The sequence below is a fragment of the Astatotilapia calliptera genome, chromosome 6, assembly GCF_900246225.1.
Source record: "Astatotilapia calliptera chromosome 6, fAstCal1.2, whole genome shotgun sequence".
NCBI lineage: Eukaryota > Metazoa > Chordata > Actinopteri > Cichliformes > Cichlidae > Astatotilapia > Astatotilapia calliptera.
The window spans coordinates 31,646,986-31,714,411 of NC_039307.1; the positions used below are offsets into that span (position 1 = coordinate 31,646,986).

At 40.8% G+C, this 67,426-nt stretch overlaps 4 protein-coding genes across 8 annotated transcripts in view; all 4 read right to left on the reverse strand.

The window, feature by feature from the left end:
- The window catches only part of LOC113024533 (lysophosphatidic acid receptor 2-like), a 21,691-nt gene extending 14,573 nt beyond the window's left edge, over positions 1–7,118 (reverse strand). The window contains exon 1 of one of the 2 annotated variants that reach the window (XM_026171710.1): positions 6,961–7,118. The gene's annotated coding sequence lies outside the window, so the exon portion shown is untranslated. Of the gene's footprint in view, positions 1–6,668 lie in introns of both variants that reach the window. The other variant, XM_026171708.1, reaches the window with a different exon arrangement.
- An 11,830-nt stretch (positions 7,119–18,948) lies between these two features.
- Positions 18,949–40,196, reverse strand: LOC113024520 (bromodomain-containing protein 4-like). 4 transcript variants are annotated; one of them, XM_026171675.1, is made up of 22 exons: positions 40,058–40,196; positions 38,274–38,425; positions 35,912–36,152; positions 35,718–35,810; positions 32,440–32,577; positions 32,197–32,329; positions 31,301–31,803; positions 30,833–31,201; positions 30,350–30,478; positions 28,403–28,624; positions 27,973–28,196; positions 27,798–27,895; positions 27,464–27,709; positions 27,115–27,213; positions 26,560–27,021; positions 24,576–25,169; positions 23,901–23,989; positions 23,608–23,725; positions 21,536–21,669; positions 21,201–21,391; positions 20,294–20,534; positions 18,949–20,191 (listed from the first exon to the last, which is right to left on the reverse strand). In XM_026171675.1, exons 3-22 carry the CDS (start codon positions 36,038–36,040, stop codon positions 20,123–20,125), a joined length of 4,281 nt encoding a protein of 1,426 aa, XP_026027460.1. In that variant the 5' UTR covers positions 36,041–36,152; positions 38,274–38,425; positions 40,058–40,196; the 3' UTR covers positions 18,949–20,122. The 4 variants fall into 4 exon arrangements, with proteins under 4 accessions (XP_026027460.1, XP_026027459.1, XP_026027461.1 ...); XM_026171674.1 differs by having other exon boundaries at positions 27,115–27,210; positions 30,833–31,204; positions 40,058–40,194; XM_026171673.1 differs by having other exon boundaries at positions 18,950–20,191; positions 30,833–31,204; positions 40,058–40,193.
- Positions 40,197–42,022: 1,826 nt separating this feature from the next.
- akap8l (A kinase (PRKA) anchor protein 8-like) lies at positions 42,023–50,422 on the reverse strand. Its single transcript, XM_026171690.1, has 13 exons — positions 50,244–50,422; positions 49,429–49,467; positions 49,078–49,297; positions 47,091–47,691; positions 46,431–46,545; positions 46,277–46,329; positions 45,877–45,907; positions 45,407–45,512; positions 45,147–45,288; positions 44,714–44,819; positions 44,501–44,631; positions 43,720–43,815; positions 42,023–43,400 (listed from the first exon to the last, which is right to left on the reverse strand). Exons 1-13 carry the CDS (start codon positions 50,266–50,268, stop codon positions 42,858–42,860), a joined length of 2,208 nt encoding a protein of 735 aa, XP_026027475.1. The 5' UTR covers positions 50,269–50,422; the 3' UTR covers positions 42,023–42,857.
- Positions 50,423–57,635: 7,213 nt separating this feature from the next.
- LOC113023445 (uncharacterized) lies at positions 57,636–59,078 on the reverse strand. The gene is made up of 6 exons (XM_026169439.1): positions 59,046–59,078; positions 58,738–58,971; positions 58,524–58,628; positions 58,225–58,440; positions 57,965–58,131; positions 57,636–57,641 (listed from the first exon to the last, which is right to left on the reverse strand). The coding sequence occupies exons 2-6, from the start codon at positions 58,919–58,921 to the stop codon at positions 57,636–57,638; spliced, it is 678 nt and encodes a 225-aa protein (XP_026025224.1). The 5' UTR covers positions 58,922–58,971; positions 59,046–59,078.
- Positions 59,079–67,426: the final 8,348 nt, after the last annotated feature.

Sequence of the window (67,426 nt, forward strand, 5' to 3'; positions counted from 1 at the left end):
ATATAAACATTTTAAAACTGGTCATTTTACTGTAGCATGAATGCTCAGTGCTGGTTGTTTCAAAAGCTGCTGGACTGCACATTAGACGGCTGAAACATCAAACAGAATACAGGGAGTGCAGAATTATTAGGCAAATGAGTATTTTGTCCACATCATCCTCTTCATGCATGTTGTCTTACTCCAAGCTGTATAGGCTCGAAAGCCTACTACCAATTAAGCATATTAGGTGATGTGCATCTCTGTAATGAGAAGGGGTGTGGTCTAATGACATCAACACCCTATATCAGGTGTGCATAATTATTAGGCAACGTCCTTTCCTTTGGCAAAATGGGTCAAAAGAAGGACTTGACAGGCTCAGAAAAGTCAAAAATAGTGAGATATCTTGCAGAGGGATGCAGCAGTCTCAAAATTGCAAAGCTTCTGAAGCGTGATCATCGAACAATCAAGCGTTTCATTCAAAATAGTCAACAGGGTCGCAAGAAGCGTGTGGAAAAACCAAGGCGCAAAATAACTGCCCATGAACTGAGAAAAGTCAAGCGTGCAGCTGCCAAGATGCCACTTGCCACCAGTTTGGCCATATTTCAGAGCTGCAACATCACTGGAGTGCCCAAAAGCACAAGGTGTGCAATACTCAGAGACATGGCCAAGGTAAGAAAGGCTGAAAGACGACCACCACTGAACAAGACACACAAGCTGAAACGTCAAGACTGGGCCAAGAAATATCTCAAGACTGGTTTTTCTAAGGTTTTATGGACTGATGAAATGAGAGTGAGTCTTGATGGGCCAGATGGATGGGCCCGTGGCTGGATTGGTAAAGGGCAGAGAGCTCCAGTCCGACTCAGACGCCAGCAAGGTGGAGGTGGAGTACTGGTTTGGGCTGGTATCATCAAAGATGAGCTTGTGGGGCCTTTTCGGGTTGAGGATGGAGTCAAGCTCAACTCCCAGTCCTACTGCCAGTTTCTGGAAGACACCTTCTTCAAGCAGTGGTACAGGAAGAAGTCTGCATCCTTCAAGAAAAACATGATTTTCATGCAGGACAATGCTCCATCACACGCGTCCAAGTACTCCACAGCGTGGCTGGCAAGAAAGGGTATAAAAGAAGAAAAACTAATGACATGGCCACCTTGTTCACCTGATCTGAACCCCATTGAGAACCTGTGGTCCATCATCAAATGTGAGATTTACAAGGAGGGAAAACAGTACACCTCTCTGAACAGTGTCTGGGAGGCTGTGGTTGCTGCTGCAATGTTGATGGTGAACAGATCCAAACACTGACAGAATCCATGGATGGCAGGCTTTTGAGTGTCCTTGCAAAGAAAGGTGGCTATATTGGTCGCTGATTGGTTTTTGTTTTGTTTTTGAATGTCAGAAATGTATATTTGTGAATGTGGAGATGTTATATTAGTTTCACTGGTAAAAATAAATAATTGAAATGGGTATATTTGTTTTTTGTTAAGTTGCCTAATAATTATGCACAGTAATAGTCACCTGCACACACAGATATCCCCCTAAAATAGCTAAAACTAAAAAACTAAACTACTTCCACAAACATTCAGCTTTGGTATTAATGAGTTTTTTGGGTTCATTGAGAACATGGTTGTTGTTCAATAATAAAATTATTCCTCAAAAATACAACTTGCCTAACAATTCTGCACTCCCTGTACATTTAAAAAGTAAGTGTTACTATCCCGCAGTCTAATAACGGACATATGACAATGGCTTTAGCGTGGTTGGCCGATTGGCATAATTTTTGAGTCATCAACCATTAGAGTATAATTCAAATGTTACTCAACAAAACTGCCAATGAAAACAGTACGTTTCTCAAAAATAAAAAACTTAAAATGCACTGTTCCAAATTATTACGCACAGAGTTTTGAAACATTTTATAGGTTGTAGAGAACTGAAAATGGTCATTTGTTGAATTTGCAGCATTAGTAGATCAATTTTACTGAAATCAAAAGCTATTTCAATCAAAAACATCTTAAGAGGTCAAGTTATATATTAACATAGGACCCCTTATTTGATAGCAGTTTTACAATTCTTGCATCCATGGAACTTGCAAGTTTTTGGAAAGTTTCTACTTGAATGTCTTTGCAGGATGTCAGAATAGCCTCCCAGAGCTGCTGTTTGGATGTGAACTGCATCCCACACTCAATTTTTTTTTTTTTGAGGATGCTCCAAAGGTTCTCAATAGGGTTGAGTTCAGGGAAGACTGGGGGTCACACCATGAGCTTCTCTCTTTTTATGCCGATAGCAGCCAATGATGCAGAGGTATTCCTTGTAGCATAAGATGGTGCATTGTCTTGCATGAAGATGGTTTTGTTGCAGAAGGCACAGTTCTTCTCTTTCTACCATGGAAGAAAGTGGTCAGTCAGAAACTCCACATACTTTGCAGAGGTCATTTTCACACCTTCAGGGACCCAAAAGGGGCCGACCAGCTCTCTCCCTGTGATTCCGGCTCAAAACACTCCACCACCTCCTTGCTGACGTTGCAGCCTTGTTGAGACATGGTGGCCGTCCACCAACCATCCACCACTGCATCCATCTGGACCATCCAGGGTTGCACTGCACTCATCAGTGAACAAGACTGTTTGAAAACTAGTCTTCTTGTAGTTCGAGGCCCACTGCAGCTGTTTCAGCTTGTGAGCATTGGTTAGGGGTGGCCAAATATAAGGTTTATGCACAATTGCAAGTCTCTGGAGGATCCTACACCTTGATGTTCGCAGGGCTCCAGAGGCACCAGCAGCTTCAAATATGAGTTTGCTGCTTTGTAACGGCCTTTTAGCAGCTGCTCTCTTAATCTGACGTATTTGTCTGGCAGAAACCTTCATCATTGTCCCTTTATCTGCACGAACCCATGTGTGTTCTGACTCAGCCACAAATCTCTGAACATTATGGTGATCACACTTAAGTTTTTGTGAAATATCCTTTTTCTTTCCTATATTGCTTGAAAATGGTGGTCTGCTTAATAATGTGGAACATCCTTCTTTAGTAGTTTTTCCTTTAATTGGGCTCACCTGGCAAACTAATAATCATAGGTGTCCAAGATTGATTTCAATCATCCAAAGAGCTCTGAGACATGATTCCATCCATGGGTTTATTTGAACAACAACGTATTTAATCTTTATGACACTTAAACACAATTTGCATTATAATTTGGAACGTGGCGTAAAGGTGAACACTGCAGTCAGCTAACGATCAAAGCAATAACAAGAAGGTTCTTGTTCCTAGTGTTAGCCAGCAACCTCCAGCAACTACTTGACAACCGGTCAGGGAATACATATTTTCCCATGTGGTCATTAAGACTTTTAAAAAAAAAAAAAAACATTTTAAAATATATACTCAGTAATGGTACTCATTCACACGTGACTACTTTTGTCCTTTTATGTCAAACTTCTGGACGAATGTTCAAGAATGTAAAAATTAGGGGTGGGAATTTAATGCGTTAATTGTGATTCATTTGAAAAAACATTGTGTGAAAAAAAATTAACATATTTAATCGCACTTTACATTTCAAGCAAAGGGGAACTTTTGTTAACGCATGATTTCCTGGTATACCGATTACAGTGACACACACAGCTACAAAAAACCCCCCCCCCAAAAAAAACCCAGCAGAATCAGAAGAAAGCGTGTTGCTAGGACTGAACGAAGGCAAATTTCATTTCTACAGTCTATCCAACAGAAGCCTTGATAAAAGCGTGGTTTTGTGCAAACAGAGTTTGCATAGCACTGAAGCACTTTAACTTTATGGCACCATCTAAATGCAGCACAGAAACTGTGGGAGCTGTTAGAGTTAGCAGTTTGAGTACCAACAAAAGTTGTCGGCAGGCCAAACTTGATGAAATGACTGGCTTCAGGACCAAAATTACTAAGTCAACATCAGACAAACTTACAAATTCTCTTGACTGTAGACTAGTATCAGTGGTAGAAGACAGGGGGTTAGAAAGTGTGCTACTGATTCAGATGAGCCCTGTGTTCCAGTCGAGCAGGGACCTACCCACAGATGTCAGTCCTGGTCTGCAAGTATTTGGTTAGTCCTGCCACTTCTGTCCCATGGGAGAGACTGTTCTCACTTGCAAAATACATAGTAACAAAAAAGAGAGATCTGCCTTGAGCTCTGAAAATGTGAACAGGCTAGTTTGTCTAAATAACTGGCTGAAAGAGACAGACAATAAATAAGCATGGAGGTATTGTGAGTCCAATGAGTTTGTTGTTTTTTGCACTAAAGTGTTTGATGATCACTGTTTTAGCTTAATTTACAAAAGAATGCTGGCTAAGGTTACTCGGAGTTTAAAGGTGAAGCTGGTCAAATAACCTTTTGTTTCTGCCTTTTTTAAGAAAATAAAAATGCACTTTATGTTGAAATTTTTATTATTATTATTATTATTATTATTACTACATAAAGATAATACAATTATCTGATAAACACTACAAAAATAAAGTATTATTACAGGCTCACTCTAAAGACCAAAAGTAAAACTTGGTCAGCTTAAGTCGAGCTTAAGCTGTAACAGCAGCTACAGTTCTGAACACACACCGAAAATCGTTAGGCATACGAGTACGTATGCCAAACAAATACTTGACATGTGAAAAGGAGAAAGAAGCTGATGTTAGGAAGTTGTGGGTTACAGTCTCATACCCTCCCCCTCCATTCACACATACATTTAGCAGTTTCCCCTTCCCACATTTTCTGTTGTCTTAGTGGGTTTACAACTGATACTTGTGACCTGAACACACAAGTTCACGACAACAAACCAGCTTGCATTAGAACAAAGACCAACCAACTGTCACCACCGGCTAACATTCAATTACAGCATTTCCTGCACGCCTAATTAAGACTTTTGCGCATTCCTCTAAACTTGACCACTGTGTGTGTGTGTGTGCGCGCAGCCTGTGAGTTTTCATGCATCGTGTGTCTGTGTTTGTGCGTGAAAGGACTCGACGGGATCAGTAAACACCGGTTTGAATGGAAACTGGTCATTACCAGGGGAGCCACACCCAAGGCCTTTTCTCCCTCCTCCCCTCAGTGTTGCCCTCTTTCTCCCTAAAGAAAGAGTCTTAGCTTATTGACTTCAGCCAGCCTTTCTTTAGAATAGGAAACAGTACTAGGAAATGCATGCACCCCCACAATAGCTGAAACCAATACGACGGTGTAGGCAGACACAATTGATTGTGTTTGTGACCTCTGATTCCAGGTAAAACTGAGATTGTACTTCTCTCCACAGGACCCCCTCTCTTCTACTGTGAAGTATTGACACCACGCACCATGTGTCACCTATATGGAGATTACCTTTAGCACTTTAATCACCCAGACACACGCACAGACAGCTGCTTGTTTCTCCTGATATGACTGATCCAGTCTTTGTTTCACTTTTAAAACTTAAGCTGTTTTTAACCCCCCCCCCCCCCTTAACCCTTGTTTTTCTTTAAATCTTCATTCCCATAATTAGCATTTCCTGTAATCTTATTTTTGTTTGTTTTTAAAGCCCAAGTGAATATCTTGTAATAAAGACAGAGGACATGCACTGCTGATATGCATAAATAGTGAGACTGGATCAGGAATGTCATTTAAAATGTATATACAAGTTTGAGGTGGTGTGTGTTTACTGCATGTTTAAGACTGGGATTCAATAGGTTTGTTTCTTTTGGCGTTTTCTTTTTAACTTGTGAAAAACATGCTTTCGATGCAGTGATCATTAGCATGTCATGTCAATTCAAACCTCAGCTGACAGGCCAGGTGTAATAAAGTGCTTGAGTAGAGTAGAAAAGCACTATACAAGAACCAGTCCATTTAACATTCACAAAATAAGGTTTGTCCTGTCACATCTTTCATATGAACACTGACACAGCCGTTCAAACTCAGTACAAAAACAAATCAGTGCTTTTTCTATACCTCTGAATTGAATAATGTGAACAGCCCTCCCTCCAAAATAACTTAGTCAAACTAAACAGGAAAAAAAAGAAAGGTTTAATACTTTCTGACACCTTGTTAGAGTGTACAAATGAGCGATGGATCAGAAAATAAGCAGACCAGAGATGTTAACTTTATGGTGGTTTATGAAGAGGCACAGATACAGTTTTACTTTGTCTCAGTACTCTGGTCCTGAAGTGAAGCTTTTCGTATGCAGATTTGCTGCTTTCGCTTTTTGGGACTTACTGTAAACTCAACACTAACTCTGTGAAGTGAACACGCCGTAACACTGTGTCCACAGACGGAACAGTTTAACTTTATTGCAGGGCTGTTTTCCTGTAGGCGACACCTGTGCTGTAAATGTGCGTTTGGCGTTTTCTTTCCTTTTCTATTTGCATATGCAGTGTGCTGTGTAGATATCCGGGAAAATAAAGGCAGAGGGAAGAAAAATGGTTGTTTTACTTTGGAAGAAAGTTAACACTGCCCTCGTAGTAAGCGTGGCAAAACTGCTTAGCTGCATTAAAAAGAAAAAAGGGAACGGCTGCTTCTCCGTAAGGTAATGAGCTCCAGACTCCTTCCGCGCAGATACCTTCGCACGCTCACGGGAGTCGCGACCTCCGCACGGAGGAAACAATGAAGCACCGTACAAACATTTCTCTTCTCCCCGGGCGCGCATTTCAAACTCGTCGCCCTCCGCTGAATTTTTTTTAATACAGAAGAAGTGTGAATGTGGAGCGGGAGACGAGTTTGAACTCACCTTTAGTCGTCTGTGAACGCCTCCAGCAGGTATAGTTATCCAGGTTAGATCTTTGCTTGTTTTCGCACCTGAGAACTCCTCCCCAGCTCACAAAGCAAAAGTGAAAAAAAAGGAAAAACCCCACAAAAACAGAGGGCCGAAAAAACTACTATGATATGGGGTTTTTTCTGTTTCTATCGAGGCTCAAGTCCACCTTTTACTTTTGAGTCTCACAAAGTTAAATACGCTCGGTCTTCTGCGTCATCTTTACTCGAACTTTTGTTTCGCTTCCGGTGGGCTTAGCATTTGTTACCTGTGCGCAGTAACTCTGTCCCAGGAGGCGTACACAAGGCGCGGCAGCCGCTCCCTCGTTTGTTCCAACTCGTTCTACTAAACGAGCAGCTTGGAGCTTTTTGGTCGTTCCTTCTGCCAACCTGCGCGTTTTTGGTATCCACCCTGTTTGGCTGGCGGTGGGGCATGTCAGCCAATGAGAGCGGAGCGTCAGAGTGATTGACAGAGTGGGCAAGGACGCTACTCAGGCGGCAGATAAAAACCAGGGATGTGGAGCTAATTTTACATCATAATACCCGAGATATCTTCATGTAAGAAAAACAACTGCAATGTGTAAAATTACACAAGTTCAGGTAGCTTGTTCATAATGTTTTTTCTATAGTGGAACATTTGCAGAAACGTTTCTGGCATAATTAATCAATAGAAAAACCTGTGAAACGTACGACAGAAACAGTTAAAAGTTTAAATTCTATTCCCTCTTTCACATTAATAATAATAATAATAATAATAATAATAATAAAAGCAAAGCTTTTCAGTGGGCCACATTGTAGTCTCTGCTGAGCTGATTTTGGCACCTGGGCCTTATGTTTGACACCCCTGATATAAACTAAAGTAGCAGGTGAACTGTAAATGATCACGTGGTTTGTAGTGAGCTTTAAGGCTGGATGTGTCTGTCACGTCTGATGTATTGTAGTAGTAAAGGCTCAAAGTAATTAAAGCTGTGTAAACCTCAGTCAATCTTTGCAACCAAGACAGCTGAGTTCCTCTGATTTTTTTTCTTCCTTTGTGAATTAGTTTATTATTTTTGATCTTTCTCAATTACTTTGTTGATCAGTTTCAATTCAGTTTTTTTTTTCATTTGTTCCAACAGGACAAAATGCACACTGTGAAAGAGAGCCAGAGATTAATAATAACTAATGATTACACGCTTAATGATTAACTAATGATATTATATGTATATAATTTTAGAATGTTTAAGCATGTTTAAGCATGTTATAAGAATAATGTTGTATAATGTATGTTCCTAGCTTGATTTATATGCTATGTTTGTTTTAGATATCAAATAAAGATTCTCAGTTGTTATATGTGAATGTGTTTTCTTTGACTGAAATATATGAAAAGATTTTTAATTAATTTTCAATTGTATTTTGAAATATATTTTGAAATGTATTTCAAAATATATTTCAAAATATATTTTGTTACCGTATGGGAAGTCATATGCATGTTGTATATTTACTCAGTCTCAAATCTATAACTGCAAATTTGGCCAAAGTGGAAGTGGCAAAAAAAAACTGCAGTTCCTCTGATGACCACTTGAGGCTGGCTCCAAAAGAACACCCCAAAAAGGCCCCCAAAGTATTTGGTGCTAATTTGTACTTCGTAAAAACCACACAGGATGGGATTTTTTTTAAAAGCTCACCTTTTTAATGCTTACCAAGGCTTAACATTTGCGTGCTGGCCACTTTGATTGACTACTTTGACTTGCAGTGTCTGCTAGGCCTCACCTTTATAATTGAGCTGGAACTCTCGCTTGTGTTTGTGATATTGGTCCAGGAAGTTGGTGCTTTAGTTTTGGTGAGTGAAATTCCAGGAATTGCTGTTAGTTAACACTAATTAGCAGGTGTGTGTTGCAGTGTGTGTGTCACACCCATACAATATATGGATGTCGACCGCTACATCCATATATTGCTAGTGTTACATGCTAGGGTTAGCTAAAAACTTAGCACTCAAACTCTTTGAAAGTAGAAGTTTTGAAATTTCTGGTTTTTGAAACCCTTCAAAATATGGAGTACAAAACCACTGGATGATGTCACAGGGTCTACGTTCATGTTTCATATCTGCAAAACCTCGAGGCCTCAAAATGAGGCCTTTAGTAGCGCTTTTTTATACAGTCTGTGGATTAGCATCCCGCCTTAAACTTTGCATGAGCACATTGGGCGCAGATCATACTTCCTTTGACCTCTCAGTTAATCTAATAAAAAAGTATTCAAGTAAAAAAATGGTACCTTGGATTACCTCAAGTTTCTGTTTTGTACAGTTATAATGAGCACAGAAACCTCCACGTACACAAGTGGGCTAACAGGTTAAGTGTATGTTTCTGGCTTAATGCCCGAAACTGACTAAAGAGTGTCAGAATGTCTTCTGCTGTTTAGGAGTAGACTAGGCGAACGTATAGCTGAAGATCAATTGTTTGCACTGAGGATCACTGCATTAATTTTTTTGGTGCTCCAGAGGGACTATCAAAAGTACAAACAACCTTATAATGAAAATAAGATGAGAATAAAGAAGGGAAAAGATAAGGAGGAACTAAAAGAAAGACTGCACAAAGACAGAGACAGAAGACACATGGCAAATTGAATACCCCTTCCTGTTTACACCAGTGACCCACTTTGTGGTTGGTTAGGATGTGAGAAATGGTTCAGACATGTTTCTTCAGCATGTTCAATCTGCTTTCCTTATTAGGCGGGTTGCATTTCACAATGTGTGTCCAGTGTGTGGTTGTTCCAGCACTCACAGTTTCCAGTTAGCTGTATTGGGCTCCTCCATTTCCTTATTTCCTCCCAGTGTCAGAGGCAGCTGGCCGGAGGCTGGGTATGCCGTAGTCATAGAGAAAAGGATGCCGATTGCCGTCTGTTTCTTCCGCACCTGTTTGACAGTGTGCAAACTCTAACAAATCTCTAATATTATGGTGTAACACAGAGCAGGCCAAGGTTACCAGCAGGCCAGAGCAGTATGATATTAAATTTAATGGTTGAAATTTTGTGTTACTGCACTATGAGTTATGTTTTACAGCAGATTTCCTGGTAAGTGGACATTAAACAGTGGCAAGAAAACAGGGCTTGTCTCACAAATTCAGCAATAAGATTCATTCACAGCTGATTGAAATTTTGGGGAAATGTGATTATCGCACATATCCTGTAAGATCTCTTGGCTCTTCAGCTCTGCAGTGATAATAGCAATTCTGTGCCGGTAACCAATAAAAAGCAACCAATCTCAGAGTGGTAATCTTTTAGGATATGGAGAGCTGGGGAATCCAGAGGGAGGGCGACCTGATTGGATGTTTTGTGCTTTTCATACAGTTTTTTGATGAGGTATAAACTGTTTTGCAGATAAAGTGTGGATTTCAGCCAGTATTGTGTTTATTATAGTCTAAACCGAGGCTGTTTAACTAATTTTGTATTTTGGGGCCGTAACAGTGAAACTCCCCTTTCACACAGTGTAAAGAAATGTAACCATGCATTTAACCCCTGCAATATCTTAACATAAGAAAAAGAGGTTTCAACAGTATGTTTTTATACATAACAACAGTACAAACGCTGCTGGAGTTAATGAAAGAAATCTGTCAGTGTGACTTTTTGGACTTTAAACAGGACGTTTTTGTGAATTCACAGAAAGTTTCCTGTGGAAATTTCATACTGTGGACACATTGGGTAAAAAAGAGAACTTTCTGTAGAGGATAGTGAAAAATAGAACTTCTGTACTTTAATTGTTTAGAAATTGCTTTAATGTAGGATGAATGCTCATGGTGGAAGTCTTTATCTGGAGGTTCACCATTGGCATCCTGTGCTTTTCACCCCTGTGACAGGTGTGAAAGAGTCTGGAGACACCATGGAGAACATTTTATTGCTTAACATCGTTCAGTATGACCAGTTTGACCAGTTTGTAATTGATTGTCTGGGGAAACATATCCATTGAGGGACACGTAGACTAAGTAACAGCACTCCTGCCATAACGTATTGGGATGAAACCCTTGGACCCTTGGTCCCAGAGCATCTCTGGGACATTATGCTTTGTTTCATCCGAGGCACCTCAGACTGTCCTGGAGCTTATTGGCGCTCTTATCCAGATCTGGGCGGAGCTCCCCCAGGACACCATCCGTTGTCTAATTAGGAACATGCGCTGATGTGGTTCAGCCTTCTGTAACTTGATGATTTTCATTTCTATCAAACAACCCAACATTCTTTTGTGCCTAACACATTACCATATCAATATAGATATCCTGGTATCCATTAAAAATGATATGCATAACCATGTGTCTGGTGGTAACGTGGCACTGAATTAATTCACCAAATATTCCTAAAGCTTTCAACAGGACAGCACGAAAGAGGACTTCATGTGAAATCATCAGTGGTTGTCAGCTGTTTAACTTTTGATTTAGTGCATTGAAATCACCGTCACTCATGTTCTTGTCACAAGCTGGTCATGTGCACTTTACAGAAAGGGGAAATTTTTAATCTCAGTGGTCTGCATGTGAATAAAGTTGTTTGAGACATGAGACCAACCCTTGTTTATGTTTACAAGGCAAGTAGCAGAACTAGTACAATGTTTTACCTTCCACCACCGATAGATTTTTACTAGATTATGGGAACTTTATACAATTTGGAAGCGATAACATAAACACATTGGGGCACTGGTATAGGTCAGCGTGTTGAGTGGGCGCCCACATGGCTGAGAGCGGCCGGCCCGGGTTCAAATCTGACCCGTGGCCCTGCACAACAGATACATCAGAATACTAAATATATATTAATGTGGTCATCTTGTCTGAAAATCTACATTTCCTAAGAATAAAGTGGAAACTATGGGCAGAGCAGTATTACTTGCTCTGCCTGTTTCTTTAGTACGGACCTCATCACCAGACATCCCCAAAATATTCCATATTCCAGCGGTTAGCCTCCTGATCCCCACATTGCCTCCAACATTTAGAGTCTCCTCCTGAAAAATAGGCTTTCTGTTTCTGTGTAATGAAGGAAGAAATTCAAACATTTCTATCAAAAACTTTGCTATATTTGAGAGTGTACATTTCCATTGTAATTTAGTTCCAACTACTGTTTTTTGCTCGTAACTGCTTTGTTTCTCCTCCTTTAAACATTTTTTGTTGGTTTTCTAGCCCTGGCACTGGTGTTCAGGGTATCATCGTGTGGTTTTGATTGGTGATATTTGTAAAATGAATGATCCTAAATCTTTTGTGCAGATGTTTAGTGTTACCTCACTGTTGTGTCCTTTTTTGTACGGAAAACGCCAAGCTGTAATTACTTTTTCAAAGACAAGGCTAGAGAAATATGAAATATGAACTTTGGTTTAGCTTTTCTGGGCTACATGCTATGTGCCAGTGCCGTTTAGGTATCATCAGGTAATGCAAAAGCAAGGCCAAAAGGTTACTTGGAAACGAGCCCTGTGTTGCTAAAAATATCCAAGCAGGAAAAAAAGAGAAAGAAAAGAGGAGCTCTATTTAGAACAGGATGGAGGAAGAGGCGGAAAAAGGAAAGGTTGTGTCGATCCCAAGACAACAACCTGGCAAAGACAGCAGACATGCTTGAGAGAGATTTATCGAGGAGGGTGTAGACCTTTTCAGCCAGTGTGTGTGTGTGTGTGTGTGTGTGTGTGTGTGTGTGTGTGTGTGTGTGCTGAAACAGCAGATCACCTCCCACAAGCAAACCATGTGCAACACAAAGCAGAGCATGAGAACTAGTTGCGTGTAAGCAGGAGAATGCATTAGTGAGTGTGTCTGTGTGTTTTTGACAGAACCATGTGGGGTCTTGTGCAATGTGTTCAGCTCTGGATCGTGGCTGGGTGTTTGCGTGTCCGTAAATGTCATATGGACTTGTTTATTGTCATCTGGCATCAATTTTGGTAGAACCTTGATGTCCCAATGACTTCCCTTGTAATTGATTTCCAAGCCTGAGTGCTTTTAATGTCATTAACGGGAAGACTGAGGCAGTTCTTACTCAATCTGGGTGTGGGGGAGGAAACCATACATGTAGGGTAGAAGTTGTGTGCTGAATATTTGTAAATCCCCACCCCCGCGCTAGGACACACATGCCCCTTACGTGCAAATGGAGCATATTTCCTCTAAAAACACGACAGGTGTTTTGTGAAAACTTTGCGATTAACGTACAGACTTTGAACAGCTTTGAACAATCAACAGCTTTGACACAAGTATTACATGAATTGTTTTGGAATTACAGGCCCCAAACTAATTGGATAAACTGAAGTCACTAAAAATGGGGAAATCTGCAAGTTTGGAAACCCCAAACTTCACCAGAAGTCTCCCTCGAGTTGTCTTGCAAGGCCTTTACTGTGGCTGCCTTCAGTAGACATTTGTTTGTGGGTCTGTGCTTTTACATTTTCTTCTTCATATGAAAGCACTGTTAGCTGGACTGAGGTCAGGTCAATGAAATGAATCTGTCTGTTTTGCAGCACTGGACTGAATCGAAGCTGTACACCCTTCTGAATTCATGCTGCTGCTTCTATCTGCAACCACATCGTTAGTAACCACTGCAGACTCAGATCTACCGTCAGCCATCAAGCTATTACGCATCTTCAACCGTGTTTGGGAAAGGATGTGGTGTGCTTTAGATAGTCGTCTCCTCTTTTACATCTTAACACTCTTCATCGTTCTAAATATGACGTCTGCTCTGAACCTGGTGTTCTCAAGTTTCAACTTTGCTCTCAACTTTAGGACAACCCCGTGTGTTTAAATTAAGTCTTTTGCTTTGTTCCTGACTTTGCTAAATGTTGTGAAGTGCTTTTTCCTTGCAATGGAAACAATTCTGTGATCATCTGCTTTAGTCATATCCTTCAAACCTTTGATGTTGAGTTCACTCTCTACTGTTTGCTGTTTTCAGTGAGTGACGGCTCTCTGGGTGAAAATGCCTTGCTGATTTCAGACAGAAAATTTTGGTAAGAGCAGCACGGTGGAGCAGTGGTTAGCACGGTTGCCTCACAGCAAGAAGAAGGTCAATTTCACCATCAGACCAAGGCCAAGGTATTTCTGTAAAGAGTTTACATGTTCTCCCCGTGTTTCCATGGTTTCTATCCAGGTATGCTGACCCAAGGCTACAATTCACCAAAACTGGACATGGAAGACTGTAAAAAGGTTTCCTGGTCTGATGAGTCTCAGTTTCTGAAATATGAAACATGGATGGTGTGGGGGATATTTTCTTGGCACACTTTGGGCCCAATAGTATCAACTGAGCATCGTTTAAATGCTGACCATTTCCCTTGCTTAATGACCACAAACTAGGCATCTTCTTAATGGCTGCTCACAGCGGGATAATGCGCGGTGTCACAAAGCTCAGATCATCTAAACTTCTGATCGAGCACCTTTGGAATGTGGTGGAACGAAAGATTAGCATCGTGAATGTACAGCTAAGAAGCCTGCAGCAGATGTGTATGAGTATTGTCTCAATATGGACCAAACCTCTGTGGAATCTTTCCAGCACATTGTTAAATCTGTGCCATGAAAAATGAATTGTTCCGAAGGCAGAACCACCGACCTTCCAATTGGTAGATTGGTAGCTCTACCACCCGAGTCACAGTCGGTGAGTGTACATATAATCAGTTACAAGTGCTTGGCAGTACAAAGGGCCCTGTTTTACTGGGCCAAGGGAAAGTTTGGGGAAACACTTCTTTCAAGATGCCTTAAGAATATCGTGCAAAGGTTTCACAAAACAGCACTAAATCAAATGTAAACGTAAACTTGTGCCTCAACATGCTGAGTAAACATGTTTCATCTTTTGCAGAAGACATAAAAATGTGCACATGAGCAGAAGAGACAAAAATGCAAAGGGCTGTGCTCCTCTGGTTCATAAGTGGATCACATGACTTGTCTGCGACAACATGCAGCTTGCCTGACTGACTCAGGTTCTTAGAATGTGTTGCCACATGTAGTAGAAAAGAGCTCTTGCCGTTCCACTTTAATTAATTTATTTACACAAAAACACTCCAAGACTGTCCTTTCAAGATCCCCACTTTCACTCCTGCTTATCTGGAGGTGCACGCAGTTTGTCCTGGGCATCCCTTATTTTTATGCTAACTTCTTGTCATCCTCTCACAGGTATGACTTGTCACAGGTATGACTTGTGTAAATGCAGGAAAACTTGTCAGTTTTCCTGCATTTACACACACTGCCCTCTCTTCCAAGTGGAGTATTTGGAAATGCGTTGGTTTCTGTCCCGCCCTGAATTTAATTCAAACCATTTAAAAGCTATGCAACACAACGATTTGAAAGTCAAATATGCAGAGGACAGGAAAAGCCTTCTCCCTGCTCAGTATGATAAAGAAACAAAGCAGATCCTTGCTGCAGCAGCAGGTTTATCAGCTGCTCAAGGCCATGGGAGACTAGATTTAGGATACAGTTTAAATAAAACTGTCCACGTTATTTTATCCACACAAAGGCTTCAGATGTGTAGTACTGGAGGGCCAGGGCTTGATTCAAACTGTAGAGCAGAAGTGTTTGAATGCTGGCTCTGTCGCTGACATAGCTGTTAACTTTAACAGATGTGAATCACAAGTTGTTGTGCTATAAAAACTAATTCAGACTCATTTAACACCTTAAACACACTGAAACTACATCTCCCTGTATGTATTCAGTTTACAGTTGTGTCGTACTGCCATAGAGTAGTGGTTAAGGGTCGAACTAAAGGATGTTGTATCAGGAAGAGCAGCTACCTGCTGCAGTGACCCTTGTTCCAAGAGAACAACTAAAAGTAGCACAGTTTGTATCTGCGGTCTACACTACGAACAGCCATGTGCATTTGTGAGGTCAGACAGTGATGCTGGATGAGAAGGCCTGGCTTGCAGTCTGCTGTAATTCATCCCAAAGGTGTTCTATGGGTTAAGGTCAGGACTCTGTGCTGGCCAGTGAAGTTCTTCCACACCAACCTCGCTCATCGATGTCTTTGTGCACTGGTGTGCAGTCGTGTTGCAACATGGATCCTCTGTGGAGGTCATCAAGAGCACCAAATTCCTTGGTGTTCTGGGAGAGAACCTCACCTGGACCCTCAACACCAGCTCCATAAGTAAGAAAGCGTCTCTACCTCACACGGGACCTGAGAAAAGCCCATCTCCCAACATTCTCATCACCATCTGCAGAGGGACTATCGAGAGCATCCTGAGCAGCTGCATCACTGTGCATGGTAACTGCATCGTATTGGATCACAATACCCTACAACGGATAGTGTGAACAGCTGAGAAGTTCATTGGAGCATGTCTTCCCTCCATCACAGACACCTATCGCACCCGCTGCATCCACAAAGCCACCAGCGTTGTGCACTTCTCACACACACTCTTCACCCTGCTGCCTTCTGGCAAGAGGTACCGGAGCATTCATGCCCTCACTGCCAGACTGCGAAACAGTTTCTTTCCCCAAGCCATCAGACTCCTGAACACTCAGTGACTGGACAGACACACATGCATACCCTCATACACGTCACTACCTCAAGCACTTATCTGCACAATCTCATACACACACATGCACATCTTCATACACGAAGTTACTTTTTGCACAATGCTCAGTCTTTTTGCATAACCCACTGTCATTGTTGCACTTTTCTATTGCACTGTTGTGTCTGCACCGTTCTGTTGTGTCTGGTGTTTTTGTTTTTTGCACACTTGCACTTTATGGAGGCCTGTGTTGATTGTCCCTTATATGTAGCACCATGATCTTGGAGGAGCGTTGTCTTGCTTCACTGCGTACTGTACCACTGCACATGGTTGAAATGAGTTGGGAGCATGTTCCTTTCACTGGTGCTAAGGGGCGGAGCCAAACTCCGCTCGGCCATAGAAACCCATTCCATGAAGCTCTCTACGCACTGAAAGTCTTTAGTGATGTTGGCAACCTCTGTGTACTATGTGTCTCTGACTTTATGTAACCTATCACTTCCACATTGTTAAAATACCACTGACAGTTGACTGTGGAATATTTAGAAATTTCATGACTGGACTTGCTGCGATCCTATCACGGTACCATGCTGGAATTCACTGAGCTCCTGAGAGCGACCATTCTTTCCCAGATGTTTGCAGAACCAGTCTGCATGCCTAGGTGATTTTTACATTTACTTGATTTTTTTTTTACACCTGTGGTCGTCAAAGCGATTAGAAGATGTGAATTCAGTGATTTGGATTGGTGAGTAAATACTTTTTCTTGGCAATAAAGTTTCTCTGGCTTTCACATTCACAGAACTAAAACTGCAAAAATGTATTATTGCTTGATTTTTAAACAGTTGAGACAGGATGGCTGCTAAGGGTTTCACTTGTGTTTCTGTGTATTTGTGCAAGTGATCATAGCAAAATGTGTTGTTGTCACCTTGCGTCACAGCAACCTCCACAAATGCATTTTTGAGTACTTGACAGGTTTTAACATGTATGTGGAAAGACTCCACCAGTTTAGTTGAGTCACGTAATGTTGAAATAAAATTGAAGGCCAACTTCTACACAATGGTTGTGATCTGAACCATGAGTGCTGAGGAAGAGGTGACAGTAGATGGCAAAATTAGCCACAGTCATTCTTTTCGTTTGTACATAAGTGTGACTGTGCCCGCTTTAAGGTTCTGGTCTGTTTATTATTTAAATGTCACTATGCAATTTTCAACAACCGCCAGCATTAGGCTAATATAAACATTCAGTTTCAGACAGTTCTCTTTCAAACCCTCTTTTCAGTGTCTCACTGTTGGGAACACTCTGTTAACGCTGCACTAAGCACCTGCAGGTTGATCACTACACTGATTTGAGCCTCAAGTGGAGTCTTTCATTATGAAATACAAATGCATTTATATTTTGGTATTATAAATGGATTTATAACACCAAAAAAGAAATGCAGCATCATTCACATTCCTCCTCTCTCCTGAATGGTAATGCAAGTGTTCTCTTAGCAGACGCTAGCATGGGTTGTGTCTGCACTGCTTAGTCTCTACCGAATATTCAGGTTGATTGAGCTCCAGACAAACCTTGCCTTTTTGCAATAGTAAAGAACATAGCTCCGCCCTGACACAAGCATCACAGCTGCCAGTCATCACAGCTGAATCTTGTAACAGGTGTTATGTTTATCATCATCAGACAATACCTGATTGGGACCTTTTTAGTCAGGCTATATTTAAAAAAAAATAAAATAAAAAAATTTAGAATTGCTAGAACTGCTACAGGTTGATGTGAACACAACAGTCTATCTGCGTTGGCTTTGCGACCTGCCCAGAGGGGAACCTTTCCCCCACCCCACCCCGATAAGAGGTCAAACAGACATTTGGAATGAGGTAACTGGGCCAAAGTGTGAAGTCTGCATAGGACATAAAGCACATGTACCATCCAGGAGGTGCACAGAGTGGAGCTGTACTGTAACAATGACTCTTCAGTGAGCAAAATGATGGAACAGCCCCCCCCCTTGGCAGACAGTGGATAACTAAAGTTCACTTGTTTGTAGACTCAACCAATAAAACAAAAAACCATGAACACCCAAATATTTTTTAAATATTATTTTAATACTTTTCTTTAAAAAACAAACAAACAAACAAACAAAAAAAAAAAGATGTTGTACTCCATAATCTGAACAAGATGAATCTATTGACCTCAATGCCTCACTCACCAACATACCAACACATTGTTCTGGGTAAAAGAAAAAAAAAAACATAGCAAAGGGAAAAGAAACTTAAAAACAGTTAAATATGAAAACGGAAAGGAAGTAGAACATTAAAAAAAGGAGAAGAAGAAGAAGACGTGATTATAGAGTCAGAAACACTCATGGATCAGTGGGCCAACCAACAGACAGTCGGGGGGAGGGGAAAGAAAAAAAAAAAAAAAAAAAAAGCTCAGTTTCCAAACACAATGGCATACAACATCCCAAAACTGTTACCGTGGATGATAAAAACATCTCAGAAATAAGAGCTAAAAACAACAGAATCAGAACCTATTATACAGACTGCAGAAGCTGGGAACGAGATAGTGGAAGATGAGACGGCAAAGAGACTAAAAACATGAACATGATGAATAAAAATAACAAATCCATAAAAGAACACAAGTAATCAATGAGTCAAGAGCGGATTCATCGGACAACTGGAGCATGATGGGAGGGGGCTACTAAAGTAGTCGCATAAGATGATTGGTGGAACCGCTTCAAACTAGTACAGAGCAAACTACTGCATGGTTTTTAAAAAAAAAAAAAAAAAAAAAAAAGGGGGGGGGGGGGGGGGGGACAGGAAAATTAAATAGCAGTAAAAACAAAACCTTTCATATAAAGTGAAAAGAAGTACACATAAAAAAAAAAGAAGAAAGAAAGTGAATGACGTTTCAGCACTCGATAGATTGGTTTTGGCATAGAGTTAAGAAAAACAAAACCAGAGGAGAGAGAAAAAAGGTGTGTGTGAGAGAACACATCTTTTCAATAGAATCATAAAAAAGTTTTTCTTCTTCTTTACAGTAATTTCTACAAAATCAAAACCAGAGCTCAGAGATGAACACCGAGACGAGCTTTGCTCCCCGCAATCCAAATCCTTCTCATCTTCCTTTTTCCTGTTGACTTTTCATCGTATAGAATATATATATTTATATATCTATATTTATACGTATTTGTTTCTATTTATATATATAATATGTATAATTTGTGGGGTGCAATCATTAGTTTACAGGCCGGAGCACTAAGGCGAAGGACACGTTGAAATTTTTTTGTTTAAATGTGGTGACTGGCTCTTTCCTTGCTGCTCTCTTCAACCTCTTCTGTTGGTAACTGGAGAAAGAGAGAAGCTGAAGGATGTAAAGGTCTTAGAAAAAGAGTTTGAATAGAGCCATGGCGGGGGGGTTTCCCCCATCCCCACGGTGCCTTAAGAAGAAACAACAGATGACCGCTCAACCTGGCAAACGTGAGCACCCCGGCCCGACCCTCCCAGTTAAAAAAAAAAAAAAAAAATCCAACTTAAAAATAAAATAAGAGACAAGATCCAGAGAGAAAACTAAAAGCATTATTATTCATTCATCTGTGTGTTTTAACCCCATCTTTTCATACATGCTTTTTACTGTTTTTTTTTTTTCTCTTTAAATATAGATGCTCAGTCCCCTCCTTTTCATCATATCCTCATATGGGGTGGGGGGCAACCATTTGGACCTGTTGGCCATGGTGATCAAGAACCTACAACCAGAGACACCAAGCCGGGGAAGGGGGGGACAAACAAAAACAAAAAACAAACAAACAAAAGGGGGGCTTGTTATTTTAATTTCACTTCCCCTCATCTCTCATTCACGACACAAACCAGCTGTTTCAACTGCTGAGAGAAAGGGACAGTTAGTACTGAGTCTGTGTATGCAGATGTGTGCATTTGTGTAAGCAGCGACCGTGTGCGTCACAGCACGGGTGTTTGGAAGCGATCTGCAAATCTGCTTCTTGTGAGTCTACGGGGTCCTGCTCTCGTGCCTTCCTCTCAGAACAGATTCTCTTCAAAAATTGCCATCAGGTCACTCTGGAAATTGATGTCAATGGTGTCTGCCATCTGCGGAGGAACCAGAGGACGAGAAGCAGCATGAAAGATAGATTCTAAAAAGAAATTGATAAAATAATTCCCTCCCTCTTCCCCCCCTTTTCTCTCCCATACCGCCTCTCTCCTGCGCCTCTCCTGTGCCTCACGCCGTGCCGTCGCCCTGTCCTGGTTGAGCGTGTTCTGTGAAGCGGAGGTGGGTGGGGGGGCTTGTGATTGTGTAGGTGGGGCCTGCGGAGAGTGAGTGGGAGGAGTCGAAGCTGGAGGAACTGGAGCGTGCGGCGACTGCTGATTTGGGCGACGGCGGTCGTCATCTGGCACTCGGCGAAACGGCTCCGCCGTGTCCTTGTCGTCACGGCTGCGACAACAAGCAAACAAAAAGTGAGACAGCTGGCAGTCAGCACTGCATGATGCCCATAAATGATTCCCATCAAGGTCACACTCAAATACAACCTAACCAACAGCAGATTCTTTCGTCCAGTTAACTTGAACCTCGTTTTGCATCGAGGGTCACATACAACCCACTTTGATCTTAAGTGAGTGAAACTCGACTTTCTGTCAGTTTAACTACACGTTCAATCCCTGCAATGTCTTAAGACAAGATGAAGCAGTGCAATGTACACTGTCCCATGTTAATAAAATAATATTTTTTATTGATTTTTACTTTTCTCCTTGTACCTTTCGTGCAGCTCATGCTTTGTAGTCGTTTCAGTATTCTGGGAAAACCCACCCAAAACGTAGCAGCTGATTCACAACCGGAGCAACCCACTTTCAAGGTTTCACATCAAAGTGTGAGAGTTCACACTTACTCACAGTTGACTTGTAAGTTTGGCGGAAATGTCTGACATTTACATCAGCTGGCAGGATACTAAGCTGTGTGATACTAAACCATTAAATGAGCAAAAGCAATAAAGTGGTGATGAGCGCGATATTTATGACTCTTTAAGTCAAGCTAAATTCTAATAGGATTACAGCTTCTGACGCATTTCCCTGGTCACACATTACCTGCTAACCTCCCACTCACCGTAGCTTCTCTTGTTCCCTCCTGGCCTGTTCAGCCTGTGCTTTCAGCTGTCTCTCTCTCTCCTCCTTCTCTCTCGCGACCTGCTTGTATCTTTCAAAGCTGTCGCTTGAAGAGCGCACCGAGAACGCCGGTGTGGACTGGGACTTTTGAGCCAGGCTGGCCCAAGAACCCATGTTCTTTATCTTGACCTCCTATAAAAAGAAAAGAAACAAACAGAAAAACCAGGTCAAGTTTTAAAAAAGGCCAAAATGAAGGACAGAAAAAAGAAACCAGGAAGGACAGTCTGGTTTAATGTGGCTTATGAAATTATTCTCTCATCTCAGGCTTCTACACACCTGTGCCTTCTTGGGAGCGATGGGAGTTTTGGGTTCTTGCTTGATTTTGTTGTCCTGCTGGGAGCAGGGTGGTGCAGGCGAGTCTGCCAAATGCGAAATGGGACGAGAGCCATCCATCGGCTTTATATCTAACCCTGTGAGAGACAAAGAAAGAGTAACTCTATATACTACACCCTTTAAGCCACGTCGACACTAATTTCCATTTTAAAATCCAACAACCTTTGCGAGCTTTAGCTGGGAAATTTTTTATTTGGAATCTCCAGGATTAGTTTGTGGTGTGTTCGTTTGGACAGACATTAGTTCTGAACAGCTGTTAAAATACTTTGCAATGAAAACAACACTTGACTCAATGCTGCTTCCATAAGCTGGCTATAGGGAACTGTGGGAGAATGCATACAAAAGCCTTCTGGATTCGATATATACAGTGGTCCCTTGCTATAATGCGGTTCACCTTTCGTGGCCTCGCTGTTTGCGGATTTATTTATTTTTTGTTTGTAATTTTGCTGTTAACCATGTCAAATTCACATAAATCTTCGATGGCTAGTAGTGGTGCAACGGATCACGGTTCATCCGTAATCTGAACCGATCCCACTCCACGGTTTGGTACGCACGTGATCCGAAGATTCGAAAAAGAAGAAAAAAAAAAAAAGTATGTGTATGGTGCGCATGGTGGGTCTGTCAAGAGATAGTTATGGCCAGCGCTAGCGATCCAAATGGAGGAGCAGAGGGGTTTGCGGCATTTAAGCAACCCTTTGCTGCCCAATCCGAGCGGGCTAAAGCTATTACAAAAGCTATTGGGGTGTTTAGCTGCAGACGGGAGGCCGTATGCCATTGTGCAAAACAAGGGGTTTAAACTATGATCAACGTGCTTGAGCCACGCTATGATATCCCGCTCGCGTCCACTTTAGTGGCAAGATCGTTCCAAGCATGTATGAGCGGGAAAAGATTTAGGTTGTGGCTGAACTGTCCTAGGCGTCTTCTGTTGCCCTAACTACTACAAAAGCTCATGATATCACAGCGGAGTGCGATATAATGAGCGTTATGTATTATTGTAGGGTCTACCTTACAATAATAAAGTGCCTTGAGGCGACTGTTATTGTGATTTGGCGCTTTATAAATAAAATTGAATTGGTAGATACAAAGACTGTACTGCCCTATTTTGTACCATAATTTCTTTTTAATAATTGCGTGGGATGAGTCTTGAGTTGAATGTTTTTAACAGGAAAAAAAATACTTCAATAAGTAAATGTTAAATTTGTCTTTTTTCGCTGATCTGAAAATTGATCCGATCCGTGACTTAAAACCGTGATCCGATCCGAACCGTGAGATTTTTGATCCGTTGCACCACTAATGGCTAGCAGTGTCAGTACAAGTGCTGTACTGTATGTTTGCAGGTTTTCTACCCAACAAACACAACAATGTTGACGAAACGTTTTGCACCATCACAGGTACCTCCAGTAGCACCCAAAAGGCAGAGGAAGATGCTAACCATCGCACAAAAAGTAGGACTTCTGGTAGAAGTTACCGTATGTTTCGGACCACAAGGCACACTGGATTATAAGGTGCATTAAGCAAAACAAAACAGTCAGATAAGTCAAACTTTACTCAACTCATTGTTTTTGCTTCCTCTACCTCCGTACCATTGACTCACTAATGTTGAATTCTCTTGCAGCTGCTCTATTCCCGTGTTCTGGAACTGAAAACAGGGTTTGATCTTTGGTTTCATTCTATAATACTAAACTTGTTTTTCTACGAAAGTTTGAACTTTGAGATTGTTTAAAAGTGTGAAAATGTTCATGCCTGCCTGAAAAAAAGTGTATAAAGTGTGTAGTGAGGGGTTTTACAGCCTTAACACATCTATAATAATTGCAAAAAATAAAACTGGCTACTTCGCGATTTCACCTTTCGTGGGTTATTTTTAGAATGTAACTCGATAAACGAGGGACCGCTGACCAATGAGGTTTGAGCACAACAAAAAAAATGCAAAAAGTTACCTGCAGCTAAATGTATGATTCTTTTTATTCACATACGACTGGATTGTAAAACAGACACATACACACTTTTGCACTCACTGTGTTTGTTGTCTGGTTTGTGTGCATCCTGACGAACGCCTGGGCTGAAGGGCGAGGGTGGCAGCACTGGTGACTGGGAAAGCTTCTCTTCTTTGATCCCCATGTTTGACCTCTGCTCCTACACAGGATGAACAACCACTTTTGTCGAATTGCTTCTTTTTAACATTTGAACTGATTATTGTACTTGTTTGTACTCACTCGTTCAAACTATACATTTAAACATAAGATGAGGAGAGGCATTAACTTCCAATCCAGACAGACAAACAGTACAAAGTCAATGCTAAATCACTTACATGCTTCTTGGTCTGTGGAGGCGACTGTTGTCCCATTGAATGGAACGCAGGCATCGGAGGAGAGTGCATCATCAGCGGAGAGGGGCAACCTGCAAAAACATCGGTGTCCCATCATTTAATTAAATGCCTCATTTAATGTGTGCCTACAGTGATTATGTCTAATCGGTACCAAGCATTAGGGTCGACACAACGTGCAGTGATTTGTAACTTTCAAGTATTGTTTTACTGTGCTGTTATGCAACAGGAGCAGCCTCATGTTTTCAGCTGTGACCACAGGTCACATGATAGATGCCTTGCAACATGTAGCAATGTTTTAAAAGACAGAGATTTTTTTTTTATTTATTTAACCTTTATTTAACCAGGAATGTCCCGTTGAGATCAAAGACCTCTTTTTCAAGGGAGTCCTGGCCAAGAGGCAGCACATTTCAAGACAAATACATTTTGCTCCACACTATGGCCAAGTGCAGATATGACACAATATGTTGGGATAAGTTTTACTTGGTACAGTTCACTGACAAAGACTGCGAATGGGCTGTGGTGAGATCTGTGGTCTAGGTCTGTTTGTGATCTGCTCAGTCTGTCGACAGCAGTGGAGGGAAATTGACTGGAAAGAAGCAGCTGTCAGCAGAGCAGCTATCTGAATGTGTGTGACCATGAGGCATTAAGACACCTTACCTGTTGTGAAAGGCTCCACTTTGCTTTGTGGCGATGGCTGCTGTTGGTGCTGTTGCAGCTGCTGTACCTTCTGCTGCAGCACCCCGCCCTTCTGCTGCTGCTGCGGTGTTGACGTGTGCGTATGCGGGAACGACTGCTGCATGTACGCTTGGCCTGAGCCGTGTCTCTGCGTCAGAACGGGGGCGGCTGTTGTCATGACCTGCGCATGCAGTGGCGGCCCCAGCTGCACGGGAGAATGCGTGTGCAGCGTTTGCGTGGGGGCTCTGGGCTGAAGTGACTGCAGGAGGCTGTGGACCTGGCTGAGCGGTGGGGTCTCAGAGCTGGTGGGCGTTGGCTCCTCGTCGTCCTCCAGCAGGGCTTGGGGAGGCTGCGCCGAGAGGGTGCCCAGGATGCCGTGGGATGGCGGTGACGGGACGCGAGGGCGGGGGACAGGCTGTGGGGGGAGGGTGAGAGGAAGCGAGGGCTGAAGCTGAGGTGAGGAAGCTGGAGGCATTGAAGGGAGGGAGGATGGAGGAGGCTGTGCAGGTTTGGGTGGAAGTGGCGCTGCACGGTTGCTAGGTCTTGATGGTTGCTGGGGAAGAGCATTATGGATTGCTGTAAACATAGGAGAGAAAAATGGGAAAGGCATGAATGTAAAGAACACAGGAAACAGGAGGATGTGTATATCATGAAAGCTCCAGCTCTTCAAGCTTCACCTCTCATTAGACTGAAATATTTCACCATTTCCCTACATATAGATTACAGACATATTTAAAAAAAACAACACACAACAACCTTGCAAATGTAATTATCTGCTCTTCCTTCCTTGGCTTACTCAAACACTTTAAACTACTAGACACTACGCAATGGCAGCATGTCACTTTGGAATAATTCAGCCATTTATTGTTTTAAAAGAAGCGATACTGGAGGAGAAGGTAGAGAAGAGGAAACTGCATTAAACAGAGCTGCTGCTGAAGGAGCAGAACTCCAAGAGAGAGAAGAAGAAAGTCCAGACTAGCAAGCGTTGATGTGTGTTTTGAGTAGCTGACATGAGCCTCCAGCTTGAAAACATTTACAGTTAATAGTGTTGCTCAATACAATAAAACCAAAAATACTGCTGCCCCCACTCCTCATTCTCATAGTAGATGATAGTAGATAAATTTAAAAATCTATGGTGATTTTCAGAAAAGTGGACCTCCTTGACCTTGAGGTCGAGGTCACTGAGGTTCGAACTTGTCTAAGATTTTTAGCAACTGTACCTATGATATCAATTTGAAAATCGTACGTCACCTCATTCTTGAATTATTGTATTCACAAGAGAAGAAAAACACTATGGACAGTTCCAGGAGTTTAGAATCTAAATTTTTATAGCAGTGATTTTACTTACTTTATTTTGACTGACGAAGCAAGCAGTCTGAACAATTAACAATTAACTGTTAAGTTGTAACAGAAGACGGCAGCTGTCTTCTGAATAAATGGAACAGTCATTTTTTGGTGATAAACATATAATTATCTCCAGCTATTAAAAGATGTACTGTCACAATAAAGGAGGCCTATTATGCACACTTCAAGCTATACGCTTTAATTCTTAGAGACTTAAAGAATAACTGGTATAAAATGATCCTCATTTAGTCCACCCTCTGAAACATCCCAATATAATTCCCTTTGCTCTCTCTTTAAGGAAGTTTTGCTCTGATTGGCTGCCCACTGATAACAAAGAGTAGTTGGGTGTAACCTCTTGCTCCACTCTCTGTAACATCAGAGTTAAAAGCATGGGAGAAAAAAGTGCCTTAAACAAATTATTTGAACAGCCTGACAGTCTGAAGCTTTTAGCACGCATGTAGTTCTTGGACAGACACTGAACTCATTACTCCAGAGTTGTGTTTGAGGATGCATCAGTACATAGATGGCCAAAAATACGGGAAAGCATAAAAATCCACCTTTTTTTGGCTCTTGATGAAGTGAATACAGAGTTGTTAGCAGAGTCCTGTTCTGGTGGACGTACCTGGAGAAGGGATGATGGGATGTTGGTTTAGGAAAGGGTGCGTCTCAGAAGGCGTCTGGTTGGTGGGCGCGTTGGTATTGAGGAGGCCAGAGGCAACAGGAGCACTGGCAGTAGTAATGGTTGCATTAGGCTCTGTGTTGGACTGCGTCAGGTGAGAATTCATGAAGTGGGCCAGAGGGTCAAATCCTGAGGCCAATAGCTGGGAGGAATCCAGAGAGGGGACAGGGAGGGAAATAGCTGGAGCCGGGATATATGGTGGTTTGGACTGGACCACCTGAGGCTGTGTCTGAGGTTGAAGCTGAGGCTGAAGCTGAAGCTGTGTCTGAAGCTGTGACTGAGGCTGAAGCTGAGGCTGCTGTGGCTGAGAAGTGACTGGGCCCACTCCACTACCAATGAACTGGTGCTGCGGTCTCTTGGTGTCCTTGTTAGTTGAAGTCTTCTTCGGTTGCTTGGGAACCAGCCCTGTACAGACAGCACAATATGAAATGAAGAAATATAACATGTTGAAGACAAAACCTAGGACTCTGCTGGTGCAGACTGCCGAGTGTATATTACCACTGTCAGAGTCTTCACTATCTGAGGAGTCACTGCTGCCTGAAGATGAGGATCCCGTCTTCATCTTTGTCACATTTGGCATTTCCAGAGGCTTCTCTGCTGCAAAAAAGAGCCACAGCATTCAGAGATTAAACAGAATATTGTTCACATAATCCAATATAACAGAAGCAGCGACACATCTTCCAAAAGAAACTATCAATATGTGAAAGTAAGATTGCACCCAGATAACGTTAACTGGAAAGCATGGGGAACAAAGACTTAAAAACAAGAGCTCGCATGAGAATCTTTGGAATTACGAACCTTATGTGAAAGTGTTTTAAAAAAGGTTCTAAATGTGCAAAAAGCCTACCTGATGGTTTTTTCTTCTTCCTGAGGCAGCTTGAGACATACTTCTCTAGCTCTCTCAGCGTGGAGGGCTTCAGTGTCTCAAAGTCAATCTCAATCTCATCCGGATTGGAGTTTTTCAGCGACGGCTCACGGGTTTGGATTATGTGCACGACACGGCCCAGCTTGTCTCCGGGCAACTTATTGATATCGAGGCTCAGCTGGCGCTTCTCCTCATACGACATTGGCTTGCACCTGTCAGCAGACATGTCTGGAGGAGGACGCATTACAATAGGTTTACAATAGTCCCAGGCATGCATATCAACAAAACTCAATCATATGTTCTTTAATTAACGCACCGATGTCAACATCTTCAAGAGAAGCCGAAGGGACGAGAGGGGTCGGCCCAGGCTGAGGGGGCACAGCAGGCCGGGGATTTTTAACTCCTTCTTTTTTACTGTAAATGAGAAGTTCTTAGATGAGCTCCATGCAGTGCAGGTACAATAACCTGAGTTTTACGTCTGGAAAACCTACCTGGGCTTTTTCCTGTCTTTCTTTGCACTGATAGGTTCTTTACTACTTTTGCTTTTCTTAGATGCCTGAAGCATTGCAAGCGGGAGAGTCTCCAAAGGTTCCTCTGCTCCCACTTTTTTCTTGTGCTTTTCTTTCTTCTTTTCCTTCTTCTCCCTCTCTTTCTTCTTGGGCTTGCTGACCTGTGGCTGGGAGAGCGCTGCCAGCTGCTCATGGACAGCTTTAAGCTGAAACACACACACACACACACACACACACACACACACACACACACACACACACACACACACACACACGTGTGTTAAAGAGATGATAAGCCTCTGCACATTTGATTCTCCAGCATTCAGCCGTGTTTTACTCAGACCATTCTACACGGCCAACCCAACTCTTGTGTCTAATTAGCCAACCTCCCCTTAACTTTCCCTCATCTAACCTGTTCCTGTAACTCAGCTAATCGCTGTTTCCTTTCTTGTTCCGAGTCTCCTCCTGAAGACTCTGATTCTGAGGAGCTCGAGCTCTCATCTTCCGAGGCGGCAGAAGGAGGTGGGACTTGTCGAGTGGAGGGGGCAGGGTGGAGAGCTGATGACGGGGTGGGAACAGGGACTGGCTCCTCTGGGTCATCGGGCATTTTGGCGAAACGCATCTCAAACACGTCCTGTAAGATTGAAGGACAGCAAGAAAAGCTGTCAGCTCGAGTGGAGCAACAGACACGTTCAGATACTGTGCTATTTGGTGAACTGGCCCTTTACGGGTTCAAATCTCTATTTTAGAAGCTCTTCTAAAACTGTTAAATCACACTAGCTTTTTATGCTGTACACCATAGACTTTTTTTTTAACCCTCTATGTGAATTTCCTCCATTTCTTTGTCGTAGAAGGTCAGCAGCTCAAACACAAGGCAAGCTTTATCAGATATGTAACTGCAATAGAGGATGCAACATGTAATATGTAAGCAGCCTATGAATAAGAGAAGAGCTGACTGCTGGAAGTCATCGAGGTTGTACTCGAGTTTGTGCTGCTTAATTAACTGCTGTGCATGCTAGGGCTGTTCGATATAACGATATATATCGGCTGACGATATAAAAACTATCGTTTCATTTTACGCTATCGTTTGTATCGTGGTGTCGCAAAATAAACTGTTTACGGCAATATTTTTTCATCGTTTTGATGGTCACTGTAGTGGCTATATTAATTTCTTAAAGTTCTCTCTTTCTCTTATATTTAATATAACCACACTACGGACGGACAAGCGCCTGTTTTTATGCGTTGCGGTTACCAACAACGACGGTAAAACCATCGCGTGTCCGCTTGTTTATGTTCCATATAAACCTTTCACAATAAAGCTCAAGATCCTGTTGAGACTTTTCAAAATAAACTGAATCACGTGAAAAAGTATGCAGAATGTTTACGGATGAGAAGCAAAAAAGAGCCGCCGGGTGTCAAAAAAAATAAACCTTAGACTCAAACGTTAGAGCAGGCTTTTCCCCGCAGCACGCCGTGTAATAAATACTCACAAAGAAAACGGCGGCCGTTACAACCTGTCTAAAAATGTGTAGTTTCATGCATCGGTTAAAACACTCGACTCCAGCTACATGACGCCCAGCTGGAAACACTTCAGCTACCCGAGATTCACAGAATTTACAGAAAATGTTAAATTTTTGTGATTTATATCGTTATTGGGTAGATGTTTAATATCGGGATATGAGATTTTGGTCATATCGCACAGCCCAAGTGCATGCTCTTTTTCTCTCACTTTACTTTGGTGCTGACTTAAAAGTTTTCTACATAAGAAAAACTACTCTGTAACCTACAGCAGTCATCAATCAACACCAGCTTGATAGATGCTGCAAAGGTGTACTGCTTAACAAAGAAAACAATCCTGCAATCATCCACTTGGGTTCTGCAATGATCTTCAGGCCTGAATTTAGCCAATCCCAAAATCTCTGCTGTCTCACTGATAGGTCATCTCTGACTTTCTTTTTTCCAGCTTAATGTTTATGCTTTAACTTAAAAGTCTTTTACTTACACCAAAACCTCTTTGTTACACATATCAAGAGTTCAGATCAGCAGCTACAAAATGCAAATCAAACACATGGAATAAACAATAAGATGTTAAAACTCATTAAGATGTCATGATATAACGAGGAAATTGTCCACATCCACACACTGCAAAGCATGTCACCTAACAATCAAACCTTTGTACAATAAGATCAAAATTGTGTGGGCACAGAAGGTTATGAACTTTATGTGATTGTTCAAAACTTTTCTATGAGATTTTGGTAAGAGCTTTTTTTTCAAATTTAGAGGGCGGTCTAAAGACTTTTGCACATATAGGTTATATAATGTAGGTTACGGTTTGCAGTGTGTGAAATGTGTGGTTTACCTGTAATTTGCGCGCCATGGCAACCACATCGTGGTCTGGAGGGTTGTATTTGTAACAGTTCGAGAACATCAACCTGACGTCTGCTGCAAATTCTTGAGCATCTCTGTACTGTCTGTTGTCCAGCTTTTTCTGGAGGGGATTAAAAAAACAAAACAGTAGCGATCAAAATTCTGCAAATTTAAAGACACACGAGACATGCACGTTGGCAATTTAAAAGTTGACTTATCAAGCTGAAGCTTAGCTATTTATTTGGGATTACCTAGTTTACATCCTCTTGATTATTATTCACTGTCTGACGTTTGTGTGGCTCATTAGTTGTTTAAATGTTTGTGGTAAAAAGATTAAATAAAAGCAAACTAAACAAAGAAATCCAGCAAAATGTCAAAAAGCTTTGGTATCAAGAGCAAATTTTATCACAGGCAGACTCAGGCTGAAACCTTCCTAACTATAAAAACAGGTTTGTACATGTTGTAATAAAATCACCTTGATGGTGCTGAGATCCATGGGGTGCTTGATGATTTCATGGTAGTCGTGGAGACCGAGAGCTTTTGCATCAACAGGTTTGTAAAAAGGCCAGGCATATGCCACGTGTTTCTTAGACAGCATCTCTCTGACGAGGCGTGCACACCAACGTAACTGCTCCTGGCGCTTCGGTGTTCCTGACCCTCCCATCTCCAAGACTCCTCCAAGTTGATGCTGAGAGTCTGGCTGTGATGCTTCTCTTTTGGGCTGCTTTGATGGGCGGCTGCTGTCTCTGCGCGGCCGGGTCTCGGCAGAAATGGGAGACGATTCACTGAGCTGATCGTTGGCGGTGGGTGTCGTGGTATCAGCTTTCCTCTTCTGGCTCTTCTTCTGCTGTTGGAACAGAAGAGTTTAGAGGTCACAGTCTGGAAAAAAACAAAACAAAAAGCACATCAGCAAGTGTCTTTGTAACAATAGATGTCGTCTTACCTTGATGAGAGCAGGCGAACTTTGCAGTATGGGGGCAGTAGGATGGAGGCCTGGGTGAGTCACAGTCGGAGGTGGAACTGAAGTCATTCCCTGGGCCAGGACGTCTGAAGTGGTGAGGGAGAATGGAGGCCCCAGATGGGGCGCATGGTTTGTGGTTGTTGGAGGCACACGGGGAAGGTGAGGTTGGGCTAGACTCTGGGCCAGAGTCTGGACCAGAGGCTGGGCCAGAGGCTGGGCCAAGGGCTGAGCCAGGGGCTGGACCAGAGGCTGGACCAGAGGCTGGACCGGAGGCTGGACCGGAGGCTTGACCAGAGGTTGGACCAGAGGCTGGACCAGAGGCTGGACCAGCACCTGGTCCAACCTCAGGGGTAAGGCAGGAGAACCTTGGGGGGCGGGTGCAGCACGGGTATGTGGAGTGGTTGAAGGGGACGAAAAGCCTCGTGTATGCGGGGTGGTAGAGGGGGATGATGAGTCATGTCCTGAATCTGATTTTGAAATCAGACCTAGAAGGAAGAACACGAGAGCAGCACAAAGACAAAACTTTAGCATAGCTAAACATTAGGTCAACAGGTTGTAAAGCAGATCACCAACAGGCATGACATAACCAAAACCTGATTTCCCAATAAAAGTTCCATATGAGGTGTGGCTGATTTAGTGGGTGGCGGAGAGCAGACAACAATGAAACCAAACATACCAGCTGAGCTGGCTAGATTAGCAGCATTTGCATATCACTGCTGGTGACGCATGGAAACTCTTCCATGAAGTCTTAAGTGTACACCAGGAAGTAGAATCACATCCTCTGGCATCAAGTTGGAGTACCAATTCTACTGAGGGAAAGCAGCAAGAAGAATTCTTCTGCTTCACAGAAAAACAAATGAACGATGCTAAAATAATACCCGTGTCCTGCCTGCCTCCTCTGCGTCCCTTTGTAACCACAGCAATCTCAGTCTCCTCCTGCGGCATCTCTGTAATCTTTTGGAGAAAGAGCTTTTCCAAGGCTTCTGCCATTAGGACAATATCATCCCCGGGCTAAACACACAAACAGATGAAAACCACAGAGCACATTAGCCACAATCCATGTCTCTTAATGTCGCTGAGCAGGGCAGTCGCATGTGTGCGGAAAATCTAATGTGGCTGACCTTGTTGTAGATGTAGCAGTTTGTGAACATGGTGTTAAAGTCTTGGATACACTCCTGGGCATTCCAGTAGTAGTTGTTCTCCAGGCGTTTTTTAATCGTGCCCATGTCCATAGGATTCTTTATGATCTTATAATAGTCCTTAAAGAAGAGCAGGGAAACGAGTATTAGTATTTTAGCTAGACAGAAGAATAATTAAGAGAGTTGAAAGAAAACATTAGAATTAAAAGCTCATCCAGTTCCTCAAGGGAATGACATTCATATGAAAACTGGCTATTCCCTGCACAAGTTTAAATACTATGCTAATAGGATCCTAAAGAATTATATTTACCATGTAAAGTAACTCAGGAAAGCTGCTCAGGATTATAGACTGAACTCAGTTTATGGGTTACTGAATAGACAAAAGGCTAGTGAAATTCCATTCTCAAGCCCGGCGCTCAGCATTTTCCTTGTCACCATCTTTGTGTTTTGAATTTGGATAATCCTCCTTTCCGACTCTCATAATGACTATTTACTGAATGAATGTGAAACTAGTGAAATAGCCCACAAAATTATCAGAGGTCAAAGATTAAGGGAGCCGAGCACCATTTTCCAAATACATTTTTAGAGACTTTGGAATCTTTTTTGCATTCATTTTAATGGACATTAAAGAAACTCTAGGTTTAAAGCACTTCTGTTTTCATACATAGAAGACATCCATTTATTTTCTTTGAATATTCCTCCAAAAATGACCTCCCATCTTTTTTTTTTTCTCCAAACCAATTTTCCTTGATTTCAATGGAAAATATCTTGAGTTCAGGGAAAGGTTTTCAGGAAAACTAATATGAACTTACTGCCATATTAAAACTACAACATTCAGAAGATGGACTAAAAAATTGTTACAATAATCTGAATTATCCTGTTGCAGGTCATGTAAACCTCACTGAGCTTCACTGAGTGAATGGGTAAATGCAGAGAGGAATTTCCCCACGGGGATCAATAAAGTATACATTATTATTATTATAAACAACAACAAAAACAACAACAACAGATGAAAAATATCACTTCATTACAAAAGTCTCAATTTTTAAGAAAAAAAAGGAACGCAGGTCAGAGCGGAGCCCTACATAAACCTGCTTCTCAGTAATACCACTGTTACTGAGGACAACTGAACTTCTCTCTGCTTGGATCTGTTACAAACTAATATCTATCAATATACAACTACTTATGAAACAGTGAATGTGTTTTTAAACATACTGTGTCTAACTGCACTTACTGTGAAGTATCACAACAAAACAAAATAACCCAGACTGATGTGTGCTTTTAGTTATGTGGCACAGTAACAGTGTCTTAATTAAGAAATCAGAGGCTCAAGATTTGGAGGTAAATAAAGTTTTGTAGTCTTCTGCACATGGCACGGGTCAGCTGTTACTCACAGATTTCACGTTTATATTGTGAAATAGTTCATAATGAGATGGAGGCTTGATCCAGCTCTCCTCTGGATCAATCCTGCACTCCACCTGAGTCTCAGTCACAATGTCACACAGTCCTGACAGTTTCTATCAGCTACCCAAAAACAGAACGATCCTCCTTCGGCTGCCTGTCATTGATCTGAACTGCTGAACAGATCTGTGCTTACCCTGTAATACGCTTCTCATTAGTACATTACTCAGTCCTTCATGGTGTCTGCTGCTTCTTGAGCCTCTAATTTGTGCTTTTCTTGACAGAATTTTGGTTGCTATTGAAATAAACTGGCTGCTTCTTTGTATCTAAATCACTGCACTGTTAGTAGATCACCCTCCAATCACAGCATAGGGCTGGGCGATATGACCCAAAATTCATATCTCGATATTTTTTAGCTGGATGGCGATATAAGATATATATCTCGATATTTTTTTTTTAAGCCATAAAGTAAGAACAAAAAGAGAGGTCTTAGTCAAAGCTGTGTCCCAGATGTCACACAGGCACTTTTATTAACATACAGCACAGATGTACATGAAAAATTACTCAAAATTAAATTATGAGCATTCATTAAATAATCATGCTCCATAAATAAAAGAAAACAAGGTTGTTTTTGTGCTAAACAAAGACCTCACAATTGTGCAGTCAAAATATAAACTAAAAGACGCTGAGCGTAATAACAAAGACAGATTTCACAGCTGCTCTGTTCCCAAGTTTTGCTGTGTGACTGACAGCCTGGAGTTTGAAATCCGCTTCATAACCACGTCTCTTACAGGTGCCATTTATGGTCCTTATACACACACAATACGGTAATATTACGTTGATGCACAGTACGTATCACTCCGCGAAGCTCCTCGGTAGCCGTAATGCGCCGACAACCTATCAAGCGGTGCAGCTCCGTAGCTTACCAAAGTCGTACTCAAACATTTTGACAGATTGCTGAGCGCCGTGTACCACATAAAATCGGTTCGCGGCCATCAAGCACAACCAGAATTCATACATAAGGCGCGCTATCAACTTTTGAGAGAATGAAAGGATTTTAGGGTTAGTGCTGTTAGCGCTGTTAGCTCGTTAGCGCGGTTAGCTCGTTAGCACGTTGACGCCGTCCAGCCCCACGCATGGGGCGATGCGCAGTAACTCGTTAACGGAGATTTGCCGTGTCCGTCTTGTCGCTGCCTGCACGTGAAGCGATGGGGGAGGAGGGGGAGTTGTCTTCAGTGAAGGCGAGGCGGAGTAACGTTGCGTAGAGACAAAAGTGGACGAAAGAGAGGCAAACTTGCGGCTCCACAACTATAATTATAACGTAACATAGACTATATCGATATAAAGGATATTGTCACATCTTATATCTCGTATAAAAGTATATCGATATGTTTTAAAAACTCGATATATCGCCCAGCTCTATCACAGCACATAATTTAACAACAGCAAAAACAGCAGTCACAGCCCTAGATGCATCCTTAACATCCTCCCTCTGAAAAACCAACACCTGCAGCAAAAAGTCAGTGCCAAGACTAAAGGTACTACCTTGTGTGTCTCCTTGGTAACCATAACTAGAAGACCACAGAAGACTGCAGGAGAGTTTTTTTTCCCTACTTAACTGAAATAGTCAATGTGACGTGTCGCAAAGTGTCAAATGAGGAAATGCAGAAAAGAAAAACACACTTTCTGAAAAGCAGAAAAGGCAGCGACGTGTTTTACTGCAGGGTGCCACCATCACCGGGTCCTACTGTGTGAAACTTTGCATATGGAATTCATTTACTAGTTGTTACAGAGCTATCTTTGTGCTCAACTCTTATTGCACACACACTGAAACAAACACACACACACACGTGACTCACAGGCAAATTGAGTTTGATGGCATCTACAGGAGCCTGGAAGGGCCAGGCAAAATTGTGTTTCCATAATGTCTTCAATACCACTTTTTGCAAGTACTGAAAAAGAGCAAAAACAAAAAAAATAATTATACACACATTAAATAAGTGAAACTGACATTTCACTAGCAGACATGGTTCACAAATCAACGTCCTACTACCTGCAGCTGGTTGGTCTGTCGTTTGGGTCTGGAGGGGTTCCATGTTTCGGGGGGTGGAGGGTTGAAGGGGATAGGCGGTGGGGCGGAGGTAGGGTTCTGGCTGCTGCCTGCCTCCAGTCCGTCCCCCATCGCAGAGGTGGGCTGCAGTGACTGAGCAGACACTTTAGGCAGATTGGACCTGGCAGGGGCAGGTGGGACCGGGGGGAACCCCTTCAGGCCATTCCACTCCTCACGTGACTCTCTGAAAGAACCACAGAGGAAAACATTATCTCTGCAGCCGTTATGAGAATTTTGACATGACTTTCTCAGAATGTATCTCACATTTAGCATTACTGCCACACGTTGAATCTGAACTCCTATCACCCCACTATCTAGATCAGACCACTTTTTACACGTTCTGTCTCAATTATCTGTCTCACGACTAGGGATGGGTACCGGTAATGGCACCGGTTCTGACATAAATGGTAGTAACCAGACCGAAAAGCAGCGCACATGTCGGTGCTTTTTTTCCTGAGATGTCATACACTTTAGATTCTAGCCAATCGTTTGGCGTACCTGGACCCGCCTTTCAGAGGATAGTAGGCGGGCCCAGGTACGTATGTTCTTTTAGAGCAGAGCTACAGAATAAAAAGTCTGGCTGTACTTCACAGCAAAAGATGCAAACTCAGCAGCCTGCAACAAGTGCTTTAAGGTGATACTGTGCAGGAGGTAACTCCTCGAATCTGATGAAACACCTGGCGACGTATAGCATTTTGTTAAAAGCCGAGAAATGCACCGTATTTGATAGCTTGCTGCGAGACCTCACACCGTGCACATCTATTGCGGGTGTGCTGCCTGTTATCGGACCCGGAGTTAGCAACATCCCCCAAAAACCCAAAGAGGAGAGTCCTGGCCCCTAGCCCTGCCAGTGTAGCAGAAATGATGACGGATGATGATGGCAGCAGCAGCCGTTCTTCTCTGGGTCAGTAGCTTAATGTTGTTCGTGTGTAATTTACATTGATTAGGCTAACCACGTTATTACATTAATGTATGTAAGGTGAACTAGCAAACACCGTTGTAGTTACATGCGGCTGTTTTCTTGTTTGATGGCAGATACTCCCTTCACCCTGGCCAAAAAGGCTAAAATGACCAAAGAAAAAGTGGGAAACAGCTAAACATGAGAGGTTTTTGGACAAAATTGGTGTTTTTTCCATTGATTAAGCACTGCTTCTAGCCAAGAGTGATACCATATATGCTCTATAGCTGCAGAAAAGGCTAACATTGTTATCTTTTTACAAAAAAACCCCAGCTGAACATGAGAGGTTTTTGGACAAAGTGTGTGTTCTCCATTCTTTAAGCACCGGTTCGAGCACTGTTAAGCACCGGCACCGTTTCAAAAGTACCGGTTTGGTACTGGTATCGGATAAAACCTAAACGATACCCATCCCTACTCACGACCACAACCCAGTGTGAGCATTTTCTTCTACAGTACATCGCCAAAGGTCTCTGCGTGAGAAAGAGAGGCAACTTGGCAAAGGGTCAATCTTTTTCACCCCGCTCAAGAAAACAATAAAGATCTCATCTTTGACACATTCACTGCTCTTTAAGCTGTGACTCAAACTCAGTATCTGATTTTGTCATCACGTGCTTGAAACTACTGCGCGAAAACTGGGATCAGGCACTGAGGACTCAACGTGTGTTTATGTGCACAAACAAAAAGCATGCATTCCACATCAACATCAAACTCTTAGTTTAAAGCATCTGGGAATAAATATTGAATCATTGCTTAAGATCAAATACCGTTATGACTGTTAACCTGCAAAGTTTCTGATCCATCAAATGGAAGCAGAAAGTGTAAACACATTACATGCTTCACCAGCTATAAAATATCCACAAACAATGCAGAGCATTTACTTGTCCTAAAAGCACAAAGACTACAAAACAAATCCATAGCTTGGAGTATTTTTTTTTTTTTAAATCAATCATGCATTTGTAATTTAGGCAAAACAACAAAAATGCACTAATATTTACAGAAGGAATTGACTGAACAGCTCAACAGGATGAGGCAGAACTTCAAATGCATACCTTATCTAAGACTCAGGTTTTGTTAGTAATATCAGAAATTTTGTAATATTAATAATAACTATACACAAGGCAAGATAAAACTGGGGTTCAGGTTTAAGAATGCCTTGGTAAAGTCTGATTGATGGAAATGTTTTATGATAATGGCGACTTTTTAAAAGCTGAAAACACAATGTAAGTGTATTTACTTTCTAATCACAGATGAAAAACAAACAAACAAACAAACTGGTAATTATCTTGCTGAAAAAACTCATCATTAAACTCTCTCAACTCAAAGGCCAATTATTTTTGGTGGACTTACATGTTTGTAGCTGTGCAGCTGTGGTCTAAAGCAGTTGTGTGATCATATCTCAGTTGGGGAGGTGGCAACTTCCCAGGGTGATGTGGGATGTTTGTTAGTGACACGCTGCGGCAGCATAAAAACCACAACACACAGAGAGTCGAGTGTCACACCTGTGAGAGACCGAGATAACAAATTGAATTAGAGTCAATTTATGTAGTTTGTTAGATTTTGTTCGTGCAAACTGCCCTTTTTCAAAATTGAAACTGTCACAATAGAAAACAACACTTCCACATCACAAAACACAGAATTGAAAGCCCTCATCTGGATGATACAGGCACATTACTCTTCTTTATCCCAGTCAACATCTAGTACATGGAGCAGTTTGCAACAATAACTCAGGATTTCGGGGAGGGGGCGTCCTATATATGCATGTTTTCATAGGTCTTTTGTGCTACTGTTTATGTACAGCAAACTTAGAACAAATTAGGTGACAGGAGCTAATATGGTACTCTTTTGCATTAAAACTGAACTCTGCCTGACCTACAACCTTGGCATGCTTCAGATGACCTTTGGTACCCGCTGAGATCAAAGGTCAAAGGAATTTCTGAGTAAGACAAAATGAATGAATCAGAGACAACAGCTAACATTTAGTTTGTTATCACCCTGACAGTTTCTTCTACTAAAGAACAAAAGCTTTATTTACATCTCTTTCTATGCCTGTTACCCGTTACAGATCCATATTCCAGCTACAGATCCGTCATTAGTTTAAAAAAAACAAAAACAAACAAACATTAAATAAGTGAATAATTGTTCCCTACATTTACCAGTTAAGTGGATTGCATGTTGATAACTACCTTATCAATGAATATAGACGTGTAATATATGCATAATAATTCTAACTGGGCAGCAGTTAGCACTGCAGCGAGTGCTTGAGACAAAATAAATAAATATTGCGGGAAAATACACGAAAGACCAAGTCATTCTCCAAACTACGTAACTGCATAGAACTACACAACATACACAGCACGTTAAGAACGCAGCAGTGTCGCAGGTAATCTGATCAACAACAAATCAAATATTCTATCGATAAAGCCACTAGACGTAACGATACTGCGAAATGTATCACATACTGCTACTACTTAGTATCTACCAGTAACCGGATCATAAAAACGACCCAATTTGTTGCAAAACAACTTTACTCCTCAGCTTTTCCTTTGCTAACCTTCCATGTCGGCGCATCGCCATTTCCACTATGCTCAAGTGACAGCTGCGCACGTAAACTGCGTTTCAGAATACAACTTTGACGGGATTGATATTCTCGAAATGACGTACGTCACATTTCACATGAGCTTCTGCGCCATAGCGCCTTTACTACGCTACCAAGAGAACGTAACTTGTGTCACGAATACGGCCTACGGGGCTACAAACAAACAGCCTAGCAGCTAGCTCGCTAGCATGTTAGCGACATGTAGCTAACGTGCACACTGACAACAGACAGCGCCCGCTGCTACAAAAACGAACTTTACGCGAGCGTTAAAAGGAGAAAGACACAACGCAGAATATGTACAACAACACCAAGTCGCTCGCGCCTAAAAGCTAAAAAAATGAGCTGTATCGCGTGCCCGAACCGGTGCAAGGCCTTGCGAAGACAGCTCATGCTCCGCTTCCCGAAGCGCTCACTGAGCGCGCGGGAAATATGCCACCGATGCCCGCTGTGAGCGTTTTATCTGATCCCCGGGGTCGTAAGCTTTCGTTTGATGTACGAACGTAAGCCACACGAAGGCGAAAAATGATATTTTTACCTTCTTCAGTCGGTTGTCAGCGTTCACAGACCTTCCTCGCCCCAAATCCAGAACAAACAGTCCCGTTTCACGTCAATGACGTCAGACGCACGGGGGGCAGGCCAACAAATGTCACCTACAACTCCTCCCCTCTCTCCTGGGTTAACATCACGCAATAGCTTGTAATCATTTCAGTCAGGAGACAGGTCGGTGTTCACTTTACTAAACGAGTGGGTCTAAATATATAACAGAGTAAAAAGTGCGCGTACACTAAAACCTGTTTTTAGTTAGTAGAAAACAAGCTGACAGCTTAAATGTGCACGGCACGGACGGCACGTAGGCCACCGAGCTGACATCTGTTTCCTCTGTAAATACGTTTTCTACAAACTATAGAGAACACAACGGAAGTTAAAAGCATTTCTAAAACTTGACAATTTGTTATACAGCTTATCATCGACCTACTGCAAATAACCTTTTATTGCCCGATTTGATCTCAGGCCCGTGTGCGCACGGTTGTTGTGCGTAATTAGATGTTTAGATCTTGATGGGAGCGGGGTCTTCCAGATGTAATGCTGTGTGAGTGGCATGAGGGCTCATTCTACTGTTTGGTAAGTGTGAAAGTCATGAAGATGTCAATCCAGCTGAATACTGATGGAGATAATGGCGGTAAATTGTGCTTTTCTGCCTTTTCCTGTGTCCTAGAAGATATTATACCACTCATGTTTATGAAAACTGTTATCAGTGCTTGGGTAGGAGGGAGTAGGTACACCACCTAGTGGTTGGGATGGTGTTAAATTAAAGCACAGTATCAAAACAACCTCTGCAACAGGTTATCAGAATTGTGGTCAACAGTCTGCATCAAAATGTGCAAAATTAGCAGTGAATATGTACACATCACAAATGTGATAAGTCTGGTTGCTAGATGATTTGCTTTTGATACCCTGCTCAGTTTACGTTAAAGGTCTACACATGCAGTCCTTCTCCAATTCAAACTTACTGGCCACTTCATTAAGTATGTTTGTTCACCAGCTTGTTAACACAAATATCTCAACTAACCATATGGCAATATCTCAGTGCATTTGGGCATGTAGACATGGCCAAGACGACCTGCTGAAATCCAGACTTCAGTGACTTTAAACGTGGAATGGTTGTTAATGCTAGATGGGCATTGCTGATGGTCTGGATTTTCCCGCACAGCCATCTCGAGAGTTTACAAAGGATGCTCTGAAACAGAAAATATCCAGCGAGTGGCAGCTCTCTGTGAAAAACTGCCTTGTTGAGGTTAGATGTTTACGGCATGTGCAGAAGAGCATCTCTGAATGTGTAACATGTTAAATGTTGAACTACACTAGCAGCACTAACTTGTACACATCTTTCTTGTGTAAATGTAAATGCCTGTGTTATTATGTATTACACACAACGGAGAGATCGCAAACTGTGTTTCATTGTTCTTATAATAAAGACATGTAGAAAAAGAGAGCGATTCTTTTCTATTCAGAAGACCACACCAGATGCAACTCCTGTCAACTAAGAACAGGAAACTGAGGTCACAGTTTGCACAGGATAAATCAACAAGACTGGAAAAATATTGTTGGTCTGATGAGCGGATTGCTGCTGTGATATTTCGACAGGCTCGGAGTTTGGTGTAAACCACATGAAAGCACAGATCCATCCTGCCTTCTCTCGATGCTTCAGGAGGCTGGTGGCATTATAGTGTTAGGGTAATTTTTTTTGGCACACTTTCTCAAACATAATAATGAGCTCTCTGTACTCAAATCACCTCAACAGTCACCATATCTCAATCCAATAGAGCACCTTAGGGCTGTGATGTAACAGGAGATTCAGCTGCCATCATCATTATGAATCAAAAATCCACGAGCAGCGTTTCCAGCACCTCGTTGAATCGTTGCCACAAATTAGTAAAGGCACCTTTTAAGCAGCCACTGAGTTAATTTCACTTTTATTTAGGAATTAACACAAAGAAACTGATTTAGTCAACGAGTTTATTTCTTTCCCAGACCGAGATGAAACTAAAACGACTGAAAATATTCCGAATGATATTCAAAATGTTGCACGCTTATTCTACAAACAGTCCCCTCAATCATCTCAGGCAGCCCCACCTGCAGAGTTAAAAAGCCCTCCTCCTAATAGATTTATCCAAAAGCTTGGAAAACAGTCATTCATCAATACTGGGAAAGGCCTGAAAGCCATAACAATGTGTAAACTCTGGACCCCCCCCCCCAAAAAGTACACAATATATCTCAATGTTACAATAGCCGCAATTTCTTAATTCTAAACAACTTACATTTTAACAAAAAGGCACAACAACAACAAAAAAATTTACTTTGACGTTTTCATAAATATGCTCATGTGTCTTCTTGCCAATGTTGAAATGAAAAGTCCAACAATGCCTCTCATGTCTGCACCGAGTACAAAGCTATTCCTGGGAACAGATCAGTTCAGCATTGAGACTGAGGAAGGGTAAACCACACGTCCGGTCTACTCTCATATTTAAAAAGAAGTCTACCCCTAACTTTGTATGCATGCAGAAGACAAGAGTTACTATTTTTGACATTTGCTTTCATGTAAATCTCTGCAAGAAAGTGAAGAAGAAGAGCAGTAGACAAAATGTGCAACTGCTTTTTATCAAACTCAAACAACAAGCTCAGACTGACAGTGAAACATGACGGGAGCAGGTATATGTAATCCACAATACATGTGGCAGTCAAACTGGACAGTACAGGTCATAGACTGGTCCAAACAGATGTTCAGATGGAAAGGTTACTCTCTCACTCTCTCTCTCTCTCACACAGTGCAGAAATCATTCATGATCATTGGCATCTTCCTCTTCGTGCACTGCTGCCTCCAATCCTTCATCTCCCAAGTCACCGTGTAATCCCTCTTCACCAATCTCATCATGAACCACATATCCCTCATCCTCTTCCTCCCCAATTTCAAAACCTTCCTCTTCATCCTGGTTCTCCTCATTCTTGTTCCCCTGCTCCTCCTCCATCTTTTGCTCCTCCTCCATCTTTTCCTCCCCCTCTTCTTCCGTGCCTGCTGCTGCTACTGCTGCTTCTTCTGATGCTGCTGCTGCTGCTGCTTCTGATGCTGCTGCTGCTGCTGCTGCTTCTGATGCTGCTGCTGCTGCTTCTGATGCTGCTGCTGCTTCAGCAGTCTCTCCTGCTTCTCCTTCGACCACCTCTTTGCTAATCTCCCCCTCAGGAGCAGGCTCATCTTTGGCAGGTTCTCCTTCCGCCTGGCTCTCTGCCGCTTCGCCTGTGACCTCCAACTCCGATACGTCCATTGCCATGCTGTCTTCTGGATCCTGTTCATCTTGGTTACCAGTGAACGGGTTCTCACCCTGACGAAATAAAAGAATTGAGAAAAATAATGACATTTTGACCCACTGCACTCATGGTCAGTTATGCATGTTTGCATCAGACAGTTTCTGCACGCTACAACCCATACAGCTGATGCAAACCTCCAAAGTGTTATGTTATTAATCAGATTTTTTCCAAGTATAAGTTTCCTTTTTTCTTAACAGTGCATTTACTGACACGACTGGTCTTTTGTTCTTTGTGTTTACAAATAAATAAATAAATATATACATACAAGTAGTTGGTGCATATTTATAATCACATTTATTTCTGATGCAAGCCCACACAGGACTCTGTGCATACCTTGAGGTAGCTCTCCAGCTTCTTGCCAATGAGTTTGTGGTTAAGGATGCTTCGAGCAACCGACAGACTGGCCCGCTTGGACTGCTCCATCATACCCTTCAAATAAACAACATTTCCATGTCAGAACAAAACATCGTAAACAATAGCCTCAGCTCTGTGGCACCATTTATAAAATTAGTGCAGGACTTCGCAGAGTTACTGCATTTAAAAAAAAAAAAAAAAAAAGGCACTGCACAAACAGAGTGGATGGGACAAACTGTTACCCCATCGTCTGACAGTCTGAAGTTGTAAATGTTTTCTGATAAGGCAGAATCAATATTAGCCAACCTCTGGCCTTCAGTGCTTCAGTGAAAAGGTCAGCAGCAATGTCTCTACAGAAATCAGGACCCAGTTTCACACAGCCTACAAACATTGCTGTGTAAGCAGCTTCATATACAAATCATTTTCTTCTACTGTCTACATCTGCCAATTAAATGAAACATTCTGCAGAATGACAAGACGGTGTAGTTGGAAGAAAACAGTTACTACATGAAACTGGTCACAACAACATTTGTGACTTTCTCAATGATGCTGAAATTATTATTATTTTTGGATGCACTGCGTGCTATTTAGATCCATTTATACGGCCGATATCTCCAGAACCAGACAAGCCACACCAAAATAATAACGATGATACCCGAAGGACGGCGATAAAAATAAAAGGGCACTGATTTGAATGTAGTATTGTACTTTTAAACATATAGGCTTGTGGGGCAGTCCATTTGCAGGAGACCTGCTGTACCTTGCGGTTGTAGTTGTGGTCAGGAGACTTGATGTGTTTCTGTATCAGGTGGGGCTGCATGGGAATGAAAAGGTCACATGCTGCACAGTGAGCAGCTTCCACCTTCCTCATAAAGTGCTCCATTCCAAGCTCTGTACAAGCGTGAGAGAAATATCTGTAGTGAGCAATCTATGCGCATCTTCAGTTCAACACACAGCAGGAGTTTCTGCTTACCCCTGGTGAGGTCCTGCTCTTTGTACACCTGGCAGATTGCAGCACTGTGGTTCTCCAGCTGGCTCACCCTCTCCTCTGTCTTCTTAAACTTATTCTGCAAATACTCCTACAAACAAAAGGTTTTTTTTCAGTTTACAGTTCATCAAACGTTTACCTCGCCCAATATCTTTACTCTTGCATACACATGTATGCATACACACACGCGTGATTTATACATATAAATCACGCGTCGGCTCTGGAAGATCACTGCATAAATATTTCAGCAGATTCAACCAGAAGTGTTTTTTCATTTAACCACACTCCAAATTGTTTTAGTATATTTACAACAAGCACTTGTTGCACTGTAACATTTCTAAAAGCCTATGATTGGCAAGTTTCTTCAGTTTCGGTTCTTCATTAATCATAAATATGACTTCCAATAAATTTGAGTTACCTGCAAAAAGTCTGTAGTGGGCTTGGACAACTGGCTGGAAAGGAACTTAAAGTGGTCCTTGTGGAAGCGACTCTCAAGATGAGCCTCCATTTCTTCCTTGTAGAACGAACGGAACTTGCACACAGAACATGCAAACATCACCCTGGAAAAATATTTAAAGTCTTAGTGAAAAAAGCCCATCAGAAAGAGCCACAGGTGAGATTGAAAACAAAATCAGCAAATGAGAGTTGAAAGAACTTTCTAGGAGTTTGTAAATTCACCTTTCCAGGAATCCTCGTCTCTTCCTCATTTTTGGGTGTCTGTCCTGACCCTGGGCCGGTGTCTGTTTGCCCTGTGGCTTTTTCTTCTCTTCCAGTTTGGATGCAGCTAATCAGGAGCAAGAGTGCAGAAGACACGTATAGGAACAACCCCAATCAAAAACAAACAAACAAACAAACAAACAAACAAACAAACAAACAAACAAAAAAAAACCCACAAAAAAACAAAACCCCAAAACAAACAAAAACAGAGACAGTGTAAATTGTAAATAAATTATTTAACTGTATAGAAATAATTAAAGAAATAATGAAACACAATATCAAAAGATTCAGAGAATCTGGAGAAGCCTCTATACGCAAAGAAAAAACCCAAAAACTAATGCTGGGTTTCCACAATATTCAGTTAACTCAAACTAATAATTAAAAAAAAAAAAAAAAAAAAATCAGTGAGGAGTCACTGGAGTTAAGCTTACCTTTATCACCTTCTTCAGCAGGTTTTGTCTCCTGCAAAGAAAAATATTCATTACTCAAAGAAATTTAAAAAAAAAAAAAAAAAGTCAAAAATAGCTCCATCATCTGAACTTAACAGATGTGTATTGCTGGATGTAGTCATGCTGTCATAAATATTTGCAACACATATTCAACTCAAATCTGTGACATTGTTTGATCATGAAGGAAAAAAAGAACATCGCATTTAGCCTTTTTGTCTGTTTTGTAAAACCTCCTCATCCTCATTTACATTTAAATTATTATTTCCATCTGAAACTGTACACCGGTTGCTTAAAGCAATTTCTTGGGACAAGTTAATTAGATCCTAAAGTAATACAATAAACCTTTAAAATGCCACTGTTGACAAAAGGCTGATCCACTAACCGCAGCAGCTGTTGTCTTTGGCTCACCACCATCGCCGTTTTTCTCTGGTTGCTCTAAGAACACGGAGCACACACATAAGACCAAGAAAGACACCAAAATATCTGCCAAGTAATGAGGTCTTTTGAGAATAGCACACAGTCGACAAAAACAGTACCTTGCGTAGCCTCTGACTCGGCACTGTCCGTCTTGTTCATCTTCGACTCTGGCTCATCACCTGATGTCGGGGTCTGCTTTCTTTTCTTCTGAATATCCCGCTGTGGCTTCACCTGCTACAGTACACAGAAATCAGTTTGCACACAAATGCATTTAGTGATAATAAAAATAAATACAAACCTGGACAATACACCTTCAACTTAGAATTAAACACTAATAGATGCTAGACTTAATGTTTGGCAATGTTCATATTCTCCTCGTGGCATTTCCACATCAATAGTGTTAGCCTCATCTTAAGACAAGCCAGAATTGGGGCAAAGGAAAGAAAAGGGAAAAATCTATCTAAGCTACTTAATGAAGAAAAAAAAAAAAAAAATCAACATCCGGACAGTTATCAGGGCAATGAATTGTGTGGGGAGATGTGGGATTTGTCGTTACTGTGGATGCAGGGCAGTTACTTTCTTCTGGAACTAGAAGGGCAAGTGATACTGTAAATATGTGTTGGGCACTATCTGTGACAAACTGCTTTAGGTAGCAAATAGCAGGCACAGGCAGTTTAGCAAGACTTGCCAGTTGACTGAGAATACAAAAGGAGGGAATTAGAAAGGGCTTAACTTTTTCCAGGTATCTGAGGAGGTCTTATTTGGCTGGAGGTACTTACTTTGTTAAGGGGTCTCTTGCGGCCTCGCTGCCGGCCAGCCCGTGGGCCCCCTCCAAAATGCCTCCCAGGAAAGTCGTGAGGCCCTTGAGTAGAACCCTGGAAGCCCCCACTCTCAGGGTACATGCGGTTGGACAGGAGGGAAGGGAGCTTTCCTCTACCACCTCCTGGAGAGTGGCCACGGTGGGACTGGCCACCGCTACCACTTCCCCGCAAACCTCCGCTTAATGGAGTGGGGTCTGACCTGCGGTTTCCAAACCCTCCAGTAGCTCCTCGACCCCCGGCGCTTCCACCCCTTCTGGGGGAACGTCGGCCTGCTCCAGCCCATCCTCCACCTCCAGAACCTCCTCCTTGGGGACTGGTGAAGGACTCCCTCATATTCTGTCGCATTTTAGCGACTCCATAGGAAGAGGAGGGGCTGTCAAAGCCTCCTCCTCCTCCTAGCCCAAGTCCCCCTCCGAAGCCCTGGCCTCCTCGCTGACTCAACAGCATGCTGTCCTCCCGGCCATCACCAAAACCATAGCTACCGCCGCCAGATCTGTAGAGATCTCGGGAGGAGGCAAAAGCGGAGGAGCGCGAGTCGAATGACTCGTACTGGTCAAACCTGCAGGAGGGAGGAAGAGGGTTGGTAGAGAAGAGCAGAGAGCAAGGGAGGCAGAGGGGCAGCCAGGTTTGGATTTCTCCACCTGCTATTCCTTCTCCTCTGTGGTCTCGCTTTCTCCATGTTTTCTTGTCACTCCCAGCTTCATTTCAGAAAACAAATTAGATCAAAAATTAATGATCCACAACAACTTAAACACTGTGCTTGTGGTACATTGAAAGGTTATTCCTCTTGTTTTTAAAATCTCAAGTCTACTGCAGATTAGGGAAATGCAGTTAATTTTTTAAGCCTCCCTCCTTTTTAAAGGATGGGCTGTAAAACCCTGAACAGACATGAACATGGTCCATCAGAATCCACAAGAAGTAAAGTGTCCTGGGAACTGACTCAATTACAATAAATACTGATGAAAAGGGGTTTATATACAAAAAAAACAAAACATATATACTGGGCATTTTTCAAGGGGAGATTGTGTTTCTGTAAATACATTGAGCATCCTTCAATAAACATTTCAGCTTAACAAGGCATTATCAGGGCACCTGTAAACCCATCTCTCTTCAGTAACCTAAAGCCAGAAGACAGGGTTAGGTCACACAGAGGATGAGAGAAACAACGTGTGTAAACACAAACACAAAGCCGGGACAAAAGCAATGCTCAGAGTTTTAAATAAAGATGGATTGGCTTTATATGCAACAATGTCAGTTTGTAACAAATGGAAAAGCTGGTCTGTAACTGCACCTCCAACAGGGGACCATGCATTTCACAATGTCTTTGGTTTAAAGGATCACATCATCATTTTCTTCTCAATAAATGAGGGATACTGCAGCATAGCAAATGGGAGCAAACAATGCATCCTCAGATGCCGAGGCATTCAAATGCAGCCTAGACGATACGATCTTCTCATCAAGCGGGAATTGAGGCAACTTGTTTCCAACAAGGATTGAGTGCAACAGTAATGCCGTAACAAAGACTAAAACAGCACAATTTACTGGTGCAACCTCAACAATTTCCAAAGGATATCAACTCTCCAAGTCTCTGCAAACAGTGGTATACCTTTGTTTGTTTTACCCCCAACCACTGTGAATAACTGTTCTTCAGAATCAGTGGAGAATCGCAAGCTAGGAGGGCAGCCAGGTGTGAATTGGTCCTAATGCTGGACTTTAAAATTAGAACGGCTATTAGAAGGCCTAAGCATTTACTGAGACAACTGTAGAACAAAGTGGTAACTTGACATCAGCCAGACATGACGTGACACTAAGAGACGATGCGCTCAAGCAACCAGAGGGCCAAATTTGTTATGCAAATTTGGCACATATTCAGGTGCATGGATGTGTGGGAATGATACCCTACTAAGAAAGATGGTATGAAGCATAAAAAGGAAAGTACTGTTACCTGTCACTCCGACCCCCTTTAAACCCCCCCTCCAACTGAGTGAGCATGTCCAAGCGCTGGTTAATCTTAGCAATGACTGCATCTGCATGGGTGCCCGTCGATGAGAGCAGAGATGCTCCCGAGAGCCCTCTTTTCATGTGGCTGCTGCCACCTCCATAGCCTCCGAGTCCAGACATGGAATCCTTATAACCTCCCCCGTGCATATCGAAACCACCAGAACCTAGTAAAGGGGGTGGGGCAAAAAGAATAACACACTCCCTGTGAGGAAACAAATTAATTAAACAGAATAAACATGCACTACTTACTTGCTTCATGAATAGCAGTAATTCAGGGCTGAGTGTACCAACTTACCTCTGCTTCCAGAACCGCCACCTCCCCAACTGGAGTAACCTACAAAAAGAGAGAATATGGACTGATAATACAAACGCACTGGGAATTTTATACTAACAGGTCCACAAGCATGTGCGGATTTATTACAAGGAGCTGTTCAATAGCGCAAATCGTTCAAAAGCATAGGAAGGTGGAATCCACTGCTATAACTATAACCATTTGACAATTGATTTGCAAGCTTTCTGTCTTAATAGAGTTGTGCAGTTCAGAAAGGAACAGCAATTAAATCCAAAGACTAAGAGGCATCTTCTCAGAGGCGGCCATTTTATCAGCTAGCCTTTAAACTATTCCGACATTGACTCCATTTTAAAAGAATAAGCTAACGAACTTTGGCAGAGCAAGTGACAAACCGCCCAAGGCCCATAAAGCCGTCTGCGTTAGCATCGCTAGCAAACAATCTGCCCGACAGCGAGATGGGCCGCGTAGCTAGCAGTGTTTCATTAATCGTGGCCGATGGGCCTAGCGTAACGCTGACGATTTTTTTTTTAAATTTTCGCTAAAACAAACCTACTGGTACTTGTCAGATTTTGTAATAACTGGTAAGAAAATACAACACGACTACTGTTTAGCTAGGTATTTGTTTCAGGCTGCAACCGGCTAAAGGCTGGCTCTTATGCTGGGGAGTTTTTTTTTGGTTGTTTTTTTTTAAACGGCATTAGCTTAGCTAACGGCTAACAAACTGGTCATGTTTCAGGGGAACAAAGCATGTGGCTAACTGGGTAACTATCAATATCTATAGCCAAATGTGAAACAAAAGCTAAACAGATTATATTTACCAGAGCCGTAACCCCTGCCTTCCATGATATTTTGTGCGCTGTTTGGACGAAACAAGCAACACGAGCGGCTACAGATCCAAGAAAAGAGTAGCTGCTTGTAGCAAAATGTATCGAGCAAAGTCCGACACGTCAAAACCACGTGACCGACAAGGCCTCGTTACGTCACTGGTATGCCAATAATAGAATATGAAGGTGAATATATATTAAATATAAAATTGTTTTAAATATCAATAATAGATTTAATGAAGGCAAGAAGAATGTCACCACCGTATCCTGGTCTTGACCAAAGGCTACATGTGTAGTGTAACGCCCATAAATGTAGAGATTAATATTGAATAATCAATCTATCAGTCAATCAAAGACTCAGTGTACTATACTCAGTGTACTATACAGTTTGCCCTGAATTGAAACATCTTAACTATGTACATACACAAAATATGTTAAACAGAGTATTTGCTTCTGTAAATATAAATATTGTCAGTAAATCTTCATCAGCTGTCATTTGAGGTGCACAATAAAATGTCTAATATATGTATATGTGTATATCTTCCAACAGAAGACGAGACTGTTATCACACACATTTAAGATTAGGAAATCTTAAATATTTCATCTCTTCAAAGCACAAAGACCAGTGTTAAATTGACTCCCACAGAATCATTTTCAACACTTTTTCAGGGTTTACATAGTCCACACTCTTTAGAATTAAATCCACATTTTTAAAATAGTTAAAATATTTAACACTGTGCCAGACTTCATGTTTTAACTCTCAAAACAGAGTTAAAATAACACTTTAGAGACTGAATAAGTGACTCTGCTGAGATACAATTTTTAACCTTCTGTCTTCTATCTATTGTTGAAAGTTATCAAAAGTATATCAACTTTTAGAGATACACAAGAAGAAGAAAAATCTATAGGATTATTAGTTCAGGATGAACATACAAACAAAACAGACAATGCTTTGTTTGACTTTATATTATATTCTAATAGCAAAACTAGAAAAAGTGGGCAAATATTTAATTTGTCTTAATTGTATGAATTTAAATGTTAAAAAACACAGAAACAAATGAATATGTGCCCCTGAATGCAGCTTTAACCCTTAATATATATATATATATAAAAAATACAACTCACTTGTAGAATCATCTTGATGATTTTCTGGATGACCTTCTGCTGACTGCATCAAGCGAAGCAACTCTGGTGTTGAAGTGAGCTTCTTAGCCTCTTTTATGGCATTTGGCCTGAAGAATGTCTTCCATTTCTGAAGCAACCTGGAGGATGTGTCGTCATCGAGCAGGAGAGTGAAGTCTTGCTCCACCTTTAAGAAAGAAAATTGTATTTGAAACAACTGGTAGCTCCAAATTCCAAACCATTTCAAAAAATGAATTCTAACTTACCAGTCCTTTTGTATGTAGGAAGCTTCTGCTTGGATCATTAACAAGCCTCTGACAGTGCTGAAAGGTCTCCTTCATCTTCTGTAAAATCACAGAGTTGTTTGAGCAAAGACATGGCCTCCTTGCAAGCATCCCCATCAAGCTGGTGTATAACATTCACAGTCCTTTGGAGATTTGGGCCACCCGAAGAACTGTCTGTCAACCTATTAGGTGGTGTTGGAGATCCACGCCGAATCTGTCTTTGGACAGTTTTCATACGCCAAGAAATGTATCCTGCACCCCTTGCTGCTCCTGGATAAGTGAAAACACAACATATTTTGTCAGATTTAGCTCATAACAAAATATCAGATAATTTTTATGTCCATCATTAAATAATTTTGTGTTGTATAAATATTGACTTTTACATAGGCTTTGTCTGCATATGGATCCTTGAGCGAGGGGATCGGCATCACAATGCCCAAAGCATACTCCTCTCTGATTGCTTTTGGGGGAAGGTGCCCGAGAGGAGATTTTCAGTTTTTTAAATTTAGACAATTAGTATGCATTTATTTGGCACAAGTATAAAGAACACAACATACACTGAATACATACCCATGATTATCAATCATGTGAGCCACAAGTATGTTAACCATTTGTCATCTTGTGGCGTCCTTCATGGTGTTTGTTGCTTGGTATTCCTGTATTACTTTGTCACCACCAGACTTGCTTCTTAAGACAGTTTCAATTAACTCTTAAAAATGAAAAACAAACAAAAAAGAGAAAAATGAACATTGAGAAAAACCTGGCAATAAGGAATCTTTCTAGAAACTTGAGAGGAAAAAAACAAAGCACAAGTGTGAAGCTTTGTAGCAGCCTGTTTACTGTAGCAGTATTGTTAATTCTTTGTCTCTTGCATGAGACCTCATCTAAGATTATAGTTGAGGCACATGAGCTGAAGCTTGAGTTGGAGTCAGACAACTCAGAAGCAGAAGACAGGTGCGAAAATACTAAAGAAAAAGAAAACATCAAATAATTTGTTCAATTGAATGTAAAGTGCTCGATTATACTTTTTAGTGTGTAGCCTCACCATCATCGGAGAACACTGTTAACAGCACGTTGCCTTGTCCAACAAGGTCACTGCATCAACCTCTGTCCTTGTTGCATCCTTGTAAGTAATGTTTGCACCAGGTAGCAGGCAAAATCTCTCGATGACTGTGAAAAATGGTACAAAGAAACTCATTGTGCTTCTGGTGTTAGCACTGCTTCTTACTTGTGTCTTGTTGTATATGGTGCTTAACAATTTGTTAATACGAACAACACCTTTGCTAAAAACACAAATCTGAATCTACATCAATGTAAGAAGCTCCTACAATATGTATTAAAATATTATTGTGAACATATTCTTTATCCAAGATAAAGTAGCAATAACCTACACAGCTTTTACATTAAATTGCAGAAAGTCGTGTCCTTCATCATTATTTAGCTTCACATACTTTAGTTGTTGATTATACTTAACCTGGACCAACATTTTTCTGAAAAATGCAAGACTGAAATTTTAAGAGGACAAAATAAAATCAGAATCAGAATCAGAATACTTTATTGATCCCTGGGGGAAATTATTTTTTGTTACAGTGCTCCATTTTAAACCAACATTAAGACAAGACAGACAATACGCTAACTAAGAATAGTACAATATATACATATATATACATACATACGTACATAAGTCACTTATAAATAAATAGTTGGAAAAGAAACATGTGTAGCTGTAGCAGCAAACAGTGTGTTAAGTGGATGCGTTGTACAGGGAGATGGCCACAGGCAGGAATGATTTCCTGTGTCGTTCAGTGGTGCTTTTCGGTAATCTCAGTCTCTCACTGAACGAGCTCCTGTGACTGACCAGCATGTCATGGAGTGGGTGGGAGGTGTTATCCAACATTGTCTTTATCTTGGACAGCATCCGCCTCTCCGACACCACCTTGAGGGAGTCCAGCTCCATCCCCACAACATTGCTGGCCTTACGGATCAGTTTATTAAGTCTGTTGGCATCTGCGACCCGAAACCTACCCCGAGTCAGTCACGCACTATATAAAACAGTGCATGTTTGAAGACTTTTTCTGTAGTTCTTTTGATGTTAAACTACATGTCAGAAATTCCACAAAAAAAATCAAACAATAGAGGGGCATTAATGCCAGCCTGAGCAGTTTACTTTGGGTTTTTTCCATCACTAACAGCTTGAATGTGATCTGTAATACTGATATAGTTAGAGGCTATTAACAGTTTGCATTAACTCTTTATTGCTAGCGCCAAAAGCTAGCGTGTTTTCTTCGTTTAAATTGTTAAAATGCACAAAATACATTTTATAGCACAAGTTTCTAACTATCTTAGTAAGTCTGACATAATTCTGCTTACCCTGTAGTTCTACAGTACTGTTCTGCCCGCACTGGGGGTGTCTGGGAGGGCTGGGCTTAACTCCAGTTCAAAATGAACTATACAGAATTAAAGCTATTAAGTTAACTAATGACAGAGTTAACATTTTTAACCAACCTCTGTGCAGAGTTACAGTATTTAGAATTTTCTCTTTTAAGAGTTAAATCAACACTGATGGAATACATTTTGTCAAATAACTCCAACACAGAGTACAATTTAAACCAGAAAGTGTTTAAATCACACTTTGAGGGTTAAAATCAACTCTGACACATTTACTCCAGCACATTTTAACTCTCCAGTTTTTGCTGTGTTTGATTCCACATATCATCACAGCACTTTAAAAGGCATTCTACTGAGAACTTTGTTTTAACGTTACACTGAAGGGGAGATCATGTCGTCATAAAGTATTTCTCATCACATCATCATCATCGTCATGATTTTCGTTGCAGTTCGGGGCGTATCTGCTATCGGATTGTGCGTTTTGCCAGTGAATTGTAAATTAAGATTTGTCCTCTAAGAGAAGGCAAGAAAGCTGTCATTAAAACCTGCATCCAAAGTCTAGTAAGAAAATCTCCATAAATAATAAAAAGAACTTTTTGATTTTTATTATTTGCACAAAAATCCTTTAAAAACAGCCAAGTTAAGATGCCATACAGAAGCCATACAGAGGCTGGGAAACAGTCCTAATTAAAGATGGTCAAACTCAAGTCAAAACAAACAAGGTTAATAAACTAAAAATGATAAACATGGCAATTAAAACATGAAAAATGAAACCTGAAAAGGATTTAATCACAACATGCAAAAATGGCTATTTATTTTCTAACAGCATCACTAATGTGTGAAAGTTGGCATCACAGGAAAAGCTAGTTACACTGAATTCACCACCACCACTGCATGATATAAAGCAGGAAGATGATAAAGTTATCTGTCATTTCTGTGACCTACGGGGCTCTTAAATACAAAACAAGCTCAACATATGTCACACATGTTAAGGTTAACATGTGTGTGTTCACATGAAAGGGGTGGTGCTGCCAGCATTTCACCAATAAAGATTATGGATTAAGTGTACTAACAGCAGAACAGCTGATTTCATACAACAACATTAAAAAATACATTATGGGAAAAATACGAAGAGGTTAAATACAAATTACAGACTCAAAGTAACACAGCTTTTGCAGAGCAATACGACTGGACAAAAATCAGCTATATTAATACAGTTTAGCTCATTTGAAGCCAGATACAGATACAGATTGTCAGTATCACAGCTCTGTTATTAAGAAACGAGGGAACTGGATGAATTATTATCACCTATTTAATTAAATTGTTATAAATAAATTGTTATTATTTATTTTAGTATTTATTCAATCAGCTGCAGCAACAGTGGTGCTTAACTGTCTGAGAGCACGTAAAGAATGACTATAAAACTATTCAAATGTAGGATTAGTCTACTTGCAAATTTGATATATCAGGAAGTACAAATAGGTGCTCCTTATTGGGATCGCATATCCATGCTTATAGAACAGTAAAATAGTTGTAAACTTATTTGGAGTCGACAGGAAAAAGTAACAAATAATGCTGTGGCCAAGAAACTATATTTGTTACTGGAGCTCACTGGGGAAACACAAAGATATTAGACACTGTTGAAAAACTGCCCAGGGGTACCAGGGCAGTGATTTGATACCTACAGGTTTCTAAGTTACCATGGTAATGTACCCCAATAAAAAGTGAAAACTGGTACAAAAAAGCAAGGGTCAAAGCTAAAGATGGCCTGGATAAGAAGAAATCCTGCTTTGGAGTACAGGCCTCAAGTTTGACATACTCTAAGTTTGCAGGGCTGTTTGTCTCTTTGCACATGCAGGATCATATTTTGCCAGCATGAATCTAAATGAATAAGATCAATTGTATTCAGATTATACTCTGCACACGAGAGGAAGAGGAAGTCTACAAGCTACCCAACCAGATGTTGCACAGTGTCTTCTTGCTTCTCTGCTGGTTTTCACTGTGCAGCAGGGTTCAGTTCAACACTCTCATACAGCTGGTCCATCTGAAAGGAGGACATGCAGATGACTGTGGGCACACTTTCATAAACAGTAATTTCAGAGTTTGACATATCTCATTACTTGTCCAGGTTGTTCCCTGTCACTTTTCTCAGCAGTGGCAGTCACAGTTTTCTTCTTCCTACATTTGTAATATATCAAACTCAAATTCTTCTTATATGAAAGAAAAGAGTTTTGAAGACAGAAGATATGACACAAAATCTGAAGTGAAGTAGTTTACCTTGTTTTCATGTAGAGTAGAAATACAACTGCAGGGATCAGCGATAAAAGAGTCATTTTCAATACGTTCAGCCTTGCTACGGTTTTCTCTAGAGCTGTAGAGATTGATGTAAGATGTAAGTAAACATTGTAGTAAAATATTTCAGAATAGTATAAAATTAACGGCCAGACTGCTATTTTGTTGGTTTGGTCCAGAAAAAAGTTGAAGTTTCTGCCTGCTGCTATCACTTAGCCTGCATTTCTCCATTCACCAAATGTAAAGGGAGTCAGAAAGTGAGCAGGATCTTTAACATTATGTCCTTCTTACCTTTGACAGTGAGAGCCTTCTCAGTTGAGCTAATGTTCTGAGGACTATTCACAGCACAGGAATAGTTCCCTTCATTCTCCTTGCTGACTGGGTCCAGGATCAGATGTTTAGTTTGGTGGCCGACTGGTCGACTGTGGAAGTACCAAATGTAGTTTGTGTCGTCAGTCAGAGGACAGCTGGTGCTGCAGGTCAGTGTGACTCTCTGACCCTCTGTCACCATTGCAGAAGGACTCACGCTCACTTTCACACCTCAAAGATAGTTCGATTGGATAGAAAACAAAACAAAACAAAAAAAACAAAACAGAAGAGTTTTTGTGCCTTTTGACAAAACTGACGTGTGATTATCAATTATATCTGACATACAGTTAGGTCCATAAATATTTGAACGAGACCATTTTTTCCTATTTTTGGTTCTGTACATTACCACAACGAAATTTAAATGAAACAACTCAGATACAGTTGAAATGAAGACCTTCAGCTTTAATTCAGTGGGTGGAACAATGCATTTTTAACACAATCCCTTCACTTTAGGGGCATTTCAGTAACTGAACAAATTAAATAACTGAAAATAAAATGTTTATTTCTAATACTTGGTTGAAAACCCTTTGCAGGCAATGACAGCTTGAACTTGTAGACGTCACCAGATGATGAGTCAAATGTCCAATTACTTTTAGTCTCTTTAAAAAAAGAGGGTGGCCCATGATAAGGAGCTGAAACTCCTAAACCTTTCATCCAGTTTGATTGTAGAAACCCTCAAATGAAAGCTGAGGGTCTACACACTACGCCCATGTCCATGATGTAACTATAATTGGAATACGTTTCAGTAAACGGGTAAAAAAAACAAAAATAAAAAAAACTTGTGTCAGTGTCCAAATATATATGGACCTAACTGTAAGGGTGGTTGTATCTCAAATGAACACGGGCCTTCTGCTTGACTGTCTCCAATTAGCATAAAAATTTTATGGTACAAATTCTGAACATCCAAAATGATTGCTTTCAAATTTTAGCTTCACATCTGAAAGAATAATGATAATGATATCAGGTAATTTGCTGTTATGTTTCTTTAAATCAAATCCTGTATGAAACACATTTTGTGGACCATCAATATGATATAAAAACATGCACTTCACTAAACACTGCAGGTGATTCTGTATTAAATCAATTAAACTTACCTGTGACAACTAACATCACTCTAGGTAAATGACAGAGATTAATATGTTTCTCAAGTCTGAATGAGTATTCAGCCGAGTCATTCCTCTTCACATCATTAATTCTCAGTGTGTGGTTGTCTTTCATGTTGTCGTGATGCTTCACACGGCCCGTAGCTTCGTCAAATACCTCCTTACAGTCATCCTCCTCACCACCAAGCTGTACTTTATACCACGATCCATACTTCGAGATGGAATGGCTCGAGTATTGACTTGCAATGTTCACAGAGGAACCTTCCAGGGCACAGATTCTCCTGCTGACGTAATTTACAGCCTTGCAGTTTGCATTGTCGATGCCTAAAACAGAGTTTAAACACATGAAATTTTACTTCTGCTTCAACCTGCCTGTTGTTTGTTTCGTACGTATGTTTGGCTCATACACGTACTCACAGGATTCACGAGAGAGCACATCTTCATTGCTTTTTAAGGCGCAGGAGAAGAAGGCTGCTTTGGGTTTCAAAATGGTAATGTCTTGATGCTCGCATTCATTGTATAACTTTCTGTTCCAGTACCACTTATATGCAGTGTGAGCATCAGCCACAGGGCAGCTGGTGTTACAGGTCAGAATGACAAAGCTCCTGACAGGAGTTATTTGAACGTGCAAATCTGTTGGAAGAAAATAAATACTTTTTTTTTTGCTACGACCTGTGATATGTTTTGGGGAGAATGGTTTGTTTGCATGTGGAAACCTGTCGGATATGTGATGGAGCAGAACTGGTCCTTTGATTTCAGCTTCTCGGAACACATGCTGCTTTCAGTATAAGTCACACTGAAACAGGTTTTAGTTACAGAATCTGCACAAAAAGAGATGAAAATTAATATTTTAACTTTAGAATTTGTTAATGGCTTGCCAGGATTTTGTAGCTTTTAACACTTTGGGGTTGTTTTTGGAACGTTACTCACCCACAGAGACTTGAGGGGCTCTGAGATGCTCGTAGCCTTTGACAGCACAGGAGTATGTGACTGCTTCCTCACTGCTGAGCAGCTCTTGGTACCAGGGAGACCAGTCCTCATAGAGAAACTCTCTGTTCTTGTACCAGATGTAGGCTGCAGGCTTTTCAGTCAGAGGACAGCTGCTGCTGCACATCAGTGTTACTGTCTGTCCCTCTGTGGCAGGAATCACCTTTACCTGCAGCTCTGAGAGGATGATGGATAAAATAAGTGCGCATAAACTGAAGTGAGCAGTAATTTATGAATGGTAGCAGCTCTACCTGAAACACGGAGCTCAGTTTGGTTGTTCAAGCAGAATTGTGGGTTCTCTGTAGTTTCTTTGCAGCAGTAAAACTTTGCATCTATTTCTCTCAAAACTTTGATTGTCAGAGTAAAGTTATTGTCTTTAGCCATGCTGTATGTTCCATTGTCTCCATCCACAGAGAGCTCTGTCAGGACACATTTGGAGCCATTTGTGTGTACAGTGTACCAGCTTATGTTTGAGGTGGCATGTTGAGCGGAGCATGGCAGATCCACTGATGAACCTTTTAAAGCACAGATTCTGCTTTGTAGCCCTATAACCGCTTTAACAGAAGGAGAAGGACTTCATTTGAATACTGGATGTCAGATAACGTGTGTGGGTATGCAAAGTTTTGCTCTACCATTAAACATGTTTGTTTAAATCAGTGTATTTATGATTTCTACACCATTTTGACCACACAGGTGAGCAAAGGTGTTAAAAGTTGTTTAGATCGTTACTGCAAATATCTCATTAGCCGGTCACATGGTAGCTGCTCATTGCATTTAGGCATATACACATGGTCAAGACAACCTGCTGAGGAAAAGTGATTTAAGTTACTGATGGTTGTTGGTGCCACATTGCTTGTTTATTGGGATATTCGCACACAACTTTCTTAGAGAAAGTATGCCCGACAATGAGAAACTATCCAGCACTCAGAGAGAAAATGCTATAGTAATGATAGAGGCCACAGGTGAGATGCAGAAGGCAACAGTAACTCAAATCTATAGGAAAGGTTCTGAAGAAAAAAGAGGTGTTGCTAATAAAGTCTATATCAATGCTCTGTGTCTAATCAGAAGATAATCCTCATTAATGTTGTCAGTAAAACCAATCTTACTAAAAACATCACTCCTATTTCATGTGAAATATCTAGCTCTAAAGTTTATAGATACAGATCTTTAATAATAATAATAATAATAATAATAATAATAATAATAATAATAATAATAATAATAATAATACCTGTTATGTGCAGGAGGAAACACATCACCGTCCACTGAGTCTTTACAAACAGCATGACTGCAGGAATGCTTCGGTTTCTATATTAACAAGAAAATGTATAAAATAACAGAACTTGTATCTGGTTTTTTAAGATCTCCTACTTTATATCCATAAAAACATAAAATTTTACTCACATGTTGAAATTAAGAGCAGTGTCTCAGCAAAGGCAAGTTTTCATCTTGTTGGGGACGATAAATACATCACACGCAGCCCTGAGATCTAGCTGTAACTTCCTTCCTCTTGAAATGCTTAATCAAAATAATCTTGTTTAATGGTTTTAGTGTTGTGCAAAAGTCTGTCCACCATGTTTTACAGATGTAGATACGTGCTTGTTGTAGGTCTCTGCTGGTTACCTCGGGTACAGAGCTTTGTAGGTCTGCTACTTACTGTTGTGCTCTACTAGTAGAGTTTCTTTATATGCGAAGTGACAGGATTAAGTCATACGTCCGTATTAGGTTGCTTCAGAAATAATAATAAAAAACCAACAACACTCTTATGAAAATGGTCAAGTTTAAGGACTGGAATGAAAAGGAGTGAAAAAGCAGCCAGACCTTCAGAAAACCTGGAGAACTGTTGTATATAACTGCCTATAGAACACTTTAACACATGAATGTCTGGGTTGGAAACAGAATACATGACTCAAGACTTTTATTATTAGCTGGTCTAGTTTAATACACAGTAAATGCAAATGCTGAAACTACTTAAATAAATGAAGTAATGTAATATTAATTTAAAAAAAACTAAGAAATAGCGTAAGTTCATCTAACATTTTGTTCCATTTCAGTTCATTCAGCTTATTATTTTTGATCAGCTTCATCTACTTTGCATATTAAGTACCTGCTACTTAAAAAAATGTACCAATTTATCTAAATGGTAAATGGACTGTATTTATATAGCGCTTTTCTAGTCCCTAAGGACCCCAAAGCACTTTACATATCCAGTCATCCACCCATTCACACACTGGTGATGGCAAGCTACATTGTAGCCACAGCCACCCTGGGGCGCACTGACAGAGGCGAGGCTGCCGGACACTGGCGCCACCGGGCCCTCTGACCACCACCAGTAGGCAACGGGTGAAGCGTCTTGCCCAAGGACACAACGACCGAGACTGTCCGAGCCGGGGCTCGAACCGGCAACCTTCCGATTACAAGACGAACCGCCAACTCTTGAGCCACGATCGCCCCGTGGCAGAGATCTTTGTAAGGTTTTAAATTCTGGGATCAATTTGACCCCAAACATTAAATATATTAGTCTTTAGTTTGATACAACAGCTGGATTGATTTAGATTCTGATTTCTTTTTCAAACATTAAACAATAAACATTGTAAACATTAAAAAAAACTTTACTGCAGTGAATTTATTGGGGGCATTTAAAACATCTGCATCAATTGCAAGCTTTAAAAACAGCCAACCGACCTTTTGTTCAGATTTTTTTTTCATATTTTGCCTTTTCTCCTTCCTGCCTTTAGCTCAATCTCCAACATCTTTTCATGTTTAAACACATTAAAGTATCATGACATTTTGCAGAATCCTCTGTTTTACAAGTAGTGTAAACACCTTTCTGATGAAGATTATGATGAAGACGAGAAATCGGAGAGGTGATTTGTCCTAAAATCATCTTGTAATTAGCCGATTCATTTGTGATCCGGTTTAGTAAAAAATGACTAAAATATCCATTACAAAGAAATGAAAACTTTTTGTTTTTAATTAAAACTCAAATTGGATTCACTAATTTTCCAATTAAACTTTACAATTAATGACTGAATAGTAAGAGAAAATGAAATTAATTTAACTTCTTTTCTGAGTAAAATGAATCAATTTCACAAAGACAACATTCAAACAGTAATAGTTTTTATTGTGGAATATAAAACATATACAAAATTTATAATATGACATTTTTCTGATTAATTTAGATTGTATGCACTGAAATTCTTCACTAGTGCTTGCCCCAAAATAATAGGAAGAATAGGCCATAATTGAAAATACAGTTTCAGCCAACTTCTCGAGAATGTCAGTCTTTACTTTGGAGGTGGGCAGAAGCTTTCCACTCTTTTTATACTCCTCTGTGGCTCTTTCCAGTTACATTTCAGTTTCATATGCAGACTGTGGAATGGGGAACAGCTTTGGCCAGGGCTCACAACGTTCTGTGAACTTCTGCCTTTTGAGAATAATTGTGTCCTGAGAAGATGTGGTTGCAGCAGAGTTTGCATTGGATACAACTGGATTGGATGATGAGTCATAGTCAGTTGACAGTTGATCAGAGGGGCTGCCGAAAACTGGCAGGATGACCAGGGTGATGCCAACAACCTTCACAGTGTCTTTGTGTTTTATCTGGTCACTTCTGCGAATAGTGAAGTAGTAAATTTTGGTTTAAAATACTTAAGACTGAAGTCATTTGAAATTCCAAAGGTATCCTTCACAACACTTTGCAGCTCCTCTACTGTTGGTGGGATCCCTAATGGAAGAACCAACTTCTCCATTTGGTCATCAGTGATTACATGGAGCTCTATCTCGTTCAACCTAGAATAAAATGTAAATGGGCAGAGTTACATTAGATTAAGTAGGGTCAACTTAGTCATTTTCTGCTGCTTCAATTTCAAAACTAGTAGTTTAATTTAATACAATCATCCATCAAAACTTATTCAAAATGCATAGTCTACATACTGATCAGCTGAATTTAAGTTGAGGGATCTTCCAACAACTGAAAAGAACACAACATTAATAACAATCGCACTCTCCAAAGTAAAAATTTTACACACACAAATTGTTAAAGACAAATTTGAATTAATACTACATTTTTTAAAGGTGATGTTCGTATATAAAACAATGAAACTCTTTATTAGATTAAAAAGGGGATAGACCCTATTTTCTGTACCGATTTGGTGACAGATCATGACATGAAATAACACTATTTGTGTATTTATATACTGTATATATCTTCCCATACTTGAAAAGATGTCCTTTTAATCTACACAAGGTCATCTCTGTATCCAAACACCATTGGGTGTTAAACATAGAAATTATGAAAGACTTATGTCAGATTAAACACGCATTACTATATTATTTCCTGAAAGTACCTTTATCTTGAAGATCGTTCTACAGAAACATAAACATCGTGACTGAGCGTGCGTCTCACTGATACAGTTCAACTAGAAACTTGCATCATCCCTCTATGTGAGCTGTGCCTGCACTAAATTCACGGGGCTCTGACAGCATGAAAATGAAAACCATGTATTTTGCTGGACTGAGACAATTTAGCTTAATTACCACAACTGAAAAACTGCGTGGAGACAAAAGCTTTGAAAAACTGTGACTGACAAAATCCCGCACAAATGATTTTAACTACATCACTCACCACTGAGTGCAAAACTTTTTCATAAAATTTTAAAAATAAATGAGGGGGGTTACAGCCCATTGAAATACATCATTGATATATTTTTTTAATATGGTAAAACGTGGTTAGTCAAAGCTCTGAAGTAACACAACCGCAAAGGCTTGGAAAGTGACCTTCGTGCCATTTTGCGTAAAAATACAATACTGTCATTACAGTGGTCATTATTAATCTAATTTTGACGTATCATACTGTTTAGAACTTTTACTCAAAACTGCTATATGTTACTGTTTAAAACGTGTCGTATATTTGTACACTCTCATTCGTTTAGGACGAGTCTGTGAAAGCAGATCTGAAATCATGCAGATTAAGGCAATAGGTTGCCTTAAGTTTTATTTTTTTTAAGTTCTGCTACTTTTTGGGGTTTGCAGTGTTTAAAGTGTACACTAACAATCCTTTTGGCGTGTAACCATAACTACTATCTGTAGCTGATATTGCTACTGATGGCAAATATATAACAAATCTCACTTCCGTGTAAAGAGTTGCAAGGAAGTGAGATTTGTTCATACGTCTTCCTAGAATTTTATCTAGAACACTGTTACTAAGAACACTGTCTTAGTAACCCTGGACCTGACAGCAGCCTTCGACACTGTTGATCACAACATACTGCTATCCCGCCTTCAACATTGTGTCGGTTTAAAGGGCACTGTCTTAAAGTTTTTCCAGTCCTATTTGAATAATAGGAGTTTTTCTGTTCACCTTGGTGAACTGTCATCTCCCAGAGCTCCTTTAACCTGTGGCATACCTCAGGGGTCCATACTAGGCCCCCTGTTGTTTATTCTGTACTTGCTCCCTCTGGGCGATGTGCTCCGTAAACATAATGTGTCCTTCCACATCTTTGCCGATGATATTCAGATCTACCTCCCTCTGAGGTTGAACTGCAATGTTTCTTTGCAGCCGCTACTCTCCTGCTTGTCTGACATTAAGACTTGGATGACTCTTAACTTCTTACACCTTAATGAAAGCAAAACTGAAGTCATTGTGTTTGGGCTTCCTAAAGATCCCAACTTCTCTCTTGACTTTTTGGGACCCCTAACCTCCGATTGCACTTCTTCCATTAAGAGTCTTGGTGTTATTTTTGACAATGCTTTTAAACTTGATAAACAAATTAGCTCTGTAGTTAAGGGATCTTTTTATCATTTGCGGATTTTAGCCAAAGTCAAGTCTTACCTTTGCAGGAACGATCTAGAAAGAGTGGTCCATGCTTTTATTACTTCACGGCTAGACTACTGCAATTCCCTCTATGCTGGCCTAGATCGTTCCTGTCTACATCGCCTTCAACTGGTGCAGAACGCTGCCGCTCGCCTGTTGACCGGTTCAAAAAAAAGAGACCACATCACTCCGGTTCTCTGCTCTCTCCACTGGCTCCCAGTTGCCTTTAGGATTGATTTTAAAATCTTATTGCTGGCTTTTAAGGTTTTAAATGGCACTGCACCTTCTTACCTGTCAGAACTCCTTAGTACTTATCGCCCCAGGAGATCTTTGAGGTCAGCCGACCTGATGCTTTTAGATGTTCCCAGGTATAAATTAAAGACAAAGGGAGAGAGGGCGTTTGCTGTGGCTGCACCCAGACTGTGGAACAGTTTACCTCCTCACGTCAGACTCTCCAAAAGCCTAGAAACTTTTAAAACCGCTCTTAAAACTCACCTCTTTTCATTGGCTTTTAGAAAGGTTAAATTTATTTGTTTTATATATTTTTATTTTATTTTTATCAGCGAGGTGTTATTACGAAATTGTGTTCTATTGTATTTTTATCTGTATTTACTGTACAGCACTTTGGTCAGCCTTGGTTGTTTTTAAATGTGCTCTATAAATAAACTTGACTTGACTTGACTTGACTGTAAATATCAAGTTTGCTTATCTGGCTTTAACATACTTATTTTTTACATTAAAACATTTGTGTCTTTATTTTGAACTTTTTAAAATTTCTGTTTCTCCAAATGTATTTGAATTAATATACTGAAGTAATATTTTAGCCTTATTACTTATAACTTATTACTGCTGATCAGTGATGTCGCATCCACAGCTACTTCCTGTTTAAAACTTTGCATACTAGAGTTGCTTCGGTCCTACTCTGATATCTTGTAAGCCATCGCATCAAAGTGTAATATATCATATAATACAGTATTAGTAATTATAATAATATTTAATCATCCTTTTGTCCAAATTAAACTAAACTATGTCTAGTTTTTTGATGTGTGAAGTAATCCAAAGGTGTTACACCAAAACCAGTTATCATTATTAAGTACTAATGATGAATTTATCAGGGCTGTCAGGGCAGGCTTGTTTCATATAACTAGATATGACAACAATCATTGTCTTCCTAATACACAGATTCCTCATCTGGTCCATAAAGTAAATTTCATTTATTGTTTTATTTCCAAAAAACGTACTTTTAAAGTAGCTGACATTTAGTATTTCTTTTTTTATAATTTTTTATTCTTCTACAAGGATCATTACATGATAATATAAGAGAAATAGTGAATATTTCACTAAAAGTGATAATTGTAAATCTGATTAAACAGGATTAATTTATTGCAATTCATATATCAGGATTGAAAGTATCACAAAGAATATTTTTTCATGGAGATCTGGAGGTGATCACACTACAAGACAGAGAGAGACAACATAACATGACAAGCATCACATCAGCGAGTTTGTATTTTGTATTTTAAAAACTACTCATCACTTCACTTCTGTGCTACTTCTTCAATTCTCTGACCAAATGAATCAAATTTGTCTAAGCTGCTGGTTTTTGCCTTGGAGAAAAAGAAAATATAAAGTGCTGTAAGAAATATCAAATATGGACATTTTAGAATATTTTTAGATGCTTACATGTTGTTTGTTATTACTTCGTAAGTATCATGTTGTCAATAGCATGTAGAAACACTTCAGCACAGCTTTTGAACACTAAAAAGGCTGGTGTGAGGAAAAAATGACCCTGCAGGGTGTAGTGTTTTCCTGAATCTCCGTGAGAGGTTTTTTGTATAGTTTTGCTTGGGTCTCAGAAACATCCCTGCTAATGTTCACACAGGATCTCCTCACATCTATGAATAACTATAACTATAAAAGATGTGTAATTTATGAAATGGGTTTGCTGTAGATTGACAGAACAACCTTTTAAGGTGTTTACAGATTTATTTTATTCTTAGTCCATACTGTACATGATTGGATTGCAGAAACGACCATACTTTATTTTTTTGAATAAAGTATGATGAATGTGTGATTGGTCCACTTGGATTTTTTCTATTTCCTGTTTTTTTTAAAATATATGTTTTGCAATGACCCTGATGAAGGCCACAAACTAAAACATGTTGGTCACCTAATAAAGTTGTTTGCTAAAACTCGCTGGAGTATTCATGTCATAATACTTTAATTTTTAACATTTTATTATCAAAAAAGGACATTTTTGAAAACTGACATTTACTACCACTACTACTACTGCTACTGCTGCTAATAATGTCTAACAGGTTTGTGCATCTGATAAGTGACTGTCATCATCCTTGTAATAAGTATGAAAAGCAAAGAGAATGGTTTAGTTTAGTTTACCAAGTTCCCCATTAGCTCCTGCAGTAGCAGTAGCTATTCTTCCTGGGCTCTGACGAACGTTTTAACAATTTTCTTTTCATACATAAAACACGTATGGGAGACAAGAAAAGGCTCATAAACAACAGAACAACACAATTAAAAACAATTCTGGGGGGCGATCGTGGCTAAAGAGTTGGCAGTTCGTCTCGTAATCGGAAGGTTGCCGGTTCGAGCCCCGGCTCGGACAGTCTCGGTCGTTGTGTCCTTGGGCAAGACACTTCACCCGTTGCCTACTGGTGGTGGTCAGAGGGCCCGGTGGCGCCAGTGACCGGCAGCCTCGCCTCTGTCAGTGCGCCCGAAGGGAGCTGTGGCTACAATGTAGCTTGCCATCACCAGTGTGTGAATGTGTGTGAATGTGTGTGTGAATGGGTGGATGACTGAATG

What these genes read in the sequence shown, in the direction of transcription:
- LOC113024520 (XM_026171673.1), bottom strand. Translation starts at nt 36,040, where the DNA reads ATGGGGGACGGACTGGAGGCAGGCAGCAGCCAGAACCCTACCTCCGCC. An exon ending in CCATCAAACTCAATTTGCCT is followed by an intron (nt 32,578 to 35,717) that starts GTGAGTCACGTG and finishes CTCTTCTTTAAG; the next exon opens with GACTATTATAAGATCATAAA. An exon ending in AAAGACAGGAAAAAGCCCAG is followed by an intron (nt 27,896 to 27,972) that starts GTAGGTTTTCCA and finishes TCTCATTTACAG; the next exon opens with TAAAAAAGAAGGAGTTAAAA.
- akap8l (XM_026171690.1), bottom strand. Translation starts at nt 50,268, where the DNA reads ATGGAAGGCAGGGGTTACGGCTCTG. An exon ending in CAAAGACAACAGCTGCTGCG is followed by an intron (nt 45,908 to 46,276) that starts GTTAGTGGATCA and finishes TTTTCTTTGCAG; the next exon opens with GAGACAAAACCTGCTGAAGA. An exon ending in ACCACAACTACAACCGCAAG is followed by an intron (nt 43,816 to 44,500) that starts GTACAGCAGGTC and finishes GTTTATTTGAAG; the next exon opens with GGTATGATGGAGCAGTCCAA.
- LOC113023445 (XM_026169439.1), bottom strand. Translation starts at nt 58,921, where the DNA reads ATGTGCAGCAGCAGCTGTCCTCTGACTGAAAAGCCTGCAGCCTACATC. An exon ending in AGCCCCTCAAGTCTCTGTGG is followed by an intron (nt 58,629 to 58,737) that starts GTGAGTAACGTT and finishes CTTTTTGTGCAG; the next exon opens with ATTCTGTAACTAAAACCTGT. An exon ending in TGTGCTCTCTCGTGAATCCT is followed by an intron (nt 58,132 to 58,224) that starts GTGAGTACGTGT and finishes ACTCTGTTTTAG; the next exon opens with GCATCGACAATGCAAACTGC.